The 70,496-nt window shown below is 51.9% G+C and overlaps 3 protein-coding genes across 4 annotated transcripts in view; all 3 read right to left on the reverse strand.

Annotated features, from left to right (window-relative positions):
- Window positions 1-10,192: 10,192 nt before the first annotated feature.
- On the reverse strand, window positions 10,193-24,688 carry Il2rb (interleukin 2 receptor subunit beta). The gene is made up of 10 exons (XM_051159922.1): window positions 24,543-24,688; window positions 20,972-21,098; window positions 19,912-20,035; window positions 19,190-19,268; window positions 17,112-17,217; window positions 15,088-15,236; window positions 14,441-14,606; window positions 13,694-13,814; window positions 12,382-12,466; window positions 10,193-11,235 (listed from the first exon to the last, which is right to left on the reverse strand). Exons 2-10 carry the CDS (start codon window positions 21,063-21,065, stop codon window positions 10,528-10,530), a joined length of 1,632 nt encoding a protein of 543 aa, XP_051015879.1. The 5' UTR covers window positions 21,066-21,098; window positions 24,543-24,688; the 3' UTR covers window positions 10,193-10,527.
- Window positions 24,689-55,766: 31,078 nt separating this feature from the next.
- On the reverse strand, window positions 55,767-60,672 carry C1qtnf6 (C1q and TNF related 6). Its single transcript, XM_051159923.1, has 3 exons — window positions 60,536-60,672; window positions 58,147-58,396; window positions 55,767-56,529 (listed from the first exon to the last, which is right to left on the reverse strand). The coding sequence occupies exons 1-3, from the start codon at window positions 60,539-60,541 to the stop codon at window positions 55,982-55,984; spliced, it is 804 nt and encodes a 267-aa protein (XP_051015880.1). The 5' UTR covers window positions 60,542-60,672; the 3' UTR covers window positions 55,767-55,981.
- An 8,917-nt stretch (window positions 60,673-69,589) lies between these two features.
- The window catches only part of Sstr3 (somatostatin receptor 3), a 5,734-nt gene continuing 4,827 nt past the window's right edge, over window positions 69,590-70,496 (reverse strand). For both annotated transcript variants that reach the window (XM_051159925.1, XM_051159924.1), the window contains one exon: window positions 69,590-70,496. This exon is cut by the window's right edge and continues 477 nt beyond it. In XM_051159925.1, coding sequence (XP_051015882.1) covers window positions 69,645-70,496 — 852 coding nt within the window. In that variant the 3' untranslated portion in view covers window positions 69,590-69,644.

Raw genomic sequence — 70,496 nt, forward strand, 5'->3', positions numbered from 1 at the left:
GAAGCCTAGTGTGGAAGAAAGAAGCAGTGCCCTGGTGATGCTCAGCTGTGGTGGCAGGAGACTCAGAACCACATTCTTTAAGAAAAGAACTTGGAGACAGTCAGTCAGTCAGACAGACAGACAGACAGGCATGCACGCACGCACACATGCACACTGTTAGTGCAGGCAGAGAGATTAGGTGCTGTATCTACAGGCAAGGACACTACAGGTCAACAACCATTGGATTCTGAGGAAAGGCCTAGAATAGATTCTCCTCCAGCTCCAGGAGGAGACCCCTGAACCCATGGACACCTTGATCCTGAACTTGAAGCCTGAATCACTAGCAAGGCACACTTTTCCAATGCTGAGAACCTGTGGGCTCTCTCTCTCTCTCTCTCTCTCTCTCTCTCTCTCTCTCTCTCTCTCTCTCTCTCTCTCTCTCTCTCTCTGTTTCAACAGCCTCAGGGAATTCACCCAGGTTTAACAAACCAGGGCTGGGCATATGTTTTGCATTAAATCAAATGGGTAACCAACCTTTTCCCAGTGTACACATGCAGTGGGGTGCCCCTTCCCGGGCACATGTAATCATGGTGCCTCCTCCTGTGGCCAGTGTGAAGTAGGATGTCCTCTCCAAGGACCACATACAATAGGGGTTTCCTTCCAAGTTCTGAATGTATCAGTGTACCCCCTCTCAAGGGCCACATATGGCAGGGCACATACATAACAAGTTGCAATCATTATCCATAATCTAAAGAGCTAAGATACCCATCCTCCTCCTCTTCCTCCTCCTCCTCATCCTCCTCCTCCTCCTCCTCCTTTTTAATCGCGGACCTTCCTGCAATCGGATGATGTAAGCTGGGACAGTCCCTTGGGGACAGTGCAGGAAGTGGGAGAGTTGGTCTTTAGATGGATCAGAAGGGCCCACTTATCCCTGGAATACTGTGGAGGCGGGAGAACAATGAATAACTGGTGATGATACGATTCTATGGCAAGCACTCCTTTAAGGCTTATTTTTCCTTTAGTAAACTAAGATTTGGAGTACAAGATAATCTAATTCCCAAAAATGGCAGATGTTGGATGCTTCTACAACGTCCTGGCCATCTTGAGTAAAAGACTACCAGTTAAGCAGCCAGATGGACTGTCTTCGTGTCAGCCGTTTAAACACTCTCTGTACAACTTGAGGAAGCTAACCTGGCAATCCCAGATGCTTGCTAACAAAGGCTCATGCCAGCTCCCAGAAGGCAACGTTTGTTTCAGCTGCATCTGTTTCCAGCACTTTGCATTGGACTTGGTCAACTCTAGATGAGCATGCAGCCATTTGCACCCGGGCTGGAAGGGTAGCACCTCCCGAAATGATGCCACTGGAAGGCCTGTGATCAGTACAAAGACAGTCTTTTGTTTGCAAATACCAGCACCACACTCACTCCTTGTCTATGTAAGCAAGATATTCAGCTCACTTTTCCAGTCAGCCGGGAGACACCTTCCTGTGTGGCCCTCGGTTTTGTGACTTTAAGTCCAATAAGACGAGTTTCTTGAGCGAGTCTCCTTCTCTCTCTCTCTCTCTCTCTCTCTCTCTCTCTCTCTCTCTCTCTCTCTCTCTCTGCCTGTTTTTGATCCTTATCATTAATAGAATTGGCTGATAGCACAAAGAGAAGACAGCGGGACAGCAGCAGCTACAGAGGTAGCAGCTGGGTGACAGCAGCAGCAGCAGGCAGCATCCATGACAAGAGAAGTCAGGGAACAAGAGTGGCTGGAGCAGAAATGACGGAGAACAAGGGTGACAGAGTCCGTGAAGGGTGTAAAAGGGTGGAAGATGAGAAACGGCAAGTCCTGACCCCTGGGCAAGTTCAAGGGAGCTGCCCAGTATGGGCACCACATGTTTTATTTGCTGTAGGCCAGTCACTGTGACTGAGGAGCCTCCCGCTCTGGGCCTATAATAATGATTGTGACAGGACAGAGGGTCCCAGCACCCCAGGCCTATAGAAGAGCTGTAACAGAAGATAGTGCCAATTGATGCTTTTCATTGCTAGGTACTGCTACCATTCAGTGGTGCTGAAGGCGAAGGGTTGCAATAGCTATGCAGGGGTGGCTGAGGCCCAGAGCTTAAGCATCAGGCTTGAGCATCTAATCTCCAAAGCTTAGAGCCATGGGGTCCCTTGCACTCAGAGCTGGGAGCTATAAGCCTCTAGGTTCACTATGCAGTCTATAAGTCTTGAGCACTCCAGGGCCCAGAACAGCCAACACTGAAATGGGAGCATAGCCAGCTGAGCGGTAACATCTTCAATTGCATCTACATCTGTTTCCTATTAGTCTTATCCACACTTAGGCACACACTGTTGCCAGGCATCCACATACTTTGGGCTGGTAGACACCCCCATACCCTGAAGTGGGCAGGGAGGAGACTCCCCAATGGGCTGAGCCTCTCTAGAATCCTCTGTGGTGAAGACGCTAATTATATGTCCAGGAGGATGGCGGTAAGACAAAGGGCTGTACACGAATGGTTTAGCATAACAGTAGTATGTTCCATCTCAGTCCTAATGCCCAGAAGTCTCCAATTGGGCTGTAGCAGCCCCAAGGTGCAGGTGTGCCCCTCCTGCCTCTCGTGGCTGCTGGCAGAACCTGGCACATGGGCCTCAGGCAGAGAGTTCAAAATGTCCAAGGGATCTGGGTTTAATGGCCAACATTTTCATTTTGTTGATCTTTACAGTCTGCAGCCAGAGCTCCACTAGAAACAGAGATCAGCTTGGCTCCTTCCCCTAGGTGACCCGGCCAAGGTCATCCATCCACACTCAGTTCTCCAAGGAGACCCCTCCCCTCTATTAGCCATAGACCTTCTCTTCTGTTCCCGCAACTGTCTCTCACACAGAAGAGGCGCCATAACCGGAAGCCTAGTGATGACAGGAGGACCCGGGAACCGTGCCAGCGCCTTCTAAGTGGCTGTTACACATCACTCTTGTTATTCGGAGCCCCCATGGTTGCTGTCTCCATGAGCATCCAGGTATGGGAATCCCAGCTGCACAAGCATCATTATCACAGTGAGAGAATTTTCTTGCCAGCTGCTTTGCTCAGTTCCTGGAAGCTCAATCTGCCCCTTGCTGGAGAAGGTATCAGGATCCATCAGGCAGGGACACCCATCTGATCCCTGGAGTTGACCACCACCAAGAGCATCTCAGGATATGCCAGCTCCTCTGACAGTCATCATTTAGTATGAGGGCCACAGCAGGAACCTCAGTAAACCCACTGGTAAATAATTGTATGGTAGGCTGGCCTCAGGTGGGCTCACAAACACACCCTGTCACTAAGTCCGCTGGACACTGATGTAGAAAAGAGAGCAGTGGTGGGGGAGGGCTCTTTTTAGAAAACTGAGGAGTATGCTAATGAAGGGGGCCCTTTACCTACTTCTGAGACTGTAGACCAGTCTTCCGAGCCACCAGAAACTAGAATCTAGGATCTTCTTTTTGGTCCCGTTACTCCACATCATAGACAAGAAAACTGAGGCTCCCAGAGGTCAAATGGGACAGGCCTGGTGGGAACACAGTGCCTTGAGTAAGGGTGGTGGCAGCTAAGATGGCAGATCTGAGAGGAGGAGGATGTGGCCCCCAGCTTACCTTCGGTGTATGTCATACCTCCTAAAAAGAGCCCTTGGGATTCTCCCTCAGAATGCTTGGTGCAGATACACAAAGGAATTAAGAGACTAGAAAGGGTGAGGAGGGGCAACAGAGCCCATGTGGTATCCCCATGAGGGTTGCAAAGCAGACAAGAGCACCAACAGAAAGCAGTGAGTTGGGTGCCAGTGTCCTACCTCTACCATCCCTGGGTTACCTGGTCACAGTTCTGTCCCCTCCCATGGCTCCATCCAGCACTCTTTTAGTACATCACATGTACTTAATTACTTTATCCTCATGACAGTCCTGGTATCATCTGAACAAGGAAACTGAGGCACAAGAGAAGCTTTGGCATCCATTTAAGGGCATAGCTGTCAGGAGCTGGAGCCAGAACATTGTACAGGCTGCCCCACAAGGCTAGGGCCACTGTCTCGCTCAGCCCCAGCCCTCAAGGGCTGCAAGGATAGATAGCATCTGCTTCCCTTTCCTCAGTCACCTTGCATCTGCCTTGCACATCACCACCCTCTGTAAACAGAGTGTTGACTAAACAAATGAATGGAATTGCTATTCCTTTGTCAAGTCTTTCCAAGCCTCACTTAACTTGAGCTGAGCACCCTCAAAGGCCCTTCCAGCATCTTTCCTCCCGGTTGAGCAGTCTCCTTGTGCTTCCTAACATCCTAACAAGGTCTTGTGCCAGGAATGAGGACAGGCTGATGAGTGTTGACTACTTGTCTGCACCCTCTATGGTCACTCCTTCAGCATGAGGCTGAGGCCTCTGGGGACACTCCAGCCCTGGGGCTAGCACCAATGGCATGCCTACACCTGTGTGCATGCCCACATGAGGCCAGGTGCACAGAGGGGTGGAGAATCTGGCCTCTCCACCAGCTGCTCTCTCCCCCTCCACACCCCGGTTTCCTTGAATCAAGGGTACCTCCTGGCATCCTGAGCCCCAGGTCTCAAGCAGCCTCACTTCCTGCTTTGCTTTCTCAAGGCCCCCAATGGGTGTGTCACATCCCTGGTGTCGGAAAATGTCAGCAGTGGGGCTGCCCCAGGCCTGCCCCAGGAATCAGGCTCAGAGCTACCAGTCAGCTTTAAATTTCATCAACACTCCTCTGTCTACAGTAAACTCATCATGGCAGGGTATGTGGCAGCGTCCTCTTAGGTCCCAGAAGCTGCCATGTTTGCCTCAGTAGGTTCTTGTCACATGGTCTGAGATAACTTGCTGGCACATGCCTTACAGAGTGTTGACAATCTGGACCAGTGGCAGTGTCACATAACAACACAGTCCACATCCTTTCCCTGAAGTGTTCTAGCTACATGACCTGGAGCAAGCCATCAAATCATGAGTTCAAGTCTCATCTGTAAAATGGGATGAAACAAACAAGCAAGCAAGCAAGCAAAGCACATATGTAAGGCTGAAGCAGGGCTGGAGAGATGGCTCAGTGGTTAAGAGCACTGCCTGCTCTTCCAAAGGACCCAGGTTCAATTCCCAGCACCCACATGGTAGCTCACAACTGTCTGTAACTCCAAGATCTGACACTCCCACACCAATGGACATAAATTAAAATTAAATAAAATATAAAAAAATAAGGCTGAAGCACATTAATAACGCAATGCTTTAAGCAAAGATCCTTCAGAAGAAATGCCTTAACTCAAGAGGGGAAACTCAGAGGGCTGCCCAGAAATGGGAGTTCCTGAGTGAGGTTCTGAGGGATCTTTAGGAGTCTGTGAGTGGACTGCTTGAAGAGAAGGCTGTTTCAACCTCAGAGATCAACAGGTGACAATGGAAATCAGTTATTTCTAGTTTCTGTTTGTAGCCACTTCCAATGCCAGCCTTGAACTCCGGAGGTGACAGACACATGGCCCCAGCATCACACCAGCTACCAAGCGGTACCTAGAGCTGCAGACTGAGGACTGAGGGTGACTTGGAATCAGCCTAGTCTGAGTTCCTAGTGCACCGATGGGCATGGGGCACAGAGCTGATTACAGCTCCCCAGGGTCCCCAAGTCAAGGACAGTGACATTGAAGAACCCAGTCTTCTCCTGATGACAATAGGGTGTCTTTGGAGTCAAACCAGGAGGTGGTATGGCTACAGGTGACTCTTAGTGACACTGTCCAGGGTGGAAGGTTTTGGTCCTAACTTGCAATCCATGGCTAAAAGCAGGGCAGCTATGAGTGTCACCCAACACAAAAGTGTTTTAAGCAAAAGCGCATTATGTGATTTGTCTTTTAAAACCCCCCAAAACCTCAATTGTGTAGGTTTTTTTGGGGGGAAAGGGTTGGTTTTGGTTTTTTGAGATAAGGTTTCTCGGTGTAGCCTTGGCTGTGCTGGATTCGATTTGTAGACCAGGCTGGCTTGCCTCTGCCTCCCCCTTCCAAAGTGTTGGGATTATAGGTGTGTGCCACCGCACCCAACTGGTTGTGTGATTGATTTTTAAGTGTAGATTTTGTAGATTGCATCATGTTGCAATGTCAAAAAATGCACATGCCTGGTAGAAAGATGGGCTGTGGAGACAAGTGAGGCAGTTGCTGCTTGTGCCTGTCCTGTGGGATGCTGGCTGTCTGGTAGGAGGCAATGAACACAGGGAGCCTCCAGTCACAGGGAGGAGGGTGGAGTCCAAAGATGTTTCCCCTGACTGTCAGCCTCACCCTTAGCCCCACATCCTGGCCAGTCGTGCTGTGGGAAGGGTTTCTCTCCCTCTTGCAGCGTAGTGGGCGTTGCATCTTTTTCTTTTTTTGAGATTGGCTACCAGGAGGCTGAGACGGTGCCTGGTTTTCTGCCTCCAGACAAGTGTGCACTTAGGAAGTCCACAGGCCAAGGAGCCTGGAGCACAGAATCTCTACCCAGTAGCCACACTTCTCAACTACCCCCAGCCTCAGTTTCCTCATCTGCAAAGTGGGAAGCAAGTTCTGCCTCTGCTCGAGGGCGTGGAGCTGATATGCTTTGTGTGTGTGTGTGTGTGTGTGTGTGTGTGTGTGTGTGTGTGTGTGTGTGTGTAGACAGAGGGAGTTGGCTGATTTGTGGGGGCTTCTGGGGGAGTTTGTTTGTTGGGACAGAGGCTTGTCACATAGTCCAGACTGGCCTGGAACTCACTACATGGACCAGGCTACCTTCAAACCTGAGATCCCCCTGTCTTAGCACCCCACTACTGGGGTTCAGGGATGAGCCACCATCCTGCCTCCAGTGTGCTTTGTTGTTTTGGTTTTACTTTTGATTTCCTGGGCTTTCTTCTGTTGACCCAGCCATCATGATGAGTCAGGCCAGGCTGGATTTCTGTTTTAGACTTGAGCCAACTATTTCCACCATAATTTGCCTGGAAACCTGGGTTCTGGGGGTTGCTTAGAGTGAGGACTAGAGCAGAGATGGGACTTGGGGAAGAAAGGAACATGTCAACAAAAAGGAGATGGGAGAGGCCTGAAGCCTCCTTCTCCAGCCCCCTCCTTGTGCTCCCATCCCCCTCCCCTCCATTGCGCCTGGATGCTTCCTGCTTCCCGCTCTGCACCCTGCACCCGACAGTCTCCAGAGGCTCGGATGTGCCTGCTCCCCAGCTGGTGCTTTTCCCCTGAAATCTGATCCTGGCGGTCCTGGCAACCCCCGTTCCCTGGACTACCCTGCCAGCTGCTTCCTCCTGGCCCAGCTCCCAAGATCTCCATCCGATGTGCAGTGATGCTGGCCACCTCCACCTCCACCTGTATGGTGGCCCCTTTCTCCACGCACATCCAGATCAGGCCTCTCACCAGACACAGGGAACAGCTGGGCTTCTGGCTTCCTGGCTTCCTGGCTTCCTGGGACCCTGGGACCCTTGCTCACTGTACTCTCAGCTTTCCAGGCTGCACCATCTAGCTCAGCATCTGCTCTCCCTGCCTGGAGAATCAACCAGGGAATGTGAAGAGCTCTTTTTGTACAAGGAAACTGAGAGGCAGCGTGACCCAGACACGTTGCTAGGTGCCAGCTCTCATGACTTGGGGGCTGTCCCAGACACAGTACTGCAAACTCTAAAGCTGCATCCACCCTCTGGTGGAAGGAAGGCTATGATTAATGTCTGCCATGCATAGGTGCAATTGATTAGCAATGTCTGCCAGGTATGGGTGCAATTGATTAGTAGTGTCTGCCATGCCTAAGTATAATCAGTTTAACAATATCTGCCATACGTGCAGCTCCATGAATGCTAGAGATTGCTGACTAGTGTTTCTCAAGACACTGCAAAAATTCTGATAGCTGATAGGTGATCACTAAATGGCCTAGACAGAGACAGACAGACAGACAGAGAGAAAGGCAAATAGATGGATGATAGATTAATGCATGATCTGTTGGAACACTTGCCCAAGCCAAGAGGTGGGGATTTAAGAGATGTTGGAGCAGCCTGTGGTGGCACTCACCTCTAATCCCAGCACTCAGGAGGCAGAGGCAGGTGGATCTCTGTGAATTCATGGCCAGCCTGGTCTACAGAGAGAGAGTTCTAGGACAGCCAAGGCTACACAGAGAAACCCTGCCTGGGGGGGGGGGATAATGGGGGGGGGGAGGTTGGAGCATATCTGTGCACAGAAACCTAATTCCTATAAATGACAAAGATCTTCTTAGCAGCCCTGCTTTCTTCACAGAGGACGTTTCCCTCAATCTCAAGCGGCATCGCCCTTCTAACCTGAGATGGCCAAGTTCCACTGGCATTGACATGAACACTATCCTGCTTTCCTCTCTTTCTTGCAGTGCCGGGATGAAATGGACTGGGCAGCACCCTGCCACTAGGCTCCACCCCCAGATCAGAGTCACACAAAGTTTTATTGTGTCTGCTTTTTACAATCACCTTTTATTTATAGGAAGATTGGGTTTTCCAGCCACAGAAGCGATATGAAGGGGGGAAAAAATCTGTAAACAAGTGTATTTAAACAAACAAAAATGAAAGTGTTGCAAAACTTTCCAGGAAATAATTACAAAGACCTTATGCACAGAGCAGAGAGAGAGAGAGAGAGATGATGAGAGGGAGGGGAAGGAGAGAGAGCGAGGCTGAGGAGAGAGAGAGGGAGGAAGAGAGAGGAGGAGGATGAGAGAGAGAGAGAGAGAGAGAGAGAGAGAGAACTGAATCCTTCCCAGATCTCTTTTGCAGAAAAAAATAAGTTGCATTTCTGTTTGAAAGCTAAGGCAAGAGAATGCTGAAGTTTTGCCCGTTTGCCTGGGTGCGGTACACAAGCAAGAGCATGGATGCAGAGCCCGGGGCTAATCCATCGCTGAGACAGAGGGGGCTGGTGACAGACAGCATCCTGTGGCAAGAGGGGATGTGTGGGGTTTCATAGGGAAGGAAGCAGGGCTTCTGACCCCTGGCAGGTAGGAGAATACGGGACCTGAACTTCCTTTTAACTGGCCCATCTCTTCTTGCTAAGCCTAGGGGCCTTGCCCCCAAGCACCTGATCCCATGACTCCTGGTTGAGTGATAATCTGATTGCCTAGATCAGGAGGAGCTTCTGCAACAGAGCTTCTCTGTCCAGGCCCCTCACAGGCTGCTTGTCAGCCTGTGGGCCTGTGGTCTGTCCAGGTAGCCAATGAGCAGTGAACAGGAAGCCTGAAATGATCATCATGGTGTAGTCAATTCTGGAACAAGTGACAGAAAATGAGGTTCTGTACTAGTTGAGCTGTCTTTAGAGAGCAGAGCTCTTCTCTGAGAGAGATCTAGCTGCTGGGACTCAGGGCTCACTGTCCAATTGGGCTCTCTCATAAATTGATGAGGCAGGTGTGGAAAGACCGACAGCTGACAGCCACTGCTGTGTAGATGTTTGTGTCCATACTAAGCCTAGCCCTGAGAAGCCAGGTGAAAGCCCGGAAGAAGGAAGACGGGTCAGGATCTGATCCCTTCATCTCCTTCAAGAATGGAATGGAGACGTTTGAGTGCCTTAAGCAAGCAGCACCTCCGTCATCACGATGAAGGAAATTTGACGTGTAGGTGAGGCACAGTGAACAGTGCCTGCAAAGGTGTAACCCAAGAGTAGGGACTCCAGGAGACCCCAGGAGATCCTTGTGAGGTTTCCACAAAGGATAGCACTGACATGAGCAAGGCTTGTTGTGTAAGCTTTTTGGGGGGTGGGGGCGGGTACATGAACAAATAAGTACTTCTCCCAGATATGGCATCAAAGGCACAAGTGCACTCAAGTCCAGCTTGGTGAGCCTTTGAGTCTACTAGGCTTACTTACAGGGGTATAGGTGACCCCAAAGCAGCTGCATCACAGAAAAAAAAAACCCAACCCCAGAATAGACAACAATGTCTCCATAGCTACACAGATGGAGGCCTCACTTCAGCCAACCCTCCCCGCTCTACATAGGCCAGCATCTCCCAAGAACACACGCACCAAGGGCAGAACTACGCGTAGCTGGGGATAGGGTGCGGGGAAGTGGCTAGGATCTCAGGGGACGGTCTAATGACCCTTCCCATCCCCTCCTTCTATGAGGGACCCTCAACAGTCAACAGGCTGCATCTAGTCTTATCTGGATCTCTTTGCTCTGCTAAAGACATTGGCAACCTCCCTACACCCTGAGGACAGCTGTTCCACAGCAGTGCTGCCAGGGCAAGAGCTGGGACAGGAAACAGCGCAGAGGGCAGGAGGAAGCCACAGCAAGCTCAAGGATAGAAGTGGAGTGGGGTCACATTTGTACTTGGGCAAGCAAGTTCTGGCTGCCCTGTGAAGGTGAGCAGGCGGGAGTGAGGCAGGCACAGGAAGCTAGTGACCTTATGACTAAATAGAAAGGTGGAGCTGGCCACCCCACCCCTCCCCACCCCAGATCCTGGCTGGACCAGGAAGCAGCAAGTGGAGGCTCAGAAGTGGATGACTAAGTTTGGGGGTGGGGTTAACCGAGGACAGTCCTCAACAGTGGACAATCCTCAAGAGAACCCTCACCACTCCACCTCAAGCCTGACCTGCCCCAGGCATCTGGATCCCAAATCTGGCCACCTATCTATACCAGGTGGCCCGGATCCTGGGCTTGCAGTTCTTGAAGAGACAGATAGGCATCAGTGTTCAGAGTCAGGGCAGGGCCCTGGCCTCTGTTCTGACCTTGCTCATGAAGGCTGCCTTCAGGGACACTGGCCTGCTCCCCAGAGCTATGGGCCAACAACACCTCTCCATCACCTTCCAGCACCAGCTCCAGAGGGCACTGCAAGCCCATCGTGTCAGGGGGTGCTACGGAGGGAAGTCCCTCCTGTAAGGAGAGTGGAGGCCTTTCTTCAGGCACTAGGCTGCCGCCATAGGCAGTGTTGGGGGAGCTCAAAGTCGGGGAGAAGTGCATCAGGTCATCTCTGGGTGGGAAAGCACAGTAGTCCCCCTCTTCTCCAGCCAGAGGCAGCAGAGGTGGGAGGGGAGAGCCCTGGGGGAGCCTTGGCCCATCTTCCTCCACGTCTTCCTCCGTGCAGGGGTCATAGGTAAAGTACACCTGGCAGGACTCGATCTCCAAGGCGTCGGGCAGATGGAAGAAGAAGTAGCCCTGGTTGGTAAAGCAGCTGCCCTGTGAGTGGCCGCTGGGTGAGGGGGAGCAGGCCTTGTCCTGCTGTAGCGCGAGCAACTGCATGGCCTTGGTGTCTCGGTCAAGTACCTCCAGAGGGGAGATCTCGGCTGCAGGGCCAGCGGGGCCGAAGGAGGATGAGGGCACGGGTGAGGAGAGCCATTTCTGCCAGAGAAAGTGAGGCTAATCAGTGGGTTGCTCTACCTCCTACCCCACCACTGAACTCAACTCCTCCTCTCTCTGCCCTTCCTCCTGCTCTCCATCCATCAGCAGCATCCAGAACCCCACCCCACCCGCAACCTGGATGTAGCATTGCTGCTGTTTTTTTGTTTTGTTTTGTTTTGTTTTTTGTTTGTTTGTTTTGTTTTTGTTTTTTGGTTTTTTTGAAACAAGGTTTCTCTGTGTAGTCCTGGCTGTCCTGGCCTCACTTTGTAGACCAGGCTGGCTTCGAACTCACAGAGATCCACCTGCCTCTGCCTCCGGAGTGCTGGGATTAAAGTCATGTGCTGCCGCATCCAGCTCAGAAAAACCATTTTAAGGAGCTATTCACCACACCAGACCCACAGCCATGCATTCAGGAACATGTGCACATAACTCATACACATCGCGTCCCATAATAAGACAGCCTGGGCCTCTCATCCTCAGCACAGCTCCCCAGGTCCCTCTGGCCCACCACATGCTTCCCAATTGTGGGAACCCCAGTCAGGCTGGAGGTAGTAACAGTAGACTCCCTCTACCCTCTATCCACCCCTTTCTTCTGGAAGCTTCTAGGCTGAAGCAGGTAGAATAGAGATGTTATGACTGTATGGGCCACACTTTGAAAACGAACCCAGGTTTTGTGATTTCAGAGGACCTGTGTTACTGCGGTGAGTTGGTGGACCTGCTGGGCATCGCTCTACTCCCCCAGGGCCAGGAGAAGCAGGCAGGAATCCCTGTGTCCCCTTAGCACCCGTCCTATGCCCAGCAACATCCACAGGGCCATACACACACACACAGTAACACTGCTTTTTTTTTTTTCCTCCACTTGTACAAGTGAGGAAACTGAGGCACTGGGAAGATCTATATCTTACCCAAGTTTACCCAGCCAGGCAGTGGCAGAGCCAGGGTTAGAGGCAAGGCCATGTGGTTTAGATGTAAGGCTCTCCTGGAGAGCAGGGACAGAGCTGTGCCCATGGGACGGGCTGCTCACTTCAGCACCCTGCATCCTCTCACTGAGGGCAAAGGCACTGTCACCTGGTCACATATCTGCCCTGCAGCCTGCCCTTGGGCTGCCCACCAATTACCCTTCTGTCTTCTGACCCTGGCTCCTACCTGAAGGTCTCCTCCATGCTGGGAGCTCAGCTGGGAGAAGAACTCAGAGGGGTCTGGGATGTGGCACTTGAGAACTGTCTTCAGCCTGGCCAGGGAGGAAGGGCAGAAACGAAGGGTGAGACCAGATACGGAAGGAGCAGCATGATGCCCTACCACCAGCCCTACCCACAGCCCTGAGAGTAGGGGGTGGGCCCATCCCATGCCCACTCATTTATTCAACAATGTTGACTGAGATGTCACTAAGGGAGAACATAGTACAGGGTGCTGGGGACATAAGAGCAGACAGCAGAGAAGGCCTCTGCTCCCCAGGAGCTGGAGCACTGGCAAGAAGACAGGCCTGGCCAGACAGTGGTGGCACACGTCTTTAATCCCAGCACTTGGGAGGCAGAGGCAGGTGGATCATTGTGAGTTCAAGGCCAGCCTGGTCTACAAAGTGAGTCCAGGACAGCAAGCTACACAGAGAAACCATGTCTCAAGAAGAAGAAGAAGAAGAAGAAGAAGAAGAAGAAGAAGAAGAAGAAGAAGAAGAAGAAGAAGAAGAAGAAGAAGAAGAAGAAGAGAGTTCAAGGCCAGCCTGGTCTACAAAGTAAGTTTAGGATAGCCAAAGCTACACAGAGAAACCCTGTCTCAAAAAAACCAAAAGAAGAAGGAGGAGGAGGAGGAGGAGACAGGTCTGAAATAAACCCTGTAATAGGATTGCTCATTCTGTGGACACAGAACTGAGTGCTATTCACAGGGTGGCTCAAGAGTGGGACAAACCGCACAGGCTAGAGATGGAGGCGGGAGAGAGGCCTGCTGGTGAGCACGCCCACAGATGGTGGTGCATTGCACGAAGGCAGCTGGTCTGGGAAGAGAGTGGAAGTTGCATTCCTACCTCATGTTCTACTCGCTAAGCTGCCCAGGACCTGAAGATATCTAATGAAGAAAGGGGAGCCACTTTCTGATTGGCACATAGTTTCCAGTGGAAACCATCAAAGGTCGGGATGTATTACTGGTGTGCTGGGGAATCTCTTAAGGAGGGTTTGACAGGAGTGTGACAAGGTTGGAATGGATAGGAGGGGACCAAGAGCAATAGAAAAGACACTCAGAGGCCCCTGGGAGCTTCTGGGAGGCCCCAGGGGACTCTTCCTGCCAAAGTCTACCTCCCCTTCCCGCCAGCTGTGGGGATGGGGCACAGGGACAAGTTAGCTGTTGAGGAAGGGAACAGAGAGAGGGCAGGTGTGAGGGAGCAGGATGCAGTTCAGTCCAACCTGGGAAAATGTGCATAATAGAGATGAGGTGGGAAGGAGAGACTGGCCAGGAATTTTCTTACCATGGCCCAAGGTACGGGCACTTGACCAAAACGTAGACGCAGACCAAGAAGCCAAAACTACAACCAAGGCTCAGGAGAAGGTGTCTGAGCCACAGTATGGGAAGAGTCACATTCCTGGGATCTGTCCAGGGTATAAAAAGTGGAAGGTGAGAGGTCAGAAGGTCACCTGAATCCCAACACCCCGCCCCCAAGTCACACCCTGCCAGGTACCAGTGTCTAGCTAGGCTTGTTTTTTTCTAGAGACTTGGTCCTCAGTCCTGCTTAAGCTCGCTTGTCCAGAAAGGCAGGCTGTGCTTAAAAGCAACGGCCCTGAGGCATTCTCAGCAGAGCCCACGGCAGCCCTGACTAACTCCTACCTCAGTTACTGAGGCTTTTCAGCATCACGCCTAGAGCTTCCATGTCCCTTGAACTCAGCAAGTGACACAGCCAGAGACGGGTCCTCAAGGGTCCCCACCAGGTGTGGCAGCCCCACAGTATCCAGGCTAAGAGGCTACACTCACACTTCCGGCAGAACTGAACTACTGTGCCCCACATTATCTGTCCTGCTGGGAAAAGCAGCTCCCAGCCATGAATTCTAAAGATTCAGAGTGGACACAGAGTACCACTCATGGGCCATGGCTGACCCCTCAGTAGCCCTATCTCTGGTAAGTGACCCCACAAGAGGGAGATCAGGAGAAGCCAATGCCACCTCTGCAGCTCCCAGAGCACCTTGGCCCTGCCAAGCTCCCTCCAGGCTGCCCACTGTACCTGCCGGCCTTGTCCGAAAGGCCAGGGGCTGGCTCCAGGGGCTCCAGGTCCTGGTGTCACCTCGTTGGGCCCTGACCCTCACCTGGAGCTCATATGACGTGTCAGGGGTAAGCGTCTCCAGGAAAATCCACTGCTGCCGCTGCTTGAGGCTTAGCAGGGGCACATCCTGGGTAGAGATGGGTCTCAGCTCAGCAATGTCTCCACTGTCCACTTCACCTCCCACAACCAGGCCAGGAGGCAAAGCAAGCAGCCCTTTCCCAGCCTTCCCAAAAGCTCTCTGATTCCCTGGCTGCTGGGACCCTGAGACTTCTTCCCCTCTCTCACAGTCCACAGATAAGTAGAGGAACATGTGTGTGGATGATAAGGTTCAGTCCCCGTCATCCCCCTGCCACACCGTCCCCCTGCAACCAGGAAGTATGCTGCATTTGGAATGTGAAAAAATGGCTGCTGAGCCTCACATGCCACCTTACTCTGGAGTCCACATAGATATGGACTCAGATGCATGCTCAAGCTATAAAAGCATAGGCAAAGCAAGTAGTCCCAAACAATATAGAAGGACCAGGGTGAACCAGCTGCACACAGCATGTAGAAATGGACAAGGGCAACAAGAAGGTGCAGAAGGAGCAGGGGCGTGGCTATGCCCTCACCTCCCAGCTATGGCCCAGAGAACGTGTGCGGGCCTCAAATTCCAACGTTTGTTCAATGTAGTGAGAGACCTGGGAGACCTCCCAGCTTATGTTGCATCTCCGGGTTTCAAGGTGCATGACTTGGAGGGAATGAGGGGCCACCAGGCGAACTGCAGACCGAGGAGAGGAAGGAATAGATATCACGGACCAATCAGTATGATACCAAGAACTTTCAGCCCAGTTTCCACCACACAACATCCCCAGTACCAACTCCTCCTCTGCACTTGCTGCACTTCTTCCTCTGTACCTGTTCCCCCTCCTCTGCACCTGCTTTCCCTCCTCCTCTGCACCTGCTCCTCCTCTGCACCAGCTCTTCCTCCTCCTTTGCACCTGCTGTTCCTCCTCCTCTGAGCCTACTGTCCCATCCTCAACACCTGCTGCCCCTCTTCTGCATGGGCTTTTTGTCTGCACCTGCTTCTTCTCTCCATCTGCTGCCCTTCCCCCTCTGCACCTGCTTCTCCTTCACCACACCTGTTCATTTTCCTCTGCACCCGCTCTTCTTCTTCCTCTGCACATGCCCCCCCCCTTCTCTTTCTCATGTCCTACTCTGAACTGGTTCCATTTCCTCCTCCACACCTACCTACTTCCTTCTTTCTTCTAAACCCATCCCAGCCCAATTTGAACCTTCTTCCCTCCCTCTTGGCCCTGCCCCTCTTCCTTTGTACCTGCTTCTCCTCAGTCCTCTGCTCAAATGGAACAACCTTCCCTAGGTATGCTTCACCACCCTGAGGCCGCTCCTCTTGCTATTCTGCCTACACCTAATAGAGTGAATCTATTGGGGACCTTCTTCCTTTTGTGCCTACCATCCCTCCTAGGATGCCCAAGTCAGAGACTGTGATGTCTGCTGAGGCATTCTCCAGGGTGACTCATCAGCTGGTGAATGATTGGCGAGCAGCCTTGCCCTGCTTGACAACTTATCGGAGAGCTGTACAGGCACCAGCTCATGTACTCTATTTTATCCAGATATCTTTATTATTGATGTATTTACATGAATATATTTATGCAAGGCATATATTTAAATAATTATAAACATATAACTATAATTACATAGCATTTCGTATAAACTTATATCTGTGTATTCCGCTAGTATACTTACTGAATATAAATTATAAACATCTAAGAGTCATTTCTCAGTTACACTATTTACACACTCACTCAATATACTTGTTTATTAATATCTGTGAGAGTATGTTGGCACAAGCTTGGCAAGTGTTTTACCACTAGCCACATGCCCAGCCTGTGTGGCTCTTTTATTTATTTATATTTTATATATGAGTGCATTGCATGTACACCTGCGTGCCAGAAGAGGGCATCAGATCTTCTTACAGATGATTGTGAGTCACCATGTGGTTACTGGGAATTGATCTCACACAAGAGCAGTCAGTGCTGTTAACCATTGAGCCATCTCTCCAGCCTCTACCTTCATGGATTTTAAGTGTGATATTTACTTCATTATCCCCAAACTAAAGTGCTCTAAGCCTGTAACCCTGAGATTCTGTCCACCCACAAAACATTAGGGTTTTCCCCCTGCATCCTAGCTTACATTCTTTCTTGTTATGAGGACCTCAGAGAAGAAAACTAAAGCCCAAATGTGACTTGCCAGACTGCTGAGTCAAGGCAGGGCTGCAATTTGAATCCTGCCTGGATCTCTCCCCCCACCCCACCCCACCCCCCGCCTGCCCTTTGATTCTCTAGAGGTGGCCTCCAAAGTCAAAGAGCACTCAGTCCTTCAACAACACTCAAGCCTTTCACAAGCACTGCCTGCTCAGGCTGGTGTTGAGTGCTCAGGGAGGAGGGACAGGGTGAGCAGAGAATGCCCTGGGGAGCTCCCAACCCAGCAGGAGACAGACCCACAAATAAGTGAAAGCTGAAGTCTAAGTGGGACTCTCCAGGTGGGGTGGGGAGGTTGGAACCAAGACAGGCTTGGGAAAGGCTCAGAAGCGGGGAGGCTAGACGGCACCCACAAAACCAGATTCTATACTCACGGTTATCAAAGGGACGGAAGTTGCAGGTCTCCACCATGTGCCAGCCCTTCCCCTCCCAGCACACCATGCTTATGTTGAGGATGTCTGCGGAGGTCAGTGATTGTAACTACAAGGGAGAAAGGCAGAGGTGTAGCTTCCAGAAGATACTGAGAAGAGACCAGTCAAATGTCAAGACAAGGACATGCCCTGCCTCTACCCAGCTATGTAAGGCAGGGGGCAGCACATGTTGTCTATAACCAGCCAGGCTGGGAGCACTTTTAGCTAAGTCTGTCACAACTCAAGGGCCACATTTTAATAAAACTTTATTTACAAACACAGGCAGCAGCTGGGTTTGGCACAGAGCATAGTGACTCAGTAATCCCCGATAGAAACTGAAGTAGGCCACCAGGGTTGGGAGAAAGCGCCCCATCACAAGAGGTATGCAAGTAGCTAAGTAGCCTTATCCCATGATTGTTCTGGAAGAGAATGGCTAGGTCCTACATGTGTTGCAGGCAGCCACTGCTCACATTTTGCTGATGAACATAGTTAGTCCTTCCCGATGCTGCTCGCTGAGACCACTCAGCTTGATAGCAGGAAGTGGGTTCACATGAGACCACTGCAGCCACAGCTCCCCAGAATGACCAGAGCACAGAGGATGAGTGACATGGTCCCCCAGTAGGCGATACCACAGGCCCCCCCACAAGAGGAGGCTCAGAGGCAGGCCACGGTAGGACCTATGCTCTGAGACTGGGTGGCAGTTTACAGTCCAAGCCTTAAGGCCTGGCCCCTCCAACAGGCATCAGCCTTGAACTGGGCCCTTAGAGTTCCCTGACCAACTCCAGGCACTGACTATATCATCCCACTTCATGGAGAACACTGCCCTCACCTCTCACAGCTGCTACCAGCTCAGGTGCACACATGCCTAATATTAGCACAGCTTGGCTATCATTGCTGTGGTTGCCCCGAAGGCATTGGCAGTACCAGGCTGCTGGGAACTTCTGTCCCCCTCTTCTTTGTATAAATTACCTCACTGAATTCTCTCAGTACCCTCTGAGACAGACACATACTACCACCATCCCCATCAGGTAGCCCAGGAGACTGAAACACAGAGAGGGTTAGGGACTTGCCTAAGGTCACACAGCTAAGAAATAATGGGACCAGGATGGAAGTCGGTTGTATATACCAAAGCTCATCAGCTGTGCTGGGTGCCATCCTCCCCTCCCCTTTCTCTCATAATATGTAAAACTTCCTAAAGCCAGGATACCATAGCCTGGACTCCCCACGGCAACCCTTTGCCCCTGCCCAGAGGGTCTGAGGACATGTTTAAGCTACATCCACATGGTCTGGGTCTGGGACCCTACAAAAGGCAGCTGGACAATATGGAAAAGCCCCCAGGAGCCCCCAGGCCTGGGGTCAGTCCTAGCTCAGCTGCCTATGGCTGGGTGACCTTTGGCAGCCAGCAGACCTCTCTTAGCCTTCCATTTTCTTTTCTATTTTATGGTAGGGAAAACTGAGGCCTTGAAGCTACACAGAGTCACTAAGTCGTTGTGAGATAGCACCAAGGCTGGGATGCCCGACTCTAGCATGCCACTGTCCCCTAGATCTGAGGCCTCAGTCAGAGCCTGTCTGACTGTCATTGTTACTGGGATGTAAAAGGATGGCAAGAGCCACAGTATAGGGTAAGGGGCAACAGTCTACACAGGGGCAGCAAGGGTGCAAGCCCAACACGCCAACTCCTGTTCTTCCTGTTCAGCTCAGGTGGCCTGCTTTGTGTTACCAGGTTGAGCCTTGTAGAGGTCCAGGCTCAGCCTGAGGCCTCAGCCCACAGCTGGAGGGACTTCACACACACACACACACACACACACACACACACACACACACACACACGCATACACACACACACCTGCATATACATACATGACATACTCACAAACCTACACACACACACACACACCACACACATGCATATACAAATACACCTGTATATGCATACACCACATACACACAAACTTACACACACGCACACACGCACACACGCACACACACACACACACACACACACACACACACACACACACCTCACTGCCCATGCTACTTACATTTGGGGACCCAAGGATCAGGTCGCAGGCCCAAGATGCCTGTCTCACAAGATAAAACTCACAGGTTTTGTTCAAGGACCTTGTAGAACAGAAAGAGTCGCCTTAGAAATCAAGACAGTGCTACAGAGCTACCCAGAGACCTTTCTCAGGGGCCCCTGTGCTAGAGACAGCAGCACAGTAGACTAGAGGCTAGTGGCTCCCTATGCTCCTAGACCCGCCCCCCCACCAGAATCCCTTTTCATGCCTTCACCATCTCCATACCATCCTCCCAGCAACCAGAGTCAGCTCAGCCCCCAGGCCCCAAGCTCCACACAGCTAAATTTAGCCTGAAGAAGTCTATGGCTCTCCAGATACTTCCTGTCCCTGTCCCTGTCCCCACAGGACAGCATCACCCCAGGCAAAGTGGCCCCACAGCTGCCTGAGGGCTCTCCCAAAATACCAGATTATTAAAAAACTCAGCAAGCACCAAATATGTACCCCAGTTGTCTTTGACATAGAGTCTAACTTTGCAGCAAGGGCTCACAGCCACTGTCCCCAAACGACCTGGTGCAGGACCTCGATCGATAGCTCTCAACTAGAGCCTAGATCCCACCTGCTACCAGGGGTCCAAATGACTGAGTGGCCAATCCTGGTGCTAACTGCTGGGAATCTCAGGCTCAGAATTCCACAGCTCAGGGCTCCCACAGGCCCGAGGTTCTGCTCTGTGAGCGAGCCATACTTACCGAACGTTTGATTTTGTATGGATGCTGCAGTTCGTGACCTGACGGGCAGCACGGGCCTCTTCCTCACTCCACACGCAGGAGACATTGGCTCTTGAGTTGTAGAAGCACTTAAGATGGGGGCAGTCTGTGGGCAGAGTGGGGTGTGAGTGGCTGGCTACGGGGCACACATGGCCTCTGAGCCTGTTCACTACCCTACACCAGGCACCCTGCACCTGCCAGAGGAGGAGGTAGGTAACTCAGACAGGCAGGATCTAAACTCATTTCAGTGTGTGTGTGTGTGTGTGTGTGTGTGTGTGTGTACGCACACATGCATGAAAGTGCACATGGCACAGATGCCATGGTATGTGCATAGAGGCCAGAAGACAACTTTTGGAAATTGACTCTCTCCTTCCTACCATAGGATCTGGGGAACTGAGTTCAGGCTGTAAGGCTTGTGGGACAAGCCATTTGCCTAGTGAGCCACTTTGCCACCCCATTCCTAAACTGTTTTATATGAGTGTTGGGGAAATCAACTTCTCATGCATACACACCAGCCACTTTGCCCGCTGAGCCACCTCTCACCCCCTATTCAGACCTATTTTCAAAGGGAGGAGACAGAGCTCCTATCCATGGCCAAGCAGGGGTCATCAACAGCCTCTGCATGTGCCTGGGAGAGGCCTGTGCAGGCCTCAAGGAGGTGAATACCTGGCCTCTGGTCCCATCACACCGTCCCCCCTCCCCTGTCTCCTGCTGTAGATGGCCCTCCTCCCCCCTCCCCTGCCTCCTGCTATTGATGGCCCTCCTCCCCCTCCCCTGCCTCCTGCTATTGATGGCCCTCCTCCCCCCTCGCCTGCCTCCTGCTGTAAATGGCCCTCCTCCCCCTCTCCTGCCTCCTGCTGTAGATGGCCCTCCTCCCCCTCCCCTGCCTCCTGCTGTAGATGGCCCTCCTCTCCCCTCCCCTGCCTCCTGCTATTGATGGCCCTCCTCCTCCCTCCCCTGCCTCCTGCTGTAGACCGCAGGAGTCTTGGATGTGACCTCCCATCAAGGACAGCATGGGCATCAAAAAAGGCTGGGTCCTCACCCTTCACCGCCATCGCCGCCGATTCCCAAGGTATAGCCAAGGCCAGAAGGAAGATGTAGAAGGACAGACGCCAGGACACAGCTATGGAAGCCATCACATCCAAGAGGCAGAGCTGAGGACGTAGGCCCTAAGTGGAAGAGAGCAAAGTGAGAACAAGTCAGGACCCCTCATCCTGCTCAATTCAGAGCCAGCGCAGCCCCGGCCCCAGGCCCTCTGTCCCACAGGAGCTCACTCCCTTCCTTCCGGTCCTAATCAGCTGTCACTTCCGTACCATACTTCACCCCATTTTGCATCGGCATTGTTTGTGCAAAGTAGTAAGTAAATCTGTCCCTCAAAGGATACATTCTAAAACCCCCAGGGATGCCTGAAACACCAGACCAATCCTCACAATCCTATGTTTTTCCTATAAATTACAATCCCATTATGAGACATGGATGACAATGCTAGGATACAAGAAGATTCCTAGGGACACTCCTGAGCACTGTGTGAATGAGGTCTCTCCCACTCAAAGTATCTTCCGGCAGGTGCCCAACCCATATAGCCAGGTGATGTGAGATGACAGGGACCCGTCATAGCACTGTGAACGCTACAACAGGAGACTGGACAGCCAAGGCCACTAGGTGACTGACAGGTGGGCAGCATCTGCATCATGGATATTCTGAGCAAAGGAATAGCTCAGGTCCCATGCAGATAGTGAAGGGCATCGTGAGGCTTTAGCACACAACTTAGAACAGTGTTCAGTTAAAAATTCAATGCATGCATGCATGCATGCATGCGCGCGCACACACACACACATATGCACACTCACACTTGCGCCCACAAGTCACAGATGGGCCATAAGGAAGGACAAGGGGCACTTTGGTTTCATTCATTCCTGGATCTCTAATTCCCAAACTAATATCTGTCACATACAGACAGTTGCTGTTCAGCCATGAGGTTCCAGGATACCCTCATCTTTCATAGACTGAACTGAAAAAAAAAAATGGGATGAAGGCTGAAAAGTGGGCTCAGAGGAAGAGAGTGCACAGGGCCACCAAGAGCTCCAACTTCAGCTCTGAAGAGCCTGCAAGGCAACACGGAGCCCTGCCTCAGGTGGCTCTCACAGGTTCCACAAGCTGGTGGTTCTGGTCTGGTCCTCTAAAGGCCTCTCCAGGGTTGTTCTTTCTCCAGTGCCACAGAGGCTGCTATCCTCTAAAGGCTCATCTCATATTCCTTTTTCTTCTAGTCCTGTGACACTCACCCTGGTTCCCCCCATGAAGGAGGATGTCTTGCCTTGAGTTGCCATCTATCCCTCTTGCGTGACAGTTGACAGACTGTCAAAGCAGAGTACCCACTCCAAGTTGCTGAACTTGTCACCCAGGAAGTGCTCAATGTCACACACACTGCAGGACTGTGTTTGGGCATCGACCAGGGCAATGAGTATGCAGCGTGGCCTGGTGACAGTACTTGCCAGGCATGCTCAGTGAGCACTGTTCAGGTCATGTGCTGGGGCCTTCAGGCTTCCAGCCACTCTCTTCTGCCCAGCAGCTCAGGAGCTGCTCAGCGTCTTTGCTACCCAGACAAAGAGACCAAGGCTCCCACAGCCGAGTCTACAGAGTTGGGGTTCTACCCAGAGCATCCCTGGCCTGAAGGTGTTTGGGTCAGGAGGGAGCCCTAACAGGCCGCTGCACCAAGCAAGAGGCCTCCACAGCTGATCTGAAGCACTGTGGGTCTTTGATGAGGCAGCGAGCTGGGTTAGGCCAAGACATCTAAACAGCCTCAAGCTGGGAAGGCCTGTGACGTAACCATAGGGGAGAGGAAAAGGAATAAAGAGACAAGATCACAGGCAGGTCAGGGCCAGACCACAAGCCCCAGCAAAAGCACAGCAGGCCTGGGAAAAGGCACTCAAACCTGCTCCCCAACCCAGGCTGAAGAAGCACAGGGTGCCTGCTCATCCTGGGCAGTGTTAGATGCAAGAAAATATGGAAGGTTCTGGAAGGGTTTGGCTGGGGTGGAGAGGGGTAGCTCTAAGCAGCTGTGGCCGTTCTTCAGCAAAAAGGAAATGGAGAAGCCAGTTGCAGTGGCGCAAGCCTTTAATCCCAGCACTCAGGAGGCAAAGGCAGGTGGATCTCTGTGAGTTCAAGGCCAGCCTGGTCTACAAAGCGAGCCCAGGACAGCCAAGGCTACACAGAGAAACCCTGTCTAGGAAAAAAGAAAGAAGGAAATGGAGTCTTTAGGAGACTAAGAAAGGCACTCAAAACCACACAGCATGAGGCCAGCCTCTGGCAGAGCAAGAACAGCCCAAGACCTCAGAGTTTCAGGCACTGTCTCCCTGAGGCTCACCCACGCATGTCCTTCACAACTACCAGACGTTCCCACTCCTGACTCATTTGTCTCCACTGAGGCCTCTGACAGGATCTGTCATCCCACAGGCTCAGGCCATTCTAACTGGGTCACCTGATTTCCAGTACAATGACGCTTGTGATGGAGGAGGGTCAGCGGTGACTGACAGTCATGCTCCCTGCCTCAGATTGACCCACACATGTCGCAGCACGGTCTCACAGCACAAGAGTAGGTTCTGTGGCTGGTCTTTCCACATGGGAAGATCAAGGCACAGCCAGCCTACTCCCTAGGATAAAAGGACCAAATTCCAGCCCAGTGTAGTCTGAGGTCCCTCAGGTCTGTGGGGTCCTGCTAAGGGCAGGTGACAAGCAGGAGCTTTTCTATCAGACCTGTTGACCTTTGACCTCAGAGATTCCCTTTCTGACCACCTCCCCAAAGACACACACACACACACACACACACACACACACACAGAGCTCACCTCTTGCTGTTCAACTGGGCATATCTCCTGGAAGAGTATGTGGAAATAAATGGACCTTCACAGGTAGCTCCACCTTCCTCGGGCCACCCACCTTGGCTCTGAAGTGCTACAAACACAGCTGAAGGTGGGAAGTTGTTACCTCAGGCGGCCCAGGGCCTGGATATGCTCCTGACCTCTCTAGCCACTCAGTAAAGTAAGAGAGAAATCTAAGCTGGAACCCCACCTCTGGCCTCCAGCCTAGGGCCCTCAGACACTTGTCAGTCAGTATAGCCGGCATCACAGCCAGGTCCCAGGGGAGATTCCTTCTCTCTCCCGCTCTCTCTCTCTCTCTCTCCCTCATTATTCCCCAGGCTGAGACACACTCCACCGGAAGCAGGGGTGGGTCCCACCAGACCCACACACACTACAGCCCAAGCACTGACTCTAGCCACTCACCTTGTCCTCTACCCCTCTGGGCTAAGACATCACCACACAGGGCCCAGAGGAGGCCCTCAAAGCAAAATGGCTCACAGATGCCCCATAGTGTAGGCTAGGAAGGAGCCACTGTGGCCTGACATTAGAAGGCCTATTCTTAAAGAAGAAACCATGACATCCAGGCTACCCAATCACCAGGGACTCCCAAGACAAGACTGGGCATCTAAACCCAGACAGAAACTATAGGGGGAATTAAGTCAGAAAGAGTGTCTCCCCAGCTCCCTGTCTCCTGGTATAACCAGCAAGAAGTGGTGGGGTGCTCTGGGCTCCCAGAGGACCACACGGGGGTATCACCTGGCTGCGACATGGAGTTGTGGCGATATGGTCCCTGCAGTCCTACTGGAGACTGGGTCCACAGCCATCTCCTGCTCCGCACCTTGGGTAGCAGACAGCAGCTAGGCCAGCAACAGACTGAAACCCAGGGCGAGCCCACTTCCTGTATAGAGGATGAGGGGCAAGGCCCAATGGGAGGTGGAGGGGGGGGGTTGATGAGGTAGCCTGAAACTCCACACACCTAGCACTGATAAGATCTCCTCCTACGCTCAGGGGCAGCCACCGCATGTGGCATGTGGCATACTCACACAGTCACTGTGGTACAGGGACCTAGCTGTACACAGAGCCTGAGGGGGCAGGCCCTTCTTTGCCTACACCACCCTCACTGCATCTCACACATGCTACCCTAACCTCATTATCTTCTGGTCACACACTACACACACACACACACACACACACACACACACACACACACACACCCTAACACCAAAACCACTCACAGACACATCCCTCTAGGACCTAGAGTCCAGGCATATGTCTTATCTCCCATCCACCACCACCCCCCCTTCTCCCCAGCTTTCTGAGATGCCCTTTATTCAGGCTAACATTCAGGGGTGACTAGTTTCGGGGCTTGATGAGCAATTTGATAGCCACTGATTGGACCTTCTGGAACTTCCCTCTTCTTTTCAAAGTCATAGGTTCTAATTTTTCCTCTCTCAGTGAGATGGCTTTCATGATAAATGAACGAGTGTTTACGTGTAGTATCACGGGACAGCGAAGTGGAGGAGTTCACTGCCCAGGGACTCCCACTTTCTTTCTCCCTTCATCCTGGTTTTAATGTCCTGCTTGGGGAAATATAACAAGCTGCTGTCTCCTGTAAAAAGGGAAGCAATGCAGAATGCTGCTTTCTCAACCTAACCGCCACCACCATCTTCATTGGGGCAGCTGTGACCGCCACAAGAGAGCATCATTCATCCCCTCACAGAAAGGAGGGAGACAGCATCAGACTCGCGCCTGAGGTCCAGCCTCCCTCCCCCTATAGGTAACTAGAATCAGGGGTGCTACATGATATAGAGTGTAGGGACCCCATCTATGCAGCTATGATGTGTTATCATCCATGCTAGATTGTGACTCAGTCGCTTTGGTATCACCCATAACCCCTCACTCAATGAACAGTCAGCTAGTTCACAAAGCTGGACTTCATTGAAATGCTCCCTTTTGTCTGTCATTGGCGCCCCATTTGGGATATGGGGGGGGGGCAGATTTTTGTTTGCATCTCACCAGGAAATGTTTATGCGATGAGGGGTAAGTGGGTAGGAGAATTTAGAAGGGCAGCCCAACGGATGGTTCCCTCGGCAGATGCCAGAAAGTGAAATCAAAGACCCTAAAAAAGAGAATTGAGAACTGAGCCAGGAAAGGAGACAGGTGGGGTGGCACTGCTGGGGAGAGTCACCCTGACTGTGTGACCTGCACTCTCTGAGCTTCAGTTCCCAAATCTGTAAATTGAGATGCCGCTTTAGTTCCATAGCGGTGACAACATTCCTGAGCAAAGAGTTCTTGTGGCTCTCAGTTCTTGTGGGACCAGGCTCCTGGGGGTTTAGACCTGTCCCAGTGTGTCAACCAGGAAGTAGGGGAAGAGGGGAGCAAAGCTTCTGAGGACAGGATACATCTGCCCAAAGCATGCTCCCATGGACCTGCTCCCTCCTACCACTCCCACTTCCTAACAGCACATTCTGCTACAAACTCATCCATGGACTAACTCAAAGATTACATCCTCACGATCCTATCCCTTTCTAAAAGCAACATCAGGGTACCAGGCTTTCTGCACAGGAGCTATCTGCAGGGCACCTCATATCCAAACTGTAATAGGGTTTTATCAGTTCCTGCCTGGGATGTGGTGAGAAGACCACCACACAGAAAGGTATCCAGGCCCTACATGGAGGCTTGGAATAAGAGTCAGTGCTCCCTGTTGGGGTATAAACATTCTCTAAAGGCTCATATATTAGAAATTTAACCCCCAAATTCATATATTGTTTGACTGAGGAGGCAGAAACTTTGGAGGGCGTTAGGGTGGGATGACATCATGAAGGTGGCTCCCCACAATGGCATCAGTAGTAGACTTGAGACTTGGAAGAGAGACAAGAGCCAGCACACTGCTCTGTCCATCCATGTGATGCCTCAGACCTGCTATGATGTGGCAGGAAGGCCTCCCCACTGCCACTGTCATGGGTCTTGAGCTTAGTTGTGAGCCCAACAAGCTTCAATTCTCTGACGTATTGAGTTACAGCCACAGAAAATGGCTGACAGCTCTCTCCCAGCCCACTTCCCTCCTACCCTAGAAGGCTCTTCTGTGACAGAAGAAGATAAAAAACATAAACACAGTAACATAGAAATTGACAGGATATTTCTGGAAGCTTCGTAGGAAGTCATGATGACTGGCTCTTGGATTAGCTTGCAAACCTTGAACTTAGCTCCTCTGGCCAGGTAAATAGAATCAGTTAAAAAAAATTTTAAAGCACATATAAAGCCAAAAGAAATTCTTTCTCCCTAGGCAAAGTCAGAAACCACAGATAATCCAGTTTCGAAAGACCCAGTGTCATCGTAGCTTTGTCTGTGGGGATGACACGGACCGGCCTGACTGGTGCAGTCCAGGCCTCTTTGCCATCCTCCATCTTCTTTTACCCTTCTTTCAGTCAGTAAAAACCGACTAAGCTGCCAGGCCAGGGCCTGAGGCAACCACAGTCTTTACTCTCTTCTCAGAGCCTCTGACCTGTGAGACCTAGGAGGGGCACATAGAGGTATGAGGAAAAAGATGAGCTTATGCTCCCCCGGCCCCACGGGGCATTCTCCCCAGTATGTGACAGACCCCATTTCTCAGCCACCCTTGGGAGAAGGTGGAGTCTAGGACCCAGTATGGCCAGTGGGGTGGGAGATGAAAGGTTTAGTCTACATGCTACAGCCTTTAAAAACCCCCACTTTTAATCCATCTGTCTCTCTGTTTTTCTGCCCACCCTTTTCCAACTTCTTCTCTCTCTCTCCCCAGTCTTTCATTTTCTTGCTCTCCATCTCCCACCCACCCCACCCCCTCTTCCTTGCTAGGATTTCTGGTCTGTAAGGAAAGTAAGGCATAAATGCCAACTTCACTCTCATTTATGCAGCAGTACTAGACATAGCAGGGTCCAAAGGCCTAGGCACCATCCAGGTGCAGGGGAGTGTGCCGACCCTCCTCCCATCCCTGGGACCACAGGAACTTCCTGCCCAGTCATAGTTTCCTTTTCAGCAGCCAGAATGGGCAGCAGTGATGAGCACTCTTCAACCCCAATCAGATCACTTCACCCCTTTTTTCCCAGGAGTTTTCAGAATACTCATCACACAGCCCCAGCTTGGTAGCTTAGCCCCAAAGCTCATGGGACTCACCAGACCCCTGGTCTCAAGGAAACTCCCACCCCAATTTCCTCCAGCCCAAGCATTCTTACTGGTCATCAACTGGCCATCAGTTCATGTTCAGACTTTGGGACTTTCATGTGCAGGGCACAGGCATGCTGTGTCACCAGTGGGACTCCACTGTTCACAGACCACCCTCGCAGAAAATACTGGAGTCCCCTAAGAACCCTGGTCTGCTGTTCTGGAGACACCAGCATTTCCTCTGGGATGTCGTGAGGAAGAACCTAGACGTTTCTCAGATGTCAGAGGCCTGACAGTGTTCATCTAGTCACCCCAGGTCTCTTACTGAAGATTGCTGTGTTTAGATAAACCCCTTCACTAAGCTACCTTTCCCCTCAGCATCCTGACCCCACAGTCCCCACAGATGCTGATCCTGGGCCTTTTATACCCCTGTTTCCTTCTGCATCCTGATGGGTTTCTGCTGTGAACAAACTTCCCTTCACCCTCTACTTTCACAAACATAGTTCACAGCTCACTCGCTACTGCAAAGACCCCATTTTTGCAGGTGTTTCCTAGCCCCAATGTCCCTTCTCAGCTGTGACTTTCCCCCTTGTCCACCATAAGATTGCTCTTGTTGGACACAAAGCCATGCTGGACCCCCTCAGATTCCCCTCTCCTTTGCACCCTGGAATCCAGGGGTTTGCCTCTGTACTGGATAGTTTTATGTCTTGACACAAGTTAAAGTCCTCTGAGAGGAGGGAACCTCAGTTGAGAAAATGCTTCTATAAGACCAAGCTATAGGCAAGCCTGTATGTCATGTTCTTACTTGGTGATTGGTGGAGAAGGGCCCAGCTCATTGTAGGTTGTGCCATCGCTGGGCTGGTTGTCCTGGATTCTATAAGAGAGCACGCTAAACAAGCCATAGAAAGCAAGCCAGTAAGTAGCACCCCTCTATGGCCTCTGCATCAGCTCCTGCCTCTGTGTTTCTGCCCTGTTTGAGTTCCTGCCCTGATTCACTTCCACAATAGGGACATGTAACCCAAATATAGCCATTCCTCCCCAACTTGCTTTTTGGTCATGGCATTTCATCACAGCAATCGAAACCCTAAGACAGGATCCAACACCCCTCATCATTCAAGCCTCTGGGAGCCATCAGGGTCTATGCTGCTGTCCCCAGGTTTCTGTACCAGCTCCTCCCCCACAGTCCCTTGTCCCTCTGCATCAATCAGTATGGCACTTGCTCCTCTGTCTCATCATCACTGACCTGTTCTACCAGACCCCGCAAGCTGCAGACCCCTTCCCACCAACAGCAGGGTCCCAGTTCAGCTGCGTGCATCAACAGGAAAGAAGAAAACGACAGCTTCAGATAAGAGAGGACTGATTCCTCTCACAGACGTAAGAAGTCCAGAAGTGGCAGCCCAGGATGGCAGGTGGCTCTGTGAGGTCAGGATCCAGAGCCAACCTCTCTCTTTCCTGGGACATCCTCAACAGCCACTCTGCTGCCTCCTCCTCACACATCCAGGAGATGCTCAGGCACCATCCATCACACCCTCATTCCTGCAGCTACAGGCAGAGAAAGAGGCTGAGGCCATGTCTCTAGGTGTCTAAAGTTGCCTGGCTATTTCTTTTTTTCCTTTGGTATGGGCACATGTGTGGTATACGTGTGTGTATGTACATGTGTGGGGTGCACTGTGCAAGCATGCAGAGGCCAGAGAAAGATGTCAGGTTCCTGGCTCTAACACTCTCTGATTTGTTCTCTAGAGACAGGGTCTCTCACTGGGCCTGGAGGCAAGTTGGCATGCAGCGAGCCCCAGTGACCCCACTACTGGGGATTATAACAGTGTATGTAGCCACTTCCAGCTTTTTGTGTGGTTTGGGGGGGTTAGAACTCAGCCCTCCCCATGTGTGCAGTAAGTGATCTTACCTGTTCAGCTACTGCCCCAGCCCCTCTAACTTTTACTTACAGTCTCACTGAACCTGAGCTTACCAGTTTACTAGGCTGGCTAGCCAGATCCTCCTGTCTTTGCCAGATCTGGGATCCAACTCAGGTCCTCTGGCTTGAAGAACAAGCACTCTATCCAGGCTGTCCTAGCTACTTTAGCGTTGCATTGGCCATTGCTTAGTCACATGACAGCCCAGCAGCAATTGAAGTTCATAGCTGCAAACAGAGGGCTGGTGCTATAGACTCTAGTGCACCACTACTCTGCCACAACCCAGTCTCTACCATTGTGAAGATCCCCGCATCTACTGAGGTACCCTCCCCACTGGCCTCACCCTCCCTGCTCAGCCTGGATGACATTACTCATCAGATGACACTGTGGCCCACCTAGAGACCACTCCCTCTCTAAAGCTAAGACCTATCTTTTGCTGTTCAGCCAGGAAACTGAAGAAAAAGCCCCAACCCCCATTGTATCAGCCTCACTGGTGACCCAGATTCCAGTTTTGTTCCTTGGCTTAACAGGTATCTGACTGCAAGACCGGCCTCTCCAGCACAGACAGCTGCCCCTCCCAACTGATGAAAAACACGGGGTAGGAAGAAACCTTAGCGGGACCCAACTGAGATAAGGTCGAGAAACAGTCTTGGGTCTATTTACTGGAGGGCTCTACCAACACCTACTCTTTGCTAGGGGCAAAGCTCCATGGCTCCTTTCTCACCCCTACTTCCAGACCATCCCCCCTCATTGCATCCACATTGCCATAGTCCTTGCCTCCTCCTTGGAGCCCTCATCTAGAGATGTGCATTCTCCATGATGATCTGGGAGCCACCCTCTTCCCCCGGCTCCTGGATCCAGCACCACCCACAGCACCAACAGCAACCTACCCAGTTCTACACAGGTCCCATCAGACCTTCTCTGCGACTGGCTCGCCTGAGAGAGTTACCAGCACCTGGGATTTCTCAGGGCTAACACCAGGACAAATCTGTCCACTTTATCACTACCACACTCTTCCCCCAGACCACTCAGATCCCGGGCTGAAGCCGCGCCCAGCTGTGTCCCAGCTGTGTGGACTGTGGGAGCCTACTGCAAAACAGGAACTGTGGGATTCATCCAGAGCTTGAAAATGACCCAGCTCTCACTAGAGAGCATCTAAAGGGGGTGAGGAGGGGGGAGGGAAAGTGAAGGACAAGTGGTCTAGAACTTCTAAAACCTCTGGCAACTTCAGATATAGTTGTGGACAAGTAAGCACGATAACATCTCCATTGACGATGGGCCATGGATGCCGCAGAGATTCCACAGGGTGCCATGGCCCGTCAACCTTGAAGCTGCCTCAGCCTGTTTCTGTAGCCTCCAATGGTGACAGCACAGTGATGAGACTTTTCTAACTCGAGATGCATTTCGAGTGAAGGAATCCCCTGCTTACGCAGCACCCGAGAGGGAGGCAAAACACAGACGATGCTGGGAACAAGAAGTTTGCTACCCAAGGTGGTCGTAAATGGAGGTCACATCCTCGTGTGTGTTTAACATGCCCACTCTGGCAGGCAACCTGACGTCTATTGACATCTCCAGATGTGGTCCCAGTAATCACACCCGACATGCCTCCAGCAGAGATCCGCATAGGAACTGTGGGAAGGTTAGCAGTGTGGTCACGACACTATGAGGCCAGAGGTAGTGAAACAGGCATCTGCAGGAGACTGGTACTGGGTAAAAAGGCAAAGACAAGGGTGGCTGGAAGGAATAGGAAGGCACCCCTATTCCCTGACCTGGGAAAATACAAAGATGTGTGTGTGTGTGTGTGTGTGTGTGTGTGTGTGTGTGTGTGTGTGTGTGTGTGTGTGTGACGCACGTGCACACATGGCATGATAGAGGGTGCTTGCACTGGGCAACTCCAAGTGGGTAAGCTAGTTCCTGCCTAGGACAGGTTTGAACTTTATATCTACCATTGTCTCTACGGAGGGCAGCTAGGAGCCCTGCTTCATAGGAACTCAGCATCTCCTGAAAATAAACTATAACCAAACCCCAATTTAAAAGTGAGGGCCCCTCTGTGTGGCCGCCTATCAACCACCATCTTCTAACCTTGTCATACAACCGCGAACATACCTCAGGTCATATGGCCCATAGGAGTCCCGGCCGTCTTTCTCAGAGCCCAGGGAACAAAGCGCTTTGTCCATAGTTACAGACATGATCAGTGGCAAGGTGACCTAATGCAGGTCTCCTCGCTTCCTTGCCAAAATGTGCCTTTTGGGACAGCTGTGCAAAGCCTGTGACAGTGTGCAGTGCCCACTCCCCTCACCCCACCCCACCATGGGAAACAAGTAGGGCAAGACTCTCTGTTTGCTCTTTTCTCAAATGTTCTCTGTTTGCTCTTTTCTCAAACAGGGTTTCGCCAAGATCTCTGATCTTTCTCAGAAGACAGGCTAGGTGTCACCCCGAGGAGAGGACGTGTGATGTTTGCAGAGCACCTGTGAGAGGCTCTTCCTAGAAGCCCAGCTTCCCTGGTGTTTTTGTTTTGGTTTTAGTGCTTTTTATTAAAGAACCAACCATTTAGATGTCCGTTTGAGAAGGCTTCGCCTAGCTGTCTCCATAGCCTACATGTCTGCTTGGGGAAAGCAGGAACCCTGGGTAGAGATCCAGTCCACCCAGAAGGATAGCACCCCCACAACCCTGTGAGGTCCAGCCCCAGGAGCCAGTGACTAGAGACTCCAAAGAACAGGGGACCTTTTGGGCCCTGAACGGCAAAGATGCAATGTGAGGCAGTGGGCAGGAACCAGGCTGGGCCTGGCCCTATAACATACACAGAGGGCCGGGTACTCCTCCACTGGCCCTGCCTGTGCTACCCAGTCATGCCGGTGTCGGCACCACTTCAAGAATCTAAATAAGAGCGGACTGAGAGGAGAGAGGCAGAGAGTGTCTTCCCAGCTCTGGCCACATGCACAACTGGGTACCAGATGTCAACGGGGCATCCGGATATTAATGGAGGTACCAGTATACTCCCCAGAATCACAGGGCTAAGCTGGGCCTATGGGGGCAAGTGCCCTGGGGTGGTACAAAGAAAGTCCCCAGAAGGTGCTGGGCCACTGACGAGGACTCACGGAAAGTGAGGGTTGTGAGACCCCCTGCCCTGGCTGAGCACTGGCCACCTGAAGCTCTCAAACAGTGTTTTCAAATTGGGCCCACATAGCAACCACACAAAAGGCTCTTGTCACTACTACAGGTATGAAGGACCATCCCAGCTGCAGCATAAATACACGATAAACCTAGGAGCATCTGAGGGACAAAGGCAATTAGCTAAAATGTGACCCCAGCCTCTAAGTCCTCCCAATATTAAGGACTCTTTGGGTGCACAGCCGGGGAAAAAGTATGGTTCCCTTACCTTCTGAAAGTAGAGCTATGAGTCCAGGTGCCCCAGTTCTTGGATGGTGGCAATGACAGGGCGTCCCTGAGGGGAACTGAAGGAATGACAGCTTCAGGACTGAGGAATCCCATTCAAGATGGGAGATACTTGCAGGGGCCACATGGGCACACAAGGAACAAGCAAAGCCTCAGGCGCCATCAGAGGGAGGCAGCCTGGTATCTTCTAGGTGGGCTTAGGCAGGGTCCCCAGCTGTAATTGGAGGGGGTAGGACTGAAGTTACCTCAGATGATGGGGGTGTGGTGAATATGGCATGCTTGCGGGGAATGCCACTCAATACTGCCAACCAACTCAGAATTTCCAAGAACAGCTGACAGTGAGATGTTTTATATGTGTTTAACTGGGGGGAGGGGGTGGCTGAGGCAAGGTCTCACTCTGTAATCTCAGCCTCCCATGTAATGGGATGGCAGGTCCATTCACCATCCCAGCTTGAGGATCGGGATTTAAAAGGGCTTGAAATCCTCCCACCTAAAAGCTTAGCCACCGATTCTCACTTAAACACACAGTCGGCCACTGTCATCTCAGCCATCACAGAGAACACACTGCTGGGTGCCACTGCTGTGAAGAGGGGGTACATTCTGAGGGAAGGGGGAGATGACATGGGGCCCTCTAGAGAGGGTCTTTCTTCTCAGCTGATGTCAGCTGATGTCATCATACCTGCTGTTCACGTGGTAGCTTTGTAAACCATTCCTGGGTTGGAGGTGTCTCTTGGGTTGGGGATATCTCCTGGGTTGGGCGTGAGCTTCAACCACCCAGATCAAATTACTTGTGACCACATTTGAGAGGAATTGTCTCAATATGGAAAACCCAGCCTGCTGTTGGTGGCACCATCCCCAGGCTCATGGGCCTAGGCTGTAAATGGAAGCTACCTCAGTACGAGCTTGGGAGTGAACCAGTAAGCAGTCTTCCTCTCTGCTGTCTGCTCTGAGCGCTTGTCCTGACTTCCCCCCAGTGATGGATTGTAACCTGGAAGTATTTGCCAAATAAAGCAGCTTTCTTCCCAAGTTGCTATTGGTCAGAATGTTCTATTACAGCAACAGAGAGCAAAACAGAACAGACCCCCCCCCCAACCCACAAGCCACAGTTTTACTTGCCAGCTTCTCCTGCAGCTAGGTAGAGGCCTGTGGCCAGGCTTCCCAATCCAAAAATACTTCCTCCCACCCTGTTTTAGAGACAGAACACCTGAGGCTCCTCTCCCAAGGAATTAATACCTCACCTGCTAAGTAGTTGGCACTCAATGATGGCATCTAAAAACTGTTGTACAGGTCTCTCACTGCTGCACCAGTCTTAGCAGGAGACCATTTCTAAGTGTGAGCCTTGCAGAGCTTCCAGTTTCCCTGAGGCTTGTTAACTACCCCAGCTCCCCTTCCTTTTTTCTTTTGGTCTGTTTTTGTTTTCGAGACAGGGTTTCTCTATGTAGCCTTGGCTGTCCTGGACTCACTTTGTAGACCAGACTGGCCTTGAACTCACAGCGATCTGCCTGCCTCTGCCTCCCGAGTGCTTGGTACTAAAGGCGTGTGCCACCACCGCCCAGCCTAGCTGTCCCTCCTTAAACAACACCCTCTCCTCTGGAGTGTCTGTACCTCTTTCATTAAAAAAAAAAAAAAAAAAAAAAAAAAAGTATTCTACATAGCCTGAGCTGGCCTTGAACTTGCTGTGCAACAGAAGATGGTCTTGGGCATGGGATGCTCTTTTTCTCTACCTCTTGCGTGCTGGGACTCTTCCACTAGAGAACCCATGACTTTGGGCATCCTAGGCAAGTACTTTCCCTACCGAGCTACATCTCCAGTCTCCTTTCCCCCACCTTGTTTATTTGTTTGTATTGTGGGGTATGGCATGGGAGGGGGTTGCCGGCGGGGTAAGGAAAACCTCATGTATCCCAGGCTGGCCTTAAACTTGATCTGTAGCCTGATGTCTTGCCTCAGCCCACCCAGCTCTAGGATTACAGGTGTGGTTTGCGACACCCCAGTGTTGCCTGCTCCTCTTAATAAAGAATGGCTATCAAATCTTTTCACCTGCTTCATCTGGAAGAGTCCACAGCAGAAGTATAAGGCACCATGGCCTGTTAGCCCCTGGCGAAAGACATTCTCAAGCAGAGGGAATGTGGCAGGGAAAAGACATCGCACAACAACTCCACCATGCACAAGAGCTCACAGTCTCTCCTTGTAGCCCTCCTTAAACGCGTTCTTCAGGTCAGACTTATCCAGATCCGACCCAGAAGCTGCAGCAAACCTCACTATGTTGTTCTCAGGGACAGCAGCCCTCTCTCTGTGTGTGGCCCCAGATTCCCTGGGAATGCACTGGTGATGCAAACTCCCTGGGGCTTAAGAGGTGGCTTGGTGGCTAAGAATGATGACTGAGCGGTCATTAGGAACAGGGTGTGCACCCCGGTAGCTGCTTAGTGAGCTCAGCATCATGAAAACACCCGGAACTCTGGCACTGAGGAATCTGATGCCTTACTCTGCCCTCTGCAATGTGCATAGACTCGCACAGTCACAAAGGCATAGACAGACAAAGTCTTTTTTTCCAAAATACAAATTCACAGACTCTCCCCTCCACAGCTTGGATGCCTGGTGCTCTTGCCTTGGAGCCTGGTAGCATCATTTTAATGAGGGCTCCAACAGATCCTGATGCATGCTCATGTTTTAGAGTCCATACTGTAGGATGCAGCTCCTGCCGCCCCCACCCTGGCTATGGAACCTCTCAGCCCCGCTGTCCAGCATCTTGTCAGCACACATGCCTAGTGCTGCCTCCCAAGTCCCTCTTGCTTGTCTGCACCTTCACTGGCAGCATTTGAACTTAGTCCTCTCAGCATTTCTAACTTGAAATTATGGCTTCCCAAGAGCTATTCCTGAATCCAGACCTCAGACCTATCCCCTGTCAGCTGCTAGACTGACCCATCCAAAGTACAAGTGTGGGGCTGGAGAGATGGCTCAGAGGTTAGGAGCACTGGCTGCTCTTCCAGAGGTCCTGAGTTCAATTCCCAGCAACTACATGGTGGCTCACAACCATCTATAATATGATCTGATGCCCTCTTCTGCAGACAAAGCATTCATATACAATAAAAAATAAATAAATATATATATATTTTTTTTTTTTTTTTTGGTTTTTCGAGACAGGGTTTCTCTGTGTAGCCTTGGCCATCCTGGACTCACTTTGTAGACCAGGCTGGCTTCGAACTCACAGCGATCCGCCTGCCTCTGCCTCCCGAGTGCTGGGATTAAAGGCGTGCGCCACCACGCCCGGCCCAAATAAAAAAATTTTTTTTTTAAACAAAGCACACTCTCTCCTGCTGCTATGGAATTTCCCTCCAAAAAGCCTATGGAGAAAATATTTAGTCTCTATCTTGGCCCTGTTGGTCCTTGGGTTACTGGGAATATACTCTTGGCAGGTACTAAAAAGATCCCTGGACCATTTCTCATCCTCTCCTACTCTTGCTTCCTGGCCATGAGATGAGGTGGAGCCTGGATTAGCTGGACACTGCCATCAGAAAGTGCAGTCAAGGATCCAAAACACCAGGGCCAGGCTTCATGGACTGGCCCCTTCAAAACCGCGAGCCAAAATAAAACGATCCTCTTTATTTTACTACCTTGGTATTTGTTCCAGTAACAGATGGCTGACCAATACAGCTGCTCCCGGTAATGCCTAAAATGTATCTCTCCTGGGTCAGTGTTTCAGGACCTTCAGGGGGGGGGGGGAGCTCTGCCTGTCTTGCCTTAAACAAACAAGGGGTAAGGAACAAGGGACCTTCTGAAGGAGAACCGGATCCTGAAGGAGACCAGAGCTGACAGCTATCCTGACTGCAGAAGCAAGGAGAGTGATATAGGAAGGATGCAGTTTTCTCTTGTTACCTGCCTGCCTCGGTCAGGCTGCATGGCCCCAGCCCCCCTTTCCTCCCACCATTCCCGGCGGTCTGATGTTTCTGTCACATAAAGCCAGTTGAGGCAAGATACACTGGTAAGTAATTAAAATGTTTTCACCAGCCAGCCATTAGCACTGATTGCTTTCAGCCGACTCTAATCTAAGGGCTTAGTGCATGTCATGTTATTTAATCTTCTCAGAGCCCCACATACTTAGTGAGAATTATACTAATTCCTTGCTCTTGCATAAGAGGAAACTGGGCACAGAAACACTTGCCCCATCTCACAAATTCAGAACACTAAAGCTAAGATCCAACTCAGTCGTGTCACAGAAGAACGCAGGCTTCTTTGAGTGTCTATGCATAATTATCTATTTATTCTGAGAAAGGAGCATGTGTCACTGCACACATGTGGAGGTCAGAGGACAATTTTTGAGAGTCAGTTCTTTCTTTCCACCACATAGGTCTGAGATAAACTCAGGTTGTCCAGTTTGGTGGCAAGCCCTCTTACCCACTGAACCATCTTGACAGGCCAGGCCAGATAGCCAGACAATCTCAATCTCTTTCTCTCTCCCTCTCTCTCCTTCCCTCCCTCCCTCCTCTGTGTGTGTGTGTGTGTGTGTGTGTGTGTGTGTGTGTGTGTGTGTGTGTCTATCTGTCTGTCTGTATGTATGTGTCTGTCTCTGTCTCTCCCCCTCTGTCTCTCTGTCTCTGCCCCCCCCCTCTTTATATATATATATATATCCCTCTGTCTCTGTCTGTCCGTTTCTCTGTCTCTTTCTCACAGTGTCTCACAGTGTAGCCCTGGTCAGCCTGCTGCAACTCACTGTGTAGACCAGGATGGCATTGAATTCACAGAGATCCACCTGCTTCTGCCTCCTGAGTACTGGGATTTAAGGTGTGCACCACTGGGCCATCTTATCAAGTCAGACTCTTAATCCCTGGGTGATGTTTGCCTCACAAGCTTGTTTGTGACTATGGCTGAGCAATGGAAACAAGTCACAATGGTTTAGTTTAAGGGGAATAAGTGTCCCCAGAAAGTTCAATCCCAAGCCTGGCTCCTCTACTCACAGGCCTTGGCTCCATAACTCTGTAAGTGATGTGGAGAAGGGAAGTAAGGCCCAGAAGCTGGTGAAGGTGGTTGCCTGTCTCAGTCTCCCCCTCATGGCTGTCTCTCTGAGCCTTCAATGCTGAATCCCAGTGCCTTCTAGAGATCCCAGAAACATTCCGATTCTCCTTTGCTGATGGCAAAAGCTGGGCTGGCCTCTATGCTTGGCACCTGGGATCCCTGACTCATGTGAATGCCTCTGCCAAGCTGAAGGAGCACCCACTGAGCACAGGTTAAAGGATTATGGTGAGAGGGAAGCCAGCATCCTGTGATGGGGCCGCCAGGAGCATGTGCATGTCCAGCTTTCTCTCTCCTGAGGCCTTATAGTCAGGTTGGCATCATCACGTGGCTTGTCGCCCTGATGCTCGAGGAGCCTAAGGTACCAATTTCATTCTGCTTGGCTCCCCGGCAGGGTTGGTGATGGGGAAAGAACGTGTGAGGCCCCTGTGCTCAAGGCTAGTGTCTTCCCGGCAGATTGTCTTGAGTTCCCCAGCACACCCATGGGGGCTAGCAGCCCTCTGAGTGAGTGCTTGCTGCTTTGGGCAGCTGGCTAATAAAGTACAGGCCACAAAATTCTCATAGGGAGCAGGGCCTGTGAGTGGTGGGTGGCTGGTTTCACTTTCAGAGTGAGTAAAGGCATCGTGAGAGGCCCCTCGTGCAAGGAAGGACAAGGCCCTTTCCTTACTGACTGTTTACTCAACCTTCCTTCTCAGAGTTGTGGGGGACACACTCCTCACGCCCATAGCATGCCTCTACTCTAGATTATGCCACAAGCCAGGGTACTAGGAGGAGCTAGGGGCTATGAGGGCCAAGACTGCTGTCTCACCAGCTGACTCCACAGCTCCAAATAGGCTACCTCCTCCCCACCCTGCCCAGCAATCAAACCACCAACCTCTCTAACCATACACTGGCGGGCTGGAAAGTGGGCTCCCTCCTAGGATTCCCCTTTGCTTCTTCAACCCCACCACCAGCATGGGTCAGAGCTGAGTCCCAGCAAGGCAACCAACTCACTAGGCCTAGGCCCAGCTCCCTCATCACACTAGGCCCAGGTCAAGGTCACCAGGCCCTGGTCCCTTGTCTCATGAGGGCCAGGTCAAGCTCACTAGGCCCTAGTCCCTCATCTCACTAGGGCCAGGTCAAGCTCACCAGGCCCTGGTCCCTCATCTCACTAAGGCCCTATCCCTTCCCTGGGGCAATCACAGTTGCAAAGCTACAGACCACAGGGACAGGTGGTGGCTGGTTTGAGTCAAACAGAACAAACCAGAAGGATGTGGAGTCCACACAAGCTCTGGAGGGCAGAGACCCAGACCTCAGAAGACCGGCTCTTGAGCAGCTGAAAAGGCCCTGAGAGACCCACACCCACACTGGAATCCATTTCCTGCCTCCGATCCTAGAGTCGCACTGACAAAGTGTGTATCACGTGTCACCTCCTGGGGGGAGCAGGAGAACTTCTCCCATCAGCTCTCCCACGAACCTCAAAATGCAGGAAAGAGTCCCAAAGAGAAATGGCCACCATCAGAGGCCAAAACCCCAGGAGCCATGAGTCACACCAGCAAGCCGAAGCCCAAGGTGCTGCCTCTGCCCTTCCCCAGCCCTTACAGGAGGCCAGCTCGGGTTAGATAACTAACTCCAAGTCCTTTCCCAGGAAAGGCACCCACGGAATGGCAGAGTCCACCCTAGCCTTCGTGCAACCCTCCAGGGAGGCAGGGCTTTCCACAGGTACTGATAGGGGCTCCATGTACATTGTACCCCACTCCCTGAACCACCACCACCACCACCACCACCACCACCACCACCACCACCACCACCACTTCGGAAAAAGCCAAGGAGGATCGGGACTGTGCAGAAACTCACGTCCACTGATACATGGAGCTTGGCCCCAGTAATCCAAGGCCTTGATCTCAGGAATCTTCGAGAGCTCATGTTTGAACTGACAGGGCAAAGGATGCTAGCTAAGCCACAGGCTACTTATGCTCCTCTTGTTTACCGAACTTGCTGCGGCCAGCTCATTCATGGTGCTGCGGAAGATCCTGGAAGATCCCGGAAGATCCTGGAGAAATGACCCCTCCCCCCTCCCCCCCCCCACCTCCACTGAGCTCAGGTACCATGAAGGAGTATGAGTCAGGAACCCTGAACCCCCAGACTCACAGTTTTCTTTCAGGGATTCCTGCAACAACCCTGGGCTGTCACTCATGTCACAAATGAAGCTGTGAAAGGAGACAGAGCTCACCTGAATAGAGCCAAAATGCACTACGCCTCACACACAGTGGTATAGGGGGCTCTTTCCACACCTCCAGCCCCCTCTGTCTTATGAAAGTCAGAGGTCAGAAACCAAGCCAGGCTTGGCTCATTCACCCAGGGGCCAGGGTAAACTGGCCTTGGGTGCTCTTTTGGGAAGGATGTGGCCGAGGTGGCAGGCCTGTGGTTTTAGCCTAGCAGCCTGGCTGAAGCCACCTGCACCTTTCTTGCAGGAAGCAGGGGGCGGCAGGTGCAAGGGGCAAAGCAGTGGGTGGGGGTGGAGAGGCTTGGAGGTCTGTGGTTTGGCCAGCAAAGGCTATTCAAGGTAGCATGGTCACTTGAGGGGGCTCTTTGTGGGCCCTCACCACCAGGCCCTCTCTCTTCCTGGGTCTCTTTCAGCTCTTTTCTGTCCAGTGCCTGTCCCTTCTCAAGGTCTAGAACATAGGCTAACCCAGGGCCTCAAAACACTCACCTCAGAGACCCAAGAACGAAGCAGAGAACTGTGGTAGACATAAGGGCAGAATGCCCCAGGCAGAATGTTCTAGAAGCCATAGCCTCCTCAGGTAACAGAACCTAACACTCATACCCTCTACCCTTGACATGAAACCCTAACTGTGCCAAGTGTTCATACTAGTGCATGCCAGAGTCTCAGACCCCACCCAGACCTGCTGGGTCAGAATCCATTATTTAATGAGACCCCCCAAGTGATCCACATATACACAGAAATTCAATCATTTAGCGCTGACAACAACCTTACAGGTAGGGCTTCTCATGCTACTCCTTGGATGAGGAAACTGAAGTACAGGGAGACTAAGTGACTAGGCCAAAGCCCCAGGGTGGGAAGAGTCAAGTCCGGGATTAGAACCAGGGCTTTCTAGCTCCGGAACACATATTTTCTTCTGAGCCTCTGCACCCTTGGAATGAGAAAGCCAATGGCTATTTGAGGTACCACTGGCCATGTCGGGTCTGGCCAGGCTGTGTGGCCTGACCTTGCACAGCGCTCTGTGGCCATACCACTGTTTCTCTGGCCCCTGCCTACCAAGCAAGGGTCTGACTGGATGGATTATATGCATTAGTGATTAGCTGAGTTGCTAGTGGTACATGGCATTAAAGAAGGGAAGAAATGCACTTCCCCTTGGAGTCGCTGAACCAACAGCAAATCAAGATTCGAACTCTCTGCTTTATGCTTCCTGCCCTCCATCCATCCGTCTGTGTCTGAAGTGACACCTGTCTGAAGGCTGTCTTGTGAATCCGTTTGTTCCTGCATCTGTTCCTGTGTGACTGTGTCTTCCGTGTGTTCCGTCTCTGTGTGTCTGTGTGTCTGTGTGTCTGTGTCTGTCCCTCACAAAGGGCTTTGCTTGTGTTTATTGAAGAGCACAGAGAGCATCACGTGGGGAAGAAATGAGACGCTTTACAGAAACCTTTAGCAGTTCTACAAGGGGCCGAGTCTCTGGCTCCAAGTGATCCCAAGGGACCCAGACTACAAACATCACTGATATCCACAAACGGAGGCTTTCAGGCTTTGTGGTAGATTGTAGAAGGTTGCTTTCAATCACCGTGTTTACCGCTTTCATTAAATGATATGCATGCATTGTTCTGGGTCGGCAGCATGGAAGGGTGCATAGCATAAAGGTCACAGTTATACATTAGCTTAGGTTATACAAGTTGATTACATGGGCGATCCAAGGCAAGTAGGGTTGGTTGTTACTTAGTTCTCTTAGAGGCAGGTTAAGCAGACAGGCTGAGCACACACACACACAGGAGGCTAGCAGTCTTAAGTGACCTCAAGGTGTATGGTTAACCCTGGCCATGAGGTCCAGCAGAAATTCCAGGCTCTTAGTATGTAACAGATAGTTTCCTAATATCGCGTTGCCATTTGAATTATGGTTTTCCTGGGCACTGAAGGAATACCGGCCTCCAGTCAGCAGGGAAACATACATTAAGCTACTAGACTGAGAGTAAAGGTGGTCACAGAAGAGGTTCAGGCCACCCTACCATCTAGGAGGGACAGACACAGATACATCAGGAAGTAACCACACTTGGAGTTTGCATGGCCCCCTGGGAGGAGGCCTGGCTTGCGGAGAGTCAAGGAGAGCAGTCTGGGCTGGAAAAGAGGCAAAACGACACAGCAGGCAAGGCTGCCTGGCTAACGTTGATACCTAGGCTTCCTTTTTTTTCCCCCCAAGTCCAGCCCTGATCCAGTACCCAACCTCCCTGCTGTGAGGAGGTTATGATACGTGTGTGTGTGTGTGTGTATGTGTGTGTGTGTTCTTTGCAGCCACTGTATACAAAAAGCCAAAGGCCTCTTTCCAGCACAAATGAGTCACAGACATATACCCAGCCTGCAGAGGACTGAAGTAGACAGCAGAGGGTCCCCACACTCTCAGATTTCTGGAGTCCTGGCTTCTTGGAATGTTGCCACTGCTGCTGAGCGACCCTTCTCTGTTCTGAACTGGAAGAGGTCTCTTGACTCCTGACTGCCCCTGCTTGGAAGAAGGCTGTGGTTATCATATGCCCAAGCACAGCAGTGTGTCTGGGCACACACAGTGAGCCTTGTGTGTTATACACAGAGCCTGTGCTTTCTGCCTGCACAGTGAGGCTAACACATGCCCTCTACAGTCTGCTGTCCCTTCTTACCCCAAATGCCCACCTGTAACACTTCTGACTGAGCACTTTGTACACTAAAAGCACTGAAACTCCTTTAATAGAAACTGAGAAGCTGGGACACAGTGGCACACACCTGTAATCCCAGCACTTGGGGAGGCAGAGGCAGGAGGATCTCTTGAGTTCAAGGCTAGCCTCATCTACAAAGCGAGTCCAGAACAGCCAAGGCTACACAAAGAAACCCTGTCTCAGAAAACGAAAGAGAGAGAGAGAGAGAGAGAGAGAGAGAGAGAGAGAGAGAGAGAGAGAGAGAGAGAGAGAGAGAGAGAGAGAGAGAGAGAGAGAGAAAAGAGGAGATAAAACAGGCAAGGCAAGGTGGTACCAGTAGCTGCCACTAGAGGGCAGTCTGGGCCCCATCCTGGTTTCCAAGCAATATCCATCTGCAAGAAGGATGTGAGTAAAACACAAACCTCCCTGTCTGCCTCTGGCACCCATTCCCATCCAATCCCTGAGATCCTACAACTTTATTGACATCAATAGTTTCCTGTTTGGTTTCACTTGCGTTTTGCTCCAACATATAATTGACCAGGTGCTAGTAGGCGGATCTATGTGGTGTCTTCTGGGCTCTTGTGCCTCAAATTCACAGGTAAGAACTATGGACCCCACAGCTTTTCAAGTACCTAGAGCAAGGTGTGGCTGAGGGTAGGTGATCAGGCTGTCCCTGCTGAAAGGGAGAAAGGAGGGAAGGAAGGAAGGAAGGAAGGAAGGAAGGAAGGAAGGAGGGAAGGAAGGAAGGAAGATTAAAAGATAAGAAGAAAGAAGGGAAGCCAGGAGCAGTGGCACACACCTGTGATCTCAGCACTCGGGGAGGCAGAGGCAGGGGGTTCGCTGTGAGTTCAAGGCCAGCCTGGTCTACAAAGCAAGTCCAGGACAGCCAAGGCTACACAGAGAAACCCTGTCTTGAAAAACCAAAAACCAAAACCAAAACCAAATACACATACACAAGAAGAAGGAGGTGGAAGAGGGGAAGGGAAGATGACTAAATAGATGAACAGATGGAAAGACAGACAGGCAGACAGATGGATGGATGAACAGGTGGTTGAGTAGGTGGATAAGTAAGTAGGTTGGTGAATAGATGTGTGTGGATGGATGATGGATGGATGGATGGATGGACGGACAGACAGATGGACAAGTAAGTGAGTGGACAAACAGATGACATCTGTGTGAGCTTTAAAAGCATCTATTGATCCTTCCCTTATCCCCATGAGAAATCTGCTGGTCCCTCTGGCAGCTCCATGCTGCGTCCTGTGGAACAACCAGAGTGTGAGGGACTTTTCACTCTAACCAAGGAGTTCCCTTAGCACTGGGGGAGAGCACATATGGGAATTATAACGAAAACAACATCCCTTGGCCTAGATTTTTGTGGCAGCCCTAGTAGCCAGAAGTATTAAGTCCATATGACTTGACTTTAATCCTTTCAAGACTTTCAATAAGCTAAACTGATGGGGGAAAATATCTTTTTTTTTTTTTTTTAGGCCACATATACAAATTTGTCCTTAGAAAATGTGGTTACCACAAGTATACCTATTTTGTAATGTATGCAAAGGCCAAAAAATATACCAGATCCTGATTGAGCCGGGGATAACAGGCCAGGCTTCTGGAGGATGTGACCCTAGTGACTGCAGTGACCCCAGTGCCTTGATTCAGTGTAACAGGCAAAAGCCTCAACCCCAGCTTTGCCACCTCCTTGCTGTGTGATCTTTGGTGAACTCTGATGCCTCTTCTGAGCCTCAGTTTCCATATCTGAAACCTGGAAATAAATCCCTGCCTTCTGGCCTGGTGTGCAGGGGTGGAACATGCCTGTGACCATGCCAATTTATTTATTTATTTATTTATTTATTTATTTATTTATTTATCTTTCGAGACAGGGTTTCTCTATGTAGCCTTGGCTGTACTAGACTCACTTTGTAGACCAGATTGGCCTCGAACTCACAGCAATCTGCCTGCTTCTGCCTCCCGAGTGCTGGGATTAAAGGCGTGCGCCACCACGCCCGGCTTCTTAGTCTTTCTGGGTAAGATGAAGTACAGTAGGAAATGTCCCCATAGGCTCATGTGATAACTGCTCAGCCCCTAGCTGGGGTTCTAGAAACTGTAGGTAGCAGAGCCTAGCTGGAGTAAGGAAGTCACTGGGTGCATATTTTTGGGACTGTGTCTTGTCCCAGACCCTCCTGTCTGTCTCTCTCCTTCATCCCCATTTCCCTATCCACCATGAGGTGAAGAAGCTCAGTCACACACCCCGGCTGCCACGATGGATTGATCCAAGCAAACAGGATTGATCCCAGCCCCCTTCCCACCGATAAAACCCAAATGAGATGAAATAAGTCATTTCTCTCCTTTAAGTGGTTCGGCCAGGTATGTTTTGTCACAGCAATGGACAAATAACTACCACAGAAAGAGCTGGTGCTGTGGCCAACCTTGCCTGTGTGGTTCTCGAGCCTCTAGAACTGCTTTGCAGGAAGAGATGGGAAGAGTTTGAGGAAGTGCCCCAGGTCCCAAGCCACTAGAAGCAGAATGTCACAGGAAGTCCTGGCGGGAGCTTAGAACACAGGCAGGAGCATGGACAGTGCTGACTGTCCTTGATGTGAGCTCTCTTGGGAGAGCTGAACCCAATGCTAGTTGTGTTACACTGAGAAAGACCTTGTCTGTGTTTTCACTGTGTCTTGGGTCTTGAGGTGGAACTGAATTCAAAAGCAATGGACTGGTTAATTTGGTGAGAGGAATCAAGACAGATGGCATTTAGATGCAGTGCAGGTATTGGTGGCTGGTTTTAGTCAGGTTTACAGCAACAACTGAGGGCAAAGAGCAGACTGGAAAGAGTTTTAAAACATGTGACATAGACTGGGAAGGGGGACATTTAGTGTTCAGACAAAGAAAGCTGGGTGTGGGGGTGCACACCTTTAATCCCAGCACTTAGGAGGCAGAGGCAAGCAGATCGCCGTGAGTTCGAGGCCAGCCTGGTTTACAAAGTGAGTCCAGGACAGCCAAGGATACTCAGAGAGACCCTGTCTCCAAAAAACAAGAACAAAACAACAACAACAACAAAAAGTTCAGACAAAGAATGGGTGCTGGTTAAGAAGATTAGAGCTTTCAAAAGAAAAACAAGTTTTGGGTTTTTTAAAAATAACTTATCTTTTGAACTTATAACTTTTCTCTCCTCTTTTTCCTCCCTCCAGCCCCTCTCATGCACCCCCACCTTGGTCTCTCTCAAATTCATGGCCTCTTTTTCTAATTCTCTCTCTCTCTCTCTCTCTCTCTCTCTCTCTCTCTCTCTCTCTCTCTCTCTACCTCTCCCTCTCCCTCCCTCTGTCCCTCCCTCCCTCCCTCTCTCTCTCTCTCTTCTAAATACAAATACATTTTGCTTAGTCCATATGCTGTAACCTGTACCTATACAATCTCAGGGAAAACCAGGTGACATTGGATAAGCAAGTAGGAAGAGCCGTCTTCCCTGGGAAAAACCATTTCTCTCACTCTCAGTGTTCCCTAGTTGCCCACAGCTCTTCGTCTGAGGTTCAGGCCCCACAAGCCTTTCCCTTTCTGTGTTGGCATGTCCACTGGTGTCCTCCTTGTTCCGCCATGTTGATGAGACTTCATGGGTGTAGCTACTCTGAGGGCCACACCTGGGGCCTGCTGCTTATCTTCTCTTTCAAGGGGTCAACACTAACATGAAGCCTTTCAGGCCCCGATGCAGGCTGGGCCATGACCCCTGATCCTCTGCAGAGAGGCCTGTGGCTTTCTAGATGTCATTGCTGGCCTCCTTGAAGAGGAAGTGATCACAGGGATGTGTCTGTCACACATCTCAGGATGTCCTGGAGGGTCTGGAGGCTCTTTCCCGTGGGTCAGAAGTTAAGTACGTGGGCTGGGTGGCTTTTGCCAGTTTTTCTTTATTGTTTTATATGCACACACACACTCATAACATATACACACTCACAACATACACACACACACACACACTCACACACACACTCACACACACACTCACACACACACACTCCTAAATACATAAATACAATCTGCTTAGCCCATATAATGTAACCTGTGCATATGTGAGGCTGGGTTGGATGATGCACACTTCCTCCTCCTCCTCCTCCTCCTCCTCCTCCTCCTCCTCCTCCTCCTCCTCCTCCTTCCCTCCCTGATGTTAGGACTCCTCCTGGGCCATTCAGCAAGTATTTACTATAATGTTAAACAAAAGTAGCTCCCACCTCAAAGGGAAGACAACAAAGTACATTCTGAACCACGAATGAGTGGTCACAGCCCCATGACACTGAGTCACTTTGCCCTAACTGACATGTTCCATTTGGGCATATGAACTTTTATAGTCACAGAACAAAGGAAAAATCATAAATTAAGGCACTTAGAGCAGTCCTGATTGGGGGTATAAGGTTACATACAGCAAAGAGGTAGGGGTGGGCACTGTAGACTATAGACTTTAAATGTCATCAGATGACATTCTTAGCTTTGGTGGAAGCCAGTGGTCTTTTAAAGTTAAGGCATTCTAAGCTTTACCTGATAATTACAAGAATGTTAGATTAGCCGCAAATATGGCTGACAAATAGCTACTAAGGGGGACTAAAGTTATAGAACGAACAAGGCTGGGGTGTATCTCGGTGGTCGAGCGCCTCCGCAGGGCTCTGATTTCATTTCTGTTGCTGTGATTAAAAGCACCCCGACAAACGGCAACGTAAAGGAGAAGAGGATTTGTCTATCTGCCTTACAATTCCAAGTTGCAGTCCGCAGCCATTGAGGAACATCGGGCAAGAGCACAGCGCTCCCACCGCACCTCATTCACAGCCAAGAGCAGAGAGGAGCGGGTGGCACAAGCTGCCTGCTTGCTACTGCGTCTGTTCAGCTCGCTTTCTTGTTGTTTGTTTGTCGGTTTGTTTTTTCAAGACAGGGTTTCTCTGCGTAGCCTTTGGCTGTCCTGGACTCACTTTGTAGAGCAGGCTGGCCTCGAACTCACAGCAATCTGCCTGCCTCTGCCTCCCAAGTGCTGGGATTAAAGGCGTACGCCACTACGCCCGGCTCCGGTTCACTTTCTTTTGTTGTTGTTTTGTTTTGTTTGTTTGTTTGTTTGTTTTGGTTTTTTGTTTGTTTGCTTGCTTTGTTTTTCAAGACAAGGTTTCTCTGTGTAGCCTTTGGCTGTCCTGGACTCACTTTGTAGACCAGGCTGGCCTCAAACTCACAGAGATCCTCCTGCCTCTGCCTCCCGAGTGCTGGGATTAAAGGCGTGCGCCACCACCGCCCGGCTCACTTTCTTTACCCTTACATGGTTCAGGACTCAGCTCATGAGATGATGCCACCCTCATTCAGGCTGGCTCTTCCCTTAGTTAACAAGGCAGTTAGTTGCCCACAGCCAACCTGATCTAGACAATTCCTCCATGGAGGCGCTTTCTCCGGTGACTACAGACTGTTGTCAAGTTGATAGTTAAAAAGCGACATGTACAAGGTCCTGAGTTTGGTTCCCCACCCCACAGAAGAAAAAGAGGAAGAAAGGGGGAAGGAGAGGGAAGGAGGGAAGGTACCATGGGCCAAACAGACACCTGCCTTTGCAGAGCATATGTTCTGGTAGAGAGGGGGTGGGGAGGAGATACCAGATGTGAGGCCTGAGTAATTTTTGGGGGGTGCCAGGAGATGACTGATGCCATGGAGAAAGAACACTGTCTGCTGAGCAGGAAGCACAAGTCTGAAGAATGGTGGTCCGAGTAGACCTAATAGGATGGTGTGGGAAGGAGGGAGGGGCCTTGGCTGAACAGGAAAAAGGATGGAGGTGCGGGCCGCTTCTGGAACATATGAGCCCATTTCTAGATCTCTGAATGGTCTTCCTGTCTCCTAGTCCATCCTGCAACCCACACTTAGACTGTGAGGCCCACAAAGGGGCCCCTCAAAAACATTTACAGGAGACGGGCGTGATGGCACACGCCTTTAATCCCAGCATTCAGGAGGCAGAGGCAGGAGGATCGCTATGAGTTCGAGGCCAACCTGGTCTACAAAGTAAGTCTAGGACAGCCAAGGCTACACAGAGAAACCCTATCTTGAAAAAACCAAAGGAAAAAAAAAGTATTTACAGGATTTTTAGGATTATACAGAAGAGAATGGCACTTGAACCTACTTTCTACCCTTCCTTCCAAAAAATTCCTACTCATCCTTCAAGACCCAAATATACAGGAGAAGGTCGGCTGCCCCCATCTTTAGTGACTCACTCTTGTACTTGACGAAGCTTATTTTACAGTCCCAGTGCCTTTCCCTGGACCTGAAGCTCTCAGTGGGCTCTGACCTGACCCAGGTATTTTGGGGATACCCAAAATCTCTTCTGGGAGATTCCTAGCTAATGGTGGCAGAACAGAAATGGCCTGTAGTCCTTTCAATGGCCCCTGTCAGGTACCGTTACATTTGTCGGGGGAGGGGGTACTGCAGAGTATTAATTAAAGTTATTCCAGCTGTGAGCAAGAGCAGTCAACTCCTGTTAGCTCAAGAGGAGGGGTTTGGGAAAACAACAGTCTTGTTGGAAATGGGGGCCAAAAGGGGCAGCCCCGGGGCCTCTGCACGAGCCGCAGTGCCTAGCTTCCCTTCCTGCCCATGGCTCCATCAGTCCTCACACCCTGCTAGGTGCCCGGAGCAGGATTCCAGCTGGTCCTGTTAGCCCTGAGGTCTCCTTTAGAACCACCAGCCTTTCTCTGTCCCCTGCTAGTCACATCATCCAGCTGTCCTCTGAAGATGGACAGCTCAGATCCTGGATGCTTGGCTGAGAGGCCTGGGGAGAGGCTGGGCCATGTGCCTCTTCCAGGTGGCTTATAATTCCTCTAACACTGCTTAGTGAAAGATGTGTGCCCAGCTGCTGCTGTCTATGTGCAAGGTTGATGCGATTTAAAGGAAGAAGGGCTTCCTTCAGGCGATGGTTGCAGAGGGCTTTTGTCCATCATGGTGAGGAACCAGCAGTGGAGGGGCTCAGGTCATGGCGGCAAGCATGTGTGGAAAAGGATGCTCACATCACAGAGAAACAGGAAAGTGAAGAACATGACCAGAAACACCTATCTTGTATCACCTGCAAAGGCCCACCCTTAATGACCCACTTGTGCCAGCTTGGCCCCCCTCCTAGAGTTCCCACAGGCTGGAAGAACAATGCCACCCTGTGGGGAACACGCTTGTAAAACTTGAGCCTCTGGGGGCTGGCTCAGACATAAACTCTAACAGCTGCCCAACCACACAAGGTCCCCTCCAATGCACACTTCAGTGAGCTCTAAATGCCCTGAGACAGGGCAAAAGGGACACACAGCATGTCAGTGGGGGCTCCTGCCAAAGTGATCTTGTCCTCTCTGGCCAGGCTGAGCCTGGAGGGGGTTCATGGAGAACACACATACACACACACACACACACACACACACACACACACACACACACACACACATTCCCAATCATACACATACTCACACACAATCATATACACACTCACACACAATCATACATACATACATACACAGTCAATAATACTCACATACATACAAACACACACAACCATACACACACTTACAATCATATACACACTCATACACGCACACACACACACACAGGCTTTGTTTCTGAGACTCAAAGGCAGTATCCCTCTTCCTGAATAAGGCCCCAAAAGAGGAGCTGGAAATGTAGGCTGGTGAGGCCTGGTTCATTCTGCCTTCCAAGGACAGGCATATGTGTACAGGGAAGACCTAGGCTGGCCAGAAACCATGGGCAACTGTACAGTAGGTGGGGGGAGTGACTGCAGCCTGGAGCAGATATTGGTAGGACACTGAGAAACACAGGACATACCTCACTGATGACACTGGAGCACTAAAGCACTGAGCTGCTTCTTGAAGGGCCAGGAAGAGGCAGTGAGGAAGACAGGGGACCAACATGGATGGCAGCGCCGCGTTCCTCAATTTCAGAGATAAACGTCATCCTAAAAATGAAGCTTAGTCAGAGAAAGGCAGACTTATCCCATCTATGTGAGACTCTGTATTGTCAGTTTTTCCCTCCTAGACTGATTAGCAGTCCCTGGGGAAAGGTCAGCCACCCGCAGGCACATGGAGACCTGCATCTGTCTGCACCTCATCTGGCCTCCAAACCTGCATCCGTCCCTCCCTCATCCTGCCTCCAAGCCACCTGAGGGTCACTGCTTTCTCATTGTGACTGTGGTCTTCACCTAAGGCCTTCCTGCCGGTCTGCTCAGCCCTATGAACTCTTGACTTGTGTCCTGGAAATCCCTCTTTCCTCTCTGGCTCTCCCTCCGCCTGCCCCACCCATAATGTCCTCTCCATCTGCATCCGTTCCTGGTGAGCATCTCCGGCTCTCCCGGGCCTGCAGCTGTACACGTGTCAGCCTGGGCCCCGAAGTGAGGGAATTTGGCAAAGTCATTCATCCAACAGGCATTTGCTCTTCAGACTCTTCAGTCCGAGTAGTGCGCCCCCACCCTATCCTCACTGTTGTCTGGACACAAGGGAAGCCGAGTCTCACAGAGTGGGAAGAACCAGCCTAGGCCCCACGACAGAGAACACTGTGGTGATGGGCTCTCAGAGTGGATGGAAAAGGGAAGTAGGCCCACTCCGAGCCCCCAGCCTGGCTCCGGAGCCCACAGGAGCTGGGCCCTGTGCTCACACTTCTAGGGACAGACTCACATGCACTTTGTGTTTTCTCAAACAATTCACCCTCATTTCATGATTCTGCATGCTGTGGGCCCTCATAAGTTCTGATGTGGCATTCTACCGCCTTCCCATGTCTACCTTGATGAGGCAAAGCTCTCAGCAGGGTAAGAAAGAAGGCCTGGAATCGGACGTGGGCTCCAAAAAGGCTAAACAAATTACCCAGCATCCTCTACCCATCCAACCAAACAGACTGTCCTTCACAAAGCCAGGACAGAAAGCTACCAGGTTTCTTAGACAAAAGTCTTTAGGAATGGGAGAGGCCAATGGGCAGGGACTTTGTCTGGGCTGGGCTGGCTCCCTGCCTGTTTTTCACTCTGTTGCCGAGTCTCCCACCTCCTTCAAAAGTCCTGTGGGAGCTTGCTCTCTTCATGGCATGTGGCGTTCTCATCGCATCCCTGGACCACAGTGCCGGTTTCTTCCCTCTGGTCTGGATCTGTCTGCCCCACCTGGCCCCAGTGAGCTGCCTCTAAAAGGCTCCAGCACCAAGGTCAACCCTAGGCCAAGCTTCATGCATGGCTGAATCGAATTCTGCTTGCTGGCTCTCTGCCTCTCTCTCTCTCTCTGCTTCCATTTTATTTTGCGGAGACAGTATCTGTGAAGCCCTGGGTGGCCTTGAACTCTCTATATAGACCAGGCTAGCCTTCAACCACAGAGATTTCCCTGTCTTTGCCAAGTGCTGGGGTTAAAGGCATGTGCCACCATGCCCAACTCCTTCTCTTTTTACAAACACAGATCTCTCAACAACCCTGGCTTGGCAGTCTCCAATTCTATGAAGCCACCCCCCAAGCCCCACCATGCCTTGCCTGTTTAGAGTCTCTGTCACCAAGGTGTAGGGGCTGGTACAGCCACTGAGACTATGCCCCTGGGTCAGGAATACTGTCAGAGGCTATCTCTTGGCCATCTCTGAATCAAAGCTGGGAAGAAGTGTGTATGGTAGTTGGACAAGAGAGTGAGGTGGAGTGCTGGTCTCCGTACCCTGACCTGACACCACCTGGAAATGTCTGTAACTTTGGCTTTAGTGTGAAAATTCTGCAGGTGCCTGGCACGAAGTTTCCAGAGCTTCAGTCAGCCAACCCGCTGACCACAAATCCTGCCAACACACAAGCCAATCTGGGCCTTCTCCGTGTTAGAGCCTGTTGAACAGGCAAGGGCCTAGCCAGAGCATGCTCTGGTGCCATCTCTTTGCAGATCACCGGAAGTCATGCAGGTACAATGGGAGGTCTCCTTTCAGGGGGGCCCCGAGGACATAGAGCCCACTCTGCCACTGAGTCGGGGTTGGGTCCCGAGCAGGGGCAGATGGTACGTTCTTGGCATTATTATTCATCTTCTACTTGGTGCACAGAGAGCCATCAAATCGTGCTGGCTACACCAAGCAGGGCACAAACTCCTGCTTTTCCACCCACAGCAGGAGGCAAGGAGAGTGGAGGGTGGAGGGGGTGTGTGTCACTTTAACAGTATAGGCAGGGGACTATGCTAGTCAATATGGCCACCCCCAGCACACTATGAGTGTTCTCCACTTGTTTTCTTTATAAGCGTGAGACAGAGGTGTGGGACTCTGAGGTCCCTCACCCTAGTGAGGAGCTGTGGTTGGTATGTGATAACTATTTGTCCATTTGACAGGACCTAGAATCACCTCAGACTGGCCACGTCTATGAAGTTACTTCCAGACTAGGTCAGTTAAGGTGTGAGGATGCCCCTTACTATGCACGGTGCCATTCTGTGGTCGGGGTGGTCCAGGACTGATTAAATGGGTGAAAACAAGCTGGGCAGCCAACTTCACCTCTCTGCTTTCTGACTGCAGATGTCATGTGACCAGCTGTCTCACACCCTGGCTGCCATGTCGTCCATGCCACGGTAAGCTGTGTCCTGGAGCCAAAAATAGACCCTTTCTTCCCATCACAGTAACGGGAAAGTAGCTAACACAGTTGGGGTGGCACTTTGAGGTACCCGGCTGGAATGTGAGTTTCTGGGATGTTCTCCGACGGAAATCACCACCATGCTTCTGCTGCATGGAGCCAGACTTGCAGACTGACAGCTGTTGCCCAAGAAAGAACATGGCACCTGCCAGGCGCCATGCCATCTAATCTAGAAGCCCCATCCCCATCCCCTGCCCCTGTGAGGTAAACCGTGTCACCTCCACTTTGCAGGCAGTGAAGTTGAGGCTCAGAGATGTTGGGACTTGCCCGGATCCCAGCTGACTCTCAGGGAGACTCCAAGTCTCTGCTGTGTGAGCGACTGGCTAGAGGCGGATTTCTTTGCAGGCAGAGAACCAAGAGTGACACCTTTAGCAAGGCCTTGTTTCTGTGGAACCCTGTATCAGGCCCCGGCAGGCCCAGAGCAGCCAGCTTCCAAAGCAGGAGAAGAGTGTAGGGCAAAAAGTACCAGACCGAATTGCCAAGAGAATCCAATACCTTTATTCACACTGGCCAAGCAGGCAAGGACAGTCAGGCTGAGAGTGGTTTTGTAGAACCAGCCTTCACAGCGCATGGCGAGCCTTGCATCTGTCACCCTGCTATGGCTTCCTTGGCTGTAAGCACCAGAGATACCCTTCCAGGGCCAGGCCTGCCCTGGTCCTGCAGAAGCACCGATGGACGGAGGCCAGCTTCCCCTGAGAAGCTTGGGCAGCCTACAGTGGAAGAGAGAAAGGTTAAAGGGCCACCAGACCACGCACCTACCCTGGAAAAGACATGGGGGCGGGCCTTGGTGTCCCTGATTTTCCACAACCTTCCCTAGGGCCTGTCTTGGCGGCATGGCTCAGAGAAGGCCTCCGGGTAACCTGAATGTCACTGGCTTCAGTCCCCAGACCTGCTTTGGGCTGAAACCTGTCACCTCTGTCCTGCCTGACTTGCCCACAATGTCTGCAAGGGCAATATAGGCAGGAGAGGTTCGGAGGCACCTGGGGGTGGGGGTGGGGGAGCTTAGCACCTTCATAAGCCCAGGGTGAGCCTGAGCCTTTGAGGGGCTAGGAGGGCCAGAGAGCACCTAGTGCATGTGACCATGGCTAAAGTCCTAGGGTACGGAGATGAAGACCAGAAGGAGTCTTCAAAGATCAAGGAAGAGGATGGGCTTCAATCCCAGGCCCCAGGTGCCGCCAAACTCCTGGGTCTCCTCCCAGCCAAGACTATACATAGACATATAGATATATATTTGCTTTAGTGCTGGGTACTGGGCAAGAAAGTGGGGAATGGGAAAGGGGAGGTACCACCATGGGAGCAGTGAGGAAGGGCCCACTGTGCCCAAGGACCCAGTCTAGAGGAGCACTCAGTATGTGCTCAACTCTTTTGGGTTTTGTTTGTTTGTTTGTTTGTTTGTTTGTTTTTTCCAAGACAGGGTTTCCTCTGTATAACAGCCTTGACTGTCCTGGACTCATTTTGTAGACCAGGCTGGCCTCAAACTCACTGAGATCCGCCTGTTTATGCCTCCCAAGTGCTGGGACTAAAGGCCTGTGCCACCATGCCTGGCAGTGCTTATACCCAGCTTCTGGCCTTTCCTAAGGGCCAGGCCTCGAATGAGCATTTGATGAATGCATTAAGTGAAACAGTGGCTGGAAAATGGGGGAGGGGGAAAGGGTAGAGGAGAGGGGAAGCCCAGGCCTGATAATGTGGGGAAAGTACTAGAGTTGTGAGGAGGGAGGGGGCTTCCAGAATGTTTGGGAAGTCCCTAGAATACTGGGAACATTCCCCCCTCCCTTTCTGAGACAGGGTTTCTCTGTGTAGCTTTGGCTGTCCTGGACTTGCTTTATAGAAGACCAGGCTGGCCTTGAACTCACATTGATCCACCTGCCTCTGCCTCCTGAGTGCTGGGATTAAAGGCGTGCACCACTATTCTTGAGAGCACAATTCCTCAAGTATGATCTACAGACCAGCATCAGCGTTACTGAGAAAACTGCTAGAAATGCAGAATCCCAGACCCACCCCAAATGCCAAGCCAGAGTCTACCATATAATAAAGTCCCCAGGGACAAATAGCACGGCAGTGTGTGAGGAGAGCCGCTCTGGAGGCTGGCAAAGTCCTGGAATACCTAAGCCCAAACATCTCTGAAAATGAGCCAAGAGGGGGAGAGGATAGAGACAGGTAGCGACGAAGATAAGCAGTGAAGAGGAAGAGCATCCGACCTAACCCTGGAACCTTCCCTAGCCAGCAGCCCTCCGACAAGCTGCCTAGCTACAAAGGTGGCCGGGGGAAGCTCAGTTGTCCTCTGCCTTGATCAGGTGGCCACTGAAGGTAATGTAGGTGTCCACATCGTCGCTGTAGATAGCATTCTCTCGCTCCCGCTTGAAGAGCCGCACCCACACGTGGTCACCTGGCGCGAGCGGCAGCATCACGCTCTGGCTCTGCATGATGCTGCGCTCGCTGGGCTGCGTGTACAGAATCACGGCCGCCTGGTTGTTGTGGACTATGTGCACATAGGTCTCCTTGTAATTCCAGCTGTGCACATTGAGGCTGAAGAAGTAGAGGCCACGCAGGGGAGCCACGAAGCGGCCAGTGGCCATGTCGAAGTGGCCGTCCGTGTTCACAAAGACCCTGTCGAACCGCAGTGTGACAAAGTCCTCACTACTGTGCAAGGCTGTCTTGCGGCCCACAGAGAAGGCCGAGTAGTGTAGCTGGCATGGGCTGCCAGGGTTACCTGCCTGGCCCTTGTCACCTTTGACACCCTGAGGGCCACGGTCCCCTCGGGTACCATTCTTGCCTGGTTTCCCTGGTGTTCCTGAAGGACCTCTGGCTCCTTTTTCGCCTGTGAGAACATGAAGGGGAGAAGAAGTCACGACAGGCACTCAGGTCTATGCTAAGCACTCATCTTTGGAAGCCACTGCCCTTGCCTGGGTCCAGAAAAGGAGCTGGTGTTTATTAGGCACCTTCTGTATGCGGGGCATCACCACCCCAAACATCCCTCTCTAGAAGTGAAACTCAGGCCATTTCCAAGACCAAGACTGTGTTCTGTCCAGCTCGGCCTGGGTCCCCTTCCTGGCAGCAGGGCATTGCAGGCTTCTGAGGAGCTGCCCTGCCTAGGCCGGCAGTGAGGTAGGACATATTTTACACTTCGGATTAGAGAAGGAAACTGCCTTTGCCATCATCTGGGGTGGAGGGGGTGTCTTGGCTCTCTAGGGTGTATCTTAAAAGGGCAACCAATGCTCACTTCACAGGTACATGTGAGTTCTCACTTGACAGCACATCCACTCAGCATGGCCCAGCCCATCTCCACCCTCCCTGGAAATGGCAACCTCCAACCTAGTCACTTTCCCAGCCCTGGCTCCAGGCTGAATGTGAACACAGACAAGACACCGCCCCATAACAAACACACCTAGTGTGTACTGAAGAGACGTGACCCCACATATTCCCCTGGAGAGGTTTTGTACCTCCTCAGGTTTGTCCCCTTGACCATGGTAGTGGTGGAATCAGTGGAAGGTAGAAAGAGAAAGGGAGGCACAAGTTTTTGAAGACAGACCAAAGGAAAGTGTCCACAACACTGGGCTGGTTCCACAGGTGCCACCTCCTGGCAGAAAATAGCTCCCTGAGTACAGAGCGCTTGGACACCCACTCTACCCAGCCTAAGGCCAAAATGGCTGTGAGGAGGGGACTGCTTTCCTTATACACACACAAGCTGGCAGGAGGTTCAGAAAAAGGCCAGCCTGACCCACAAGGCAAGGAGTTTAGACCCAGGGTTCCCTGGGTGACAGGGAACCGCCCACTTGTGACAGCCTATTCTAGGACAACACAGGCCTTCGAAGGGACAGCCACAGGGAAGGGCTGACCACCTGGCTGGGGTCCCTTTATGTCCAGAGTCTCAGGTGTCAGCTGGCTATCAGAGGGACATGTCCTGCTCTGTCCCTGACATCAAGGTGACTTCAGAAGAGGTCCCTGCTCCATGGAGGCCAGATCCTCTCTGTGCTCAGCCCTTCTGATTCCACTGAGAGAATCCTATGTCCTGATGGTGGCTGGAGACCTATGGGCCCACATCTTTCTCCCTGTCATCACTTTCCACACCCCTGCTGGGAAGCCCCTCACCCTGTAAGCATAAGCTTGCACTTCACCTTCCCAGGAGCCCCGTGTACCTTCCGGGCTCGCTCTGTGGAACCCCACATTTCGCCCAACCACTCTCTGCCCACACTTTGGATCCCAAGGCCTTTCCCACCACCTGTTTCATTAACTTGGGGAATCTGTTTGCCACACATCATCTGCCCATTCCTTCGCTCTGAGCTCAGAACAGTCCTTGCACATCCTAGGTGGTTTTCATATGCAGACTGAAGGCAGGCTTTCTTCTGTCCTGCTTTCTTCTGTCCCTCCCTCCCTTTCTCCCTCCCTCTCTCCCAATACCAATTCTGCCCTCCACTAGCCCAGTGTAGGAACTCACCCTTCAGGATGGTAATGTTGATGTAAGGCCTGACCTCAGGCATGACATAGGGGAAGGAAGGGGAAACAGAGGCATGGCCAGGGCCAGCAGAGGACGTTGGGTCCTCAGGATCACAGCATCGTTGACAGCCTTTGGGGCGATTGGAGGCCACAGATTCCTCAAAGGTGGGCTCCTCTGTGGGGACCCCAAACACAAGAGGAAGCAGGAGTACTGCCCAGAGGGAACCGAGGCTGGCTATCCCCATGATGACCTGAAAGGAGAGACAGACACACTTGACTCACATCTGTGCCCAGGGATAACACTCTCCTGTAGCCAGGGCAGACCCCTTGTTAGTAGGGGAGCAGAGTGGGACCTCCTGCCGCAGGCAAGTCTGGGGCCACCAAGGAAGCAAGCCTGAAGGCACTAGACTGGCCACTGAGTCTCCTTGGAAGGAGGATGTCCCTCAGATGACACAAACCAGGCTCCTAGGCATTCACTTGAGCACCAAGGAAAATGCCAGAGGTCCATATGGCTAAGATGGAGAATGCTTCTTTGACCCTCTTGTCTCTAAAGGCTGTTTGCTGACCCTGCCTCCCACCACCTCTTGCACCATAGGTGACAGCAGGAGCTAGGGTCCCTGAGATCAAGGCATTGATCCTGCAGGCCACTTCTATGCAGTAGCAGGGGATCCCCCTCTTGAAGAACAACCCAGAGGTGCCCCCTTTGGAACAGCACAAGGCTGAGGATGGGCAGCTTAGCCAGGCTCACCCTCCTGGCACCTTTGAGCAATCAACAATCCACTCCCCTGCAGAGAAAGAGCAGAGTTAAGTCATTGGAAGGTGGCTGTGTCAATCATGACAAGCCCACCAATAGGGCACTAAGGTGGTAAATTGAAATTAAGGGGGAGAACCCAAAGCAATGGAAATTCAAAGGGATCAGAATTGGTAAGGTTCCATTTTGGGTCTTGAACATAAAAGGGTCCAGAGTGGGGCAGGAAGTAGGCCGGACACTAGAGAAGAGGCCTGAAAGGGTGGGCAGGAAGCCCGCAGTGGGCCTTTGAGGTGGTGACAGGCTCGGGGGCTGGCGCCACACATTTATCACAGATCAGAAACTGCTATTGAAACCAGACTGGTTTTTACACCTCTGGTGTCTCTTTGTTTATTTCCTTTTTGTTCCTCTTTAACATTTAGTACAATTCAAAAATATTTTTTCTGTGGTTAATACAGGCTGAGAAGGTAAAACGACTACTTCTAGAAAAGGCTATGAAAAGCGACCGACTAGGTGTTAAAGGGACAGAAGCTCTGGGCCTTCTCTCCAGGGGCCAGAGTGGTGACAGGAGGCATGTTCAGAGACACCCCCTTTCTTGAATGATACTGTCTACACTGCTGGGGCTTCCTGGTTCTGCTCCAAGGGCAAGCAAATTCCCCTCAGAGACCAACCCCATGTCTATTTTTCTCAACTCCTGGGGGGCAGCCCTCTCCCCCAACCCCGTCTCACACACACACACACACACACACACACACACACACACACACACACACCGCTTTATTCCTGCCATAGATGTGTCTGACCCTGGAGGTGGGGGTGAGGGAATCCAAATAACTCACAAACATATGACCTAGTACTGTGGCTGAGCCCCTCTGGTCTGCATATTCATTCACTGTTGATGCCAATGTCTCCCTTGCCAGGTTCTATGGACAACTTACGCTCTGAGAAACTGCCTACCTTGTCAAAGACTTCAAAGAGTCCATTCCTTCCTCTGACTGTATAGACCTCACTGGTGTTTATGGTTTGAAAGGCTCAGAACTCCTCCCTCTCCCCTGGCCCCCCACCCCCCACAGAGTCAGCATGGTTTGGAGATATTTCTGTTTCCTATTGGTCCCGCCCTTTTGGAGCCAGAGGCTCAGAGACAGAAGCAGGGAGGGGAGAGGGAGAGGGGTGTAGGGGCAGGAAGCAGGAAGCAGGGCTCTCTTCTTGAAGTGGTGCTAATCACAGCTGGGATCCCTGGCTGGCTCCTGGGAGAGGGCCAGGCAGGACTAAGTGTGTGTGGGGGGGGGGGGGGGGAATCACATCAACCACAGGGTGGTCATGAGGGTCCCCACCACCTCCACTAAAAAGCCAGAGCCTCCTGTGGGTGGCTGGGCTACCATTGTCATCTCCTCATCTAGATGGGCAGGACTGAGAGCTACGCGGTTGGGGGAGATAAAGTCCTGCTTGGACAGGTAAAGCCAGGAGCCACGCAGGGTGGCCAGAGGTGCAGGGTGGAAGAGAAAAGGAGATCCTCCATTGGGCTGGCTAGGCCAGAGGGAAGAGCTAAGTGCTTGCCAGAAAGAGGGAAACAGAGGACTCTCAGACTCTAACCCCAGCCCCCAGTCCAGACAGAAGCAGAGAGGGTCCTTCAGCCACTCACCCTCATCCTGCAGCCTCAGGCTCAACTCACAGACCCCGGGCGGCCTCTGGTTCCTTGGCCCATGTCTGTGATAATAACTTGTTGCTGGCCCGACCCCCAAGCCTACGACTGAGCCCGGAGGGCGGAGGCATGGAGGGAGGAAGGAGGGAGCATGCTGAGCTGGCTTCCCATTTCCCCTCCTCCTGCTCCCGCCCCTCCAGCCCGAGGCTCTGCCTCAGATACCAGGATGTTTGGTTCTTTAACTTTCTTGGGCAGTTATGGCCCAGGCCCAGCCATGGGACACTGAGTCAAATACCCTGAGAGTTCGAAAGGATGAGGAGCAAGAGCCTGGAAATACTTGGCCTTGAAATCCGAAGCAGCAAAAGAGGGGGCAGGGCTCTCTATTACTCAGAAAAAGGGAGGCAGCCTTGGGAACTCCTACAGGCCAGGTCTAGCCAGAGCCCAAAAGCCATCTGCCAAGAGCTACAGAGACAGAGAGAGTGGTGTGAGGGCACTGGTACCCATCTTCCACAGGCATAAATCCTGGTCCTAACACCCAGTAGCCAGCAACAAGGCCAAACACTGCCTATCCTACCCTACATGATCTATGACCTGCACACACACACACACACACACACACACACACACACACACACACACACACACACCATAGGTGCTTTATCCTTTCACCTGGAATCCCGCTTTCACTGAGTCAACCTCTGGTCTCCAAACACCAGCTCCCTCACAAAGGTTACCTCCAAGAAGTTCATGCAAGGTGAAACGGGGCTGGAGGAGACGGCCTATGTGCCCTGGGTCTGGGCAGAGTCCAGCCTCAGTCCCCCACCACCACCCCACCCCTGAGCCTCTCTCCAGCCAAGGAGAGCAAGCAAGTAGGCAGCTAGAGGGTCTTAGCTATGGCACTGTCCTCCAGCCCACTGAATCTGGCATAGACTTAGATCTGGGGCTCCACTAAACAGCTTTAAAACACACACACACACACACACACACACACACACACACACACACACACAGCAGTCCTCACGCTCTGGGTCCTTGAGTCCTTGATAGGGCTGTCTCTGAGCTCGAGCTTCCCATGTTTTAAAGCAGATAATCCAACAGCATTGCTAGGCATGGAAGGAGCCTCAGAGATGATCTAATCCCATTCCCTTAATCAGGGACACTGTGGCCCAGGAAGATCAAGACTTTGGTACAAGGTCACATAGCAGAGCAGAGTCCAAGCTGGGAGGATGACAGGCTCTCCAAATGACCTTGGAGTCCTCAGGTCCAGTCAGGAGTACTGAGGGTGGGGTGGGGAGGCAGAAGAAAGCAAACAGAGGAGCAATGGCCATATAGGAACCACCACCAGGCCCACACTGGCATGGCCTCTGTGTGGCCCTGCCTGAGCAGCATTCCTGGGGCACAGAGCCAGGCTTGCAGAAGCTACCCGTTCCAAGCTGGAGCCACCAGAGCAAAGGGCTGAGTCAGCAGCCCTGGGAGTGAAGACAGGACCAAGTAGTTTCAAATCTCTGCTGTAGAAACTCCACCCAGCAGCCCACTTGGAAAGCAAGGCTGCTTGCTCCCCCTTAACAGAGCAGGAGGCTCCCAACCAGGTGGAATGTCCCAGGAAGATCAGGCAGGTTTGAGACAGAGGCCCAGCCGAAGACAAATAGACAGACTTGGATTATGGCTCTGTTCCACGTCCTCCTTCTAGCTGTGTGACATTGGATAAGTTTTCTTACTCCTCCAAGTCTTTTTTTTTTTTTTTTTCCCCTTTGTGGTGGGGATGGGGTGGGGTGGGGGTGGGTGTGGGGATGGGTTCCAGACAGGGTTTCTCCATGTAGCCCTGGCTGTCCTAGAACTCACTCTGTAGATCAGGCTGGCCCTCAGACTCACAGAGATCTTCCTGCCTCTGCCCCTGCCTCTGCTGGGAATAAGGGTGTGTGCTACCACCACCAGTCACTTCTTTGAGTCTTACTGAGCCTTGGGCCAGACAGTCTTGAAGACTCCAGGATTGTTATGAGTGTCTGAGAATAGGCAACCAAAGGGAGCTGTCTCCTGGCTACTTCGGTTAAGCCCTGTATGCTGAAACAAGCAACCGCCCGCCTTTTCTCAGCACACCCGCCAATAGGTACCCCAGGGCCCATGACATCCTCCATACTCTTTCATAGGCCTCTATTAGCAAACGTAAACCAAAACACAGAAAGCTCAAACAAGGTCACCAAGGCCAGAGTCCCACAGCGCGAGCGTCTGTTACTCTGATCACTCCTGCCCACCTCAATTCCAGGAGCCAAGAAGGTGACTTAATGACACCAGAAGTCAGCCCTGTAAATCCTGAATGGTAATTCACAGTTGGAGCTCAAGGTCACTGCCAAGTTAAAATCTGAGCTAATGGAGAGGAGGGAGCCACCTCCTGGAGAGCGCCAGCCAGCAGCCAGGTACCCAGCACGCTGCCAGTCCAAGCCTGGCTGAAGAGTTTATTCCTCTAAACCTCAGCAGTCCAGAAAGAGGGCAGAATTCCTCTGCCATATGGTCCCATAAGGAGAGCTCCAAATTGGCTCTACTGAGTGTCTCTCTCTCTTGAGCGACTCAGGCTAGACCTTCCACGCCTAGTCAAAAGAAACAACCTGGGAGAGAAAGAGGGTTCTACTTCCCTAATGGATGACACCCTGGAACTCTAGTACAGAGGAGCTGATCATATCCGAAAAGGGCCGAACCGAGCCGAGTCTAGCCGAGCAAAGCCGAACTTAGCGAATATGGCCGACTAGAGACGAACAGGTCCGATTTTTTCCGAGCCTAAACAAACAGAGTCGGGTCCCGCCGCCGGTGGAATCCGACTGTGGCCGAATAAAGCCGAATCTGAGCGAAGACGAGGAGCCGGCTGCTCTGAGGTCCAGCGGCGCCCCCTGATGGACACAGAAAAAACTGGGTTGACCTGAGCGGGAGTCATCGAGTCAGAGTCACCTTGCTGTCCTATGACAGTCCTGGAAGATGGGGTTGTGGGATGCACTTCAGGAATGAGAAAACTGAGGCTCTGCCTGGACCCAAGACTGGCTCACAGGCACTCTGAGCTAGGAAGTGAATAATCTGGCGTTCCCCTGATTATATGTGGCCAAGAACACCCCCTGCCACTGCCCACATGAAAATCGGGTTGTTTGTCCATTTATTTCGGCCAGAGCTTCCAGAGACCTCCCTTGTAGAGATCTTGCAGAGCTCAGACAAAACCATAGTCTCACAGATGGAGAAACCAAGCAGGCTCCCGAGGTGTTGACCAAGGGTGCTGGGGGTGGCAGTTTCCATGAGTAAATATTGACACATTTCCCAGGCCATTAAAGCAGAAAGCCGGACTGAAAGAGGACATTCTGTCCTTTCTCTGCAAAGCTTTGAAACCTCCTGCCCCCACCCCAGGCCTCAGTTTCCCCACCTGAAACAGAATGGTGGCAGAAGATGTGGCCAGGATTCCAGGTGTCTGGGTCCCTTAGGGGACATGAGGCATGGCTGGGCACCCCTTGAAGCCAGTGAGAAAGAGAAGGCATCTGTACCCTGGTTCACCCTTCATACGACACCATCCTGGAGTGCCTGGCCAGGGCTTCAGGCCTTGGGGTGCTGGCCTTCTGGGAAGCCACCAAGGCCACGTGGCCTGAGTTTCTTCTCTGCTACATTTCCCAGGGACATTGTGTGCCACCAGGGAGCTGGCGCTGTTGGCCTCAGACCACCAAACCCCTAGCTTCACTCTATCCACCTAGCACTGGGGAGGCTGAGGCAGGAGGATGGCCCTGGACCAGGGCTGGGAAAGCAGTGTTGTTGGTCTTCTTTCTGGTCTTGATATTGGGTAACAGCTGTTAACATCCCAGGCCTCACCAGACGGTCTTGCACATCTGTCTATGGACACACTTCTGAAGATGTTTATGCAGTACTTGTGGGCACCAGGCACTGGCTTAAGCTCTGTGAAAGTGAAACTTGTTTAACCACCTAAACACTTCCTTGGTCCAGTGAGGAAGGAACTGAGGAAGGGGAGGTTAATCTACTGGCTCAGTCAGACAGCTAGTGAGTGGGCTAGGACTTAACCTCAGACAGTCCGAGTCCATAATGTGTACACACTGATACTCTCTGCCGTCCCTTCCTTGGCTCCTAGACAAACTATCTGGCCTCTGGGCTCAGCCTTGGGCAGTTAGCAGTGCCCACTCACCACATGATTCATGGAGGATGAGCAGGTTGGTTGACAGATCTTCTAGGAACCAGGGAGGGAGGAAGTCCCCAACACCAGATGGCAAATGGTCAGTGGTCTTAATAAGTGCCACATCTGGGAGCTAAGGAAACAAAAGATTATTGTGTTGCCAGGAGAGTGTTGCACGCCTATAATCCTGGCACTTGGGAGGCTGAGGTAGGACTGTCACCAGGTCCAGGCCAGCCAGAACTACAGAGTGAGACTTTGCCTTGAAAAAGAGAAAACAGGGGCTGAAGAGATGGCTCAGCGGTTAAGAGCACTGTCTGCTCTTCCAGAGGTCCTGAGTTCAATTCCCAGCAACCACATGGTGGCTCACAACCATCTATACTGTGATCTGGTGCCCTCTTCTGATGTGCAGGTGTACATGCAAGTAGAACACTGTATACATGATAATTAATTAATTAATTAATTAATTAAAAAGAGAAAACAAGGGCTGGAGAGATGGCTTACGTTGGTAAAGTGCCCACCTTGCAAGTGTAAGGACCAGAGTTCGGATTCCGAGCACCTACATTAAGAAGCAGCTCATGGCCACATGTATCTGTAGCCCTAGATCTGGGTTTAGAGAGCGATCCTGTCTCAAAAGATAAACAGAGGTTGGACACACACACACACACACACACACACACACACACACACACACACACGGAGGTGGGAGCGGGGAAGAGGAGCCTAAGCATGCACACTAGTTTATTGTGACCCAGTCCTGAAGCCCAAAAGTCCAAGAGCAAGACATCATCAACCTGGTAGCTTTTCTGGGGACCTTGGATCTGTTCCAAGCCTCCACCTGGCTCTTGGGAGTTTGCTGGCACTCTCGGCATCCCTGGGCTTGGAGAGGCATCACCCTAGTCTTTGGGGAGGGAGGGCTGGGTTTTTAAGGCGAGGTCTCACTATATATTACAGAATGGCCTTGAACTCGAAGTAATGCTCAGCACCCCCAAGTGCTGGAGTGTGTGCCACCCCACCCCATCACGCTGATCTTTATCTCTATGTTGCTCTTGTTTGTGTCTCTGTCCAAATCTCTTTTCCTGGGGACACACATTGTGTTGAGTCCACCCTACTTGAAAATGACTACCCTCCCCCACTTACATCTGCAATGACCTTGTTCCCAAAAGAAAGAAAACAGATTTCAGTACAGGAACTGGGAGGGACATAGCCAAGCCCCTAACAGGAGTGAACTCTGCAGTGAACTCATCGACTTCACAGCCTCTGCCTCAGTGTGGGACTCCACCCTCTCATGACCTTGCTGGCTGCATTGCCTAACCACAGAGCCTCAGCACACACCAACCCCTCTGCCTGGCACACTTGGGCTCTGGCACCTGCCTCTGTGCACACCCACTATGCTTTCCCAGCCCACGCATATACTCTCCTTTACCACTGTGCCCAAAGAGTAGCAATTCACAAGTGGTCACCTTCTTAACCTCTGGAAGCATCCAGATGCAGGAACCAGACGTCAGTTTCCCCTGAAGACATACCCAGTCACTTTCCCATGACTTTTAGGAGACACACTCGCCCCCCCCCCCCGCCACCAGCTTTATAGTGGACTTCCTAAGAGCCGGAGGATTGTCAGTGACAAGAAGTGTCCTGAGAGGGCTGAGGAGATGGCTCAGAGGTTAAGAGCACTGGCCGCCCTTCCAAAGGTCCTGAGTTCAATTCCCAGCAACCATATGGTGGCTCATAACCATCTGTAATAAGATCTGGTGCCCTCTGTACATGCAGACAGAACACTGTATACATAATAGATAAGTAAACCTTTTTTCAAAAAAAAAAAAAAAGTGTTCTGAGGCTCAGTCAATCAACCTGCTCATCCTACATGCAACACGTGGTGAGTGGGCACTGTTAACTGCCTGGGGTCCCGATATTCAAGACTTTTCTACATGGGGCTCCATGGAGGCCAGTGTCACCTCCCTTTGGGGCAGTAGCCTACATCATCTTTGTGTAAAGAGGATCCCAATGGTCCGTAGCCTTGTCCTCCCCAGTGTCACACTCTCCAAACTCCCACCTCTTCTCCCAACATGCTGTCACTGATGCACAAAGTCCCTATCCAGAAGCTGATGGCCATGGGCTGTTGCCTGGCAACCACCTCTGAGCGACAAGATCAAGGTAAATCAGTAACTTCCACTGCTGAAGAGGGGGACTGAGGCAGGCTTGACTGTCACTGCCTTCCTGTCTTTGCTAAGGACTAAATCATAGATTCTAGTGCCCGGACTCAAAACAAGCTCCTTCTGTCTCCCTTGCCTGCCCAACACACCCTTGATGTATTCCCAGTCACAGCAGCTCCTCACAGCGTGACTATGACCCCAATGGCCTTGTTCATGTATTCATTCCTGAGACTCTGGGGAAGGGCAAGAGCTGCGCTGCCAAGCCCTGGAGACACAGCTGCATCATCCCTGCCCTGCAATGTCAAGGTTTTCATATGCATGTGCACTCCAGCACGCCCCAGTAGTGGCTCCCAGTGTTGATAAGTTCAGACTCGGAGGAGCAAAAGAGAAATCCCAGCCCATGTGGACACTGCCAGGTAACACACATCTGAACATGTCTGTCTTATAGAACACTTTGGCCTGAGCACCTACTACACAACATGCACTGAACAAAGCTACACACACACACACACACACACACACACACACACACACACACACACACGACTTAATTGTAGTCAATCATCTTTCTGCTTTTAGAGGTGCGGTTTAGATAATAGTAAGAAGAGATGTTTATTGTTTTGGCATGGAGATCTTCAAGGCTGTAGGCTCAGACTTTCCTTCCCCCCTCCATGTAGCCCCTGGCTGCCTGGACTCACTTTGTAGACCAGGCTGGCCTCGAACTCACAAAGATCCACCTGCCTCTGCCTCCCGAGTGCTGGGATCAAAGGCATGTGCCACCGTGCCCAGTTTAGGCTCAGACTTTCAAGGATATCTGTGTGACCCTCCAAGGACTAGGAAGCCACATAAAAAGAAGTCACACAACTGCACGCTCAGCACACATCAGGACATACAGAGGAAATGGCCTCGGTCACTATCTTTATTGACAAGAGCTAGGGGTCAGAAGCAGCAGAGGATCTCCCAGCTGGCCACCCACCTCCCTTTGCCCCTTCCAAGAAGGCTGAACCATCCTAGCTCCTCCTCAGAGGAACCCAGAGCTGGGCCTCAGACCCCACACATGCCTGAGTTTGCAAACTTCCTCTTCCTGGGGTCACTTGCATTCTCCCAGACCCTAGGCCTCTGACCCCCTCACCCCATTTCTCACGAACACCTTTACCCCAGTAGCTGACACAAGGGCCACTCACTGAAGGGCCAGGGTGTGAGCTGTGCCTGCAATGGGGGGGGGGCACTCCACTTTGTACCCTGCATGTAGAAGCCCCATTGTGGTGAGCAGTGGCTTTCTCAACACGGCTCAGTTCTCTCCTGGATTCCAGCAGACTGGTAAACTGGGGAACCACATCCACACCATGGTGAAGACGCCGAGGCCCGAGAGGGAGGGCCTGGCCAAGCAGTTTGAGGTGAATAGAAGATCCAGGTTTCTTAACTTCTGGATTTGTGGGTTCCCTGAGGACCCTGCCTCTGCAGGGTAGGTAGGGTTTTAGGCAGAAGCTCTAACCTCTCCAGGGCTAGCCTTGTTGGGACCAGAAGGGACATCTCTGGGAGGGGGAGGGTGGAGTCCTGGCTCAGCCTGAGGAAGTGGCTACTCCCCCATGACATCCCTTCAGCTTCTTTACATCTTTTGGAGCCCTGGGAATACAGAGGAATGGGAGGTCTGACCCACACCAGGGCCTTACCCCTCCTCCCTAGCATCCTGAGGAGCCAGGCCCACTACTAGGGTCTTCATCATGACCTGCACCCCTCTCACCAGCCCCACAGACCCTCCAGGGACCATGTGTGTCCTACAGACTTTTCCTGGTGACCATCAACGCTGCAGCTGAGCTTAGCCCAAGGAGGGAAGGTAGACTAAAAATCACAGCACACTCCTCTTCTGTTCTCTCTCCCTCCCTCCCTCTCCCCATCCTCCTCCTACTGCCTCAGCCTGCTCTCCTTAGCCTTGGCGATCCTCTTCCTACTCTCTTCCCTCAGGCTGATGCATAGCATCTGCCCTGGGAACCAAGTAGCTGACCTGAATAGGGTGAGTCAGGCTGTGGGTGGCCTGAGCCTGTGGTGCTGTCCCTCCCACAGAAAAGGAGTACAAAATTAGAAGCACAAGGCAGATGTAGGCCCCAGAGGGGCCCAAGCAGCGAGAACCCCTGAAGCGTGGCCTCATCTGCCTTCGGGAAAATTCTTCCCCTCAGGTCCGGGAACACAGGAGGCCCAGTGCTGAGATGCTGGCATGAGGGCCTGGAGGACACTGGCCTGTCCAGCAGGAGAGGTAGGAGGCCTGGGTTGGAGTAGAGTGGCCAAGGCCACACAGCAGCATGGGAAGGGGTCACCTGGGTCCTAAGCAGCACTGTCCCGTCCTACCAACTTACACCTCCTTTAGACTTCGGTCAAGACCTCAGCTCACCCACATCCCCAATTCCCCAAGGCCTGGTGTATCTCCTTGAGGGCCAAGATACAGACTGACTCCCAAGATATCTTGTTTCTTGGTCAGGCTTCCCAAATCCCCTTCACCTGGGCCCTACTCAGGAGGTTCACCCCTCTTCTGACACGGTCCATGCAGGCTCCTTATACCCATCCCTGAGTCAGAAGAAGAAATCAAGGCCCAGAGAGGGTAAATGACCTGCCAAAGGACACACAGCAAGTCCTAGCACAGGGAGACAGAACCCAGGCCTATGAATATTCCATCACTGGTCCGTAGTACCTCAGTGGCCCAAAAGGACCAGGACAGTGGTAGCTGTTGCTTCCACAGACCACTGCAAGTGGCCCTAGGTCAAGAACAGCCACTGCCCTTCTCTGGGTCATGCTGGCTCTTTGAAGGTCCTTACAGATGGCTCAAGGTGCTGGCCTTGTCCCCAGCTGTGGCCTCCTGGGGTAGGAACTGCTGCTCCTTGGCAGTCCCCGTGCTGGGCTGTTGCTGCTGTCCACTGGTGCCAGGCTGTGCGAGCTGACTGACCCTCCCATTCACCTCCTTCCCTCTCTGCACCCTCCGCTCCTCCTCTTCCCTTCTTTCTTCTTCCTCTTCATCCTCTTCCTCCTCCTCGGTCTTCTCCGGAGGACCAGACCCCGGCTCCTGGTTCCGCACTCGGCGTGATGGTCTCAGCAGGATCCTGCGGAAGCCCTGCTTGAAGCGGTAGGAGAGGAAGCCGTAGAGGATGGGGTTGGCGCAGCTGTTGGCATAGGGCAGCGCCACTACGAGGAAGTAGAGGCCAAAGAAGGCGGGCTCCTCTGGCAGCGGGCATACCACATTAACGATGTTGAGCAAATAGAAAGGCATCCAGCAGAGGACAAAGAGTGCCACCACAGCCACCACCATGCGTGTGACCCTACGCTCAGAGCGCCGCCGCCGCTGGCCCGCGGGTGCCTGTACCCACTGGCATGAGGGCGCCCGCACCCGCCGTGTGGTCGACCGCACCTTCACCACGATGAGTAGGTAGCATAAACAGATGATCAGCAGGGGCCCAAAAAAGCCCAGCACGGCCGTATAGATGATAAAGGCCGTTCGCCAGGCAGCCGCTGGCTCTGGCCACTGCATGTGGCACGTGCTCATGCCCCGGGGCACTCCTGAGAAGACAACCACGGGCAACACCACCACGGCTGAGGCCACCCAGACAGCTGCACTGACTGTGCGAGCCACGGGTGCCGTGCGCCAGCGGGCTGAGCGTGTGGGGTGCAC

Source organism: Acomys russatus, chromosome 17 (genome assembly GCF_903995435.1).
Source record: "Acomys russatus chromosome 17, mAcoRus1.1, whole genome shotgun sequence".
In the NCBI taxonomy this organism is placed as follows: Eukaryota; Metazoa; Chordata; class Mammalia; order Rodentia; family Muridae; genus Acomys; species Acomys russatus.

Coding starts and splice junctions, on each gene's coding strand:
- C1qtnf6 (XM_051159923.1), bottom strand. Junction 56,530..58,146: donor CAACATTACCATCCTGAAGG/GTGAGTTCCTAC, acceptor ATGTTCTCACAG/GCGAAAAAGGAGCCAGAGGT.
- Il2rb (XM_051159922.1), bottom strand. CDS start 21,065: ATGGCTTCCATAGCTGTGTCCTGGCGTCTGTCCTTCTACATCTTCCTT. Junction 20,036..20,971: donor GGCGGCGATGGCGGTGAAGG/GTGAGGACCCAG, acceptor CTCTGCCCACAG/ACTGCCCCCATCTTAAGTGC. Junction 11,236..12,381: donor AGCATGGAGGAGACCTTCAG/GTAGGAGCCAGG, acceptor TTTCTCTGGCAG/AAATGGCTCTCCTCACCCGT.